Source organism: Chrysoperla carnea, chromosome X, assembly GCF_905475395.1.
Source record: "Chrysoperla carnea chromosome X, inChrCarn1.1, whole genome shotgun sequence".
NCBI classification, from domain to species: Eukaryota; Metazoa; Arthropoda; class Insecta; order Neuroptera; family Chrysopidae; genus Chrysoperla; species Chrysoperla carnea.
This window is the reverse complement of record NC_058342.1, coordinates 1,314,941-1,387,029: the sequence shown is the minus strand read 5'-3', so window position 1 is coordinate 1,387,029 and position 72,089 is coordinate 1,314,941. Positions and strand designations below refer to the sequence as shown.

The 72,089-nt window shown below is 31.8% G+C and overlaps 3 protein-coding genes and 1 pseudogene across 3 annotated transcripts in view; 2 read left to right on the top strand and 2 right to left on the bottom strand.

Annotated features, from left to right (window-relative positions):
- LOC123302298 overlaps window positions 1-4,848 on the bottom strand; it is a 5,870-nt gene extending 1,022 nt beyond the window's left edge. Inside the window, exons 1-7 of the mRNA XM_044885170.1 lie at window positions 4,822-4,848; window positions 4,221-4,455; window positions 3,864-4,160; window positions 3,262-3,821; window positions 1,380-1,694; window positions 902-1,202; window positions 427-802 (exon numbers count right to left, since the gene is read on the bottom strand). Coding sequence (XP_044741105.1) covers window positions 427-802; window positions 902-1,202; window positions 1,380-1,694; window positions 3,262-3,821; window positions 3,864-4,160; window positions 4,221-4,455; window positions 4,822-4,848 — 2,111 coding nt within the window. The remainder of the gene's footprint in view (window positions 1-426; window positions 803-901; window positions 1,203-1,379; window positions 1,695-3,261; window positions 3,822-3,863; window positions 4,161-4,220; window positions 4,456-4,821) is intronic.
- A 26,212-nt stretch (window positions 4,849-31,060) lies between these two features.
- Window positions 31,061-35,955, top strand: LOC123302297 (mucin-2-like). The gene is made up of 4 exons (XM_044885169.1): window positions 31,061-31,214; window positions 32,734-33,176; window positions 35,526-35,884; window positions 35,919-35,955. Exons 1-4 carry the CDS (start codon window positions 31,061-31,063, stop codon window positions 35,953-35,955), a joined length of 993 nt encoding a protein of 330 aa, XP_044741104.1.
- Window positions 35,956-53,424: 17,469 nt separating this feature from the next.
- On the bottom strand, window positions 53,425-61,961 carry LOC123302296 (histone H4-like). Its single transcript, XM_044885167.1, has 2 exons — window positions 61,664-61,961; window positions 53,425-53,435 (listed from the first exon to the last, which is right to left on the bottom strand). The coding sequence occupies exons 1-2, from the start codon at window positions 61,956-61,958 to the stop codon at window positions 53,425-53,427; spliced, it is 306 nt and encodes a 101-aa protein (XP_044741102.1). The 5' UTR covers window positions 61,959-61,961.
- A 4,854-nt stretch (window positions 61,962-66,815) lies between these two features.
- Window positions 66,816-67,124, top strand: LOC123302295 (annotated as a pseudogene).
- The last annotated feature ends 4,965 nt before the right edge of the window (window positions 67,125-72,089 follow it).

Below are 72,089 nucleotides of genomic sequence, written 5' to 3'. Positions count from 1 at the left end.
TGATCCAATAATTTAACCGAATATTTGCTAATAAGTTTTGTACACCTGCATGTAACATCATTTTGTGTTCAAATTCAATAATAATATTGCTTAAATAACATTTAGGAGGTAGTATATATGGATGTTTTTGATTTTCTAAAATTTTATCACACTTTACAATCCTCCCCCCCCACTCTAAGTAATCCATTTTTGTCTACAAAGGGATTTAAATATCTTAAAGGACTTTTTTTGTAGGTATATAAATCCGTATTTTCCGATTTACTATTGAGTTCTTTTAATTCTATAGAGAAATGTTTATTTTGTATTAATTTTATAATAAATTCTCTTGCATTAATAATTTCTAATAAACTCAAATGACCAAACTTTTTGGCTTTAAAATTTTTAAAATTATAAATTGCTCGATTTACCCAAGCTATTCTAACTTGCAATTTCATATAGTCTGATGTACTATTAATTATATCATAAAATATGTTATTATTTTCGATTTTCGTAAATAACACAGTAATGACTTCATCTTTTGTTTCATGTAATGTTAATTTACTAAGATTAATGTTTGATTTTGGCCAATGTGTCTTTTCTAATGTTAACCATTCCGGACCATGGAACCAAACATTTTGAAAATTCAAAAATTCTGAAACACTTAATCCTCTACTTAACTTATCTGCGCACGAATTATATTCCGAATTCAAATGATACCAATTCAATGAATTTGTTAATTCTTGAATACTAAAAACACGATTTGAAACAAACATTTTTAATTTACTTGGATCAGACTTAATCCATCCATAAATGATACTTGAATCTGTCCATAAATAATATTCTTCAATATTCAAAACATCCTCTAATATTATTTTAATTTTATTAAATAATTTTGCTAATAGTACAGCACCTAATAGCTCACTTCTTGGTAAAGTGGTTCCTTTTAAAGGTACTAATTTTGTTTTTGATGCAATTAAATTTGTAGTTACACTACCATCTTCATAAAGAGACCTAATATATACGCATGCGCCATAAGCGTATTTGCTACTATCACAAAACCCATGTAATGTATGACTTTTAATTAAAACATAATTATGAAAATAATGCCTTGGAATTTTCACTTTGTTTAGTAATTGAATGTCAGAAAAATTACTTATAAATTCATTATGTAATTTTGTTGGTAGAGGCGTATCCCAATTCAAATCTTTAAACGTCCAAATTTTCTGAATAAAATATTTCATTTTTACAATAACTATTCCAATGTATCCTAGTGGATCAAAAATTTTACTTATACAAGATAAGGCTAACCGTTTTGTTAATACATCAAATTTTTCCATTTCTGGTACATTTATTTTAAGATAATCATTTTTTACACTGTATTTCAACCCTAGCGAACTAACAAGTTTGTCTGATTCGTAGTTATTTAAACATTTTTCTTGTTTTTCTAATGGTATGGTATTCAAAAGTTCTTTACAATTTGAAACCCATTTATGGCATTCAAATCCTGCACTTTCTAAAATTGAAACTATATTATCTTTTAAATTTAACAGTTCTTGAGCTGAATTTGCTCCAGTAAGACAATCATCCATGTAAAAATCACGTGTTATAACTTTAGCTGCTTTAGGAAAACAATTTTCATTTTCTTCGGCTAATTTATGTAAAACTTTAATTGCTAAATACGGACTAGAAGTAGCACCGTATGTAACCGTAGTTAACTTTAAAATTTGTAATTTATTTGAATTTTTATCTCTCCAAAATATTTTTTGTAATCTTTGATGATTATCTGCAATATTAATCATCCTATACATTTTCATAATATCTAACGAAAATACATATTTATATGTTCTATATCTTATTATAATATCAAAAAGCTCTTGCTGTAATGACGGACCGGCATACATCATGTCATTGAGTGACAATCCGTTATTCGTTTCGCAACTAAAATCAAATACAACGCGTAACTTAGTTGTAGTTTTATCTGGTCTAAGTACTGCATGATGAGGTACAAAATATTCAAAACTATCGTCAGTTCCGTATTTTTCTGTCGATGTGACATCTATTACATGACCCATATCAATATATTCAGAAATAAATTTTTTATATTCTTTATACAAGTCATCATCCTTAATAAATCTTTTTTCTAAAAATTCAAACCTTTTGAGGGCTTGTTGATAAGATGAACCTAAAGTTTCAACTCCTTTCTTTAAAGGTAACTGAACTATAAATTTTCCGGAAATTTCATCACGTTTAAAAGTTTTTTCAAAATGTTCATCACAAATTTTATCTTCATTTGATTGAATTTTTACTAAAGGCAATTCTTCTAGTGCCCAAAATTTTTTTACATTCTCATTTAAATCATCTGATTTACAATGAGACGTCAAGTGACAACTTTTAATTAACGAACTATTTTTATTCAAAATAGGACCCGCTATTATATAACCGAAAACTGTTTTATGTAACGATAAATTAAATTTATCTAAAGGGACATGTGTTCCCCTCAGTATTTTAAAGAACAGATCACTTCCAATTAAAAGATCAATGTTATTTGGATAATTAAATGAGGAATCTGCTAATTTTATATTTTTTGGTATAAATATAGTTATTAATGCTACATGTGGGATAAGTAGCAAATAATCTGACAGTCGTGGTGTTGCGGCGTGAGCGTAAGGTTATGGGACATTCTTATGAAGACGAGTGTGGTAGATGTCGCTACGAGCCGTAGGCGAGTTGCGACAACCACACGAGTCTTCATAAGAATGTCTCATAACCTTAGAGCGAATGCCGTAATCACGACTGTCGTATTTGCTACTTATTCCGCAAGTAGCATTCAATACTTTTTACAACAATCGCTCGGGAAGTTGACTTTGAGAGAAATTTATCAATTTGAGAAATGATTTATTTACTTATTTTAAATGTAAATTATGTTAAAATTATTATGTATAAATAAATTATGTTAAAATATTAACATAAATTATTTAGTATATTATGATGTTCATGTTATTATCGCGGCGTCAGATGGCGTGTCAGTAGTTTCTAGTAAAGTGAGAAACGTAATACAGACAGTATCCGTGAGGTTATAACATATTTTATAGTAGTATAGTGTATTAGGAATCTGTGCAGTTATGTAGTCTATAACCGAACATGTGCGTTTATGAAACACATATAGTTAAGTATGCGATTATTGTGTATTTTGAAGGTGACATACAGCGCTCGAAAAGTCTACTTCTCGAGCGGGCGTTGTAAAAATTTTTTTTTATCTATATATGAATGTGGCAATGGCACCGTAATATTATCTAAAACGAAACATTCTATATCAGCATTAAATGATGAATGCAACGAATGTATTTTAATATTAACTGATTCAGTAACTTGAACTTTATGACCTGACAAACCTTCAATATTTAAATTTTGTCTTTGTTTACATAAACCTAATCTGTCAACAATAGTTTGACGTAGAAAATTACTTTCACTCGCACTATCTAATAATGCTCTAACTATAAGATATTTTCCATCTTTTCCGAAAATTTTTAATTTGACCGTCGGTAACAATGTTTCATGTGTATTAGATTTAATATTTTGATTTGAACAACAACTAACTTGTTCGCCATTATTTTTATTTAAATTTTCTTTACTAATATTTAATTTATCACCTTTTTTATATTGAGAATTATGATCCTTATTATCCAAAACTTCAAGCGATGTATTTGCATTTTCATAGTGTAACATGTCATTATGCCTTTTATTACAAATACGACATTTCATTTTGGATCGACAATTATATATGGAATGTTCATTTAAACATAGAAAACATAACCTATTTTTAGCTACAAACTCTCGCCTGTCTATTTTCGATAAATTTTTGAATTTAAAACATTTCAAAATACCGTGATTATTTAATTTACAGTAAAAGCAACATCTTTTTGTTGTATCCGTATTTAATGGTAACGAAATTTGTTTTTTATTATTATCATTTTTTAATTTATTAACCGAATCTAATGACAAAATTTGAAATGCTTTTGCTCGATGTTCCAAAAATTCTAACAAATTATTTAATTTCGGAATATTTTTCCTATCTAATTGTAATTCCCATTCTTGTCTAGATATGTTATCTAACTTTTGTACAATGATGTAAATTAAAATAAGATCCCAATTATCAACGGGTACTTTTAAACTTTTTAAAGCTTCGAAATGTAATTTAAATTTTAAAGTTAATGCCATAATAGAATGTTCTTTTGATACACTCGGTAATTCAAGTAATGATTTTATGTGACTATTGATAATTAATAAAGAATTTTCATATTCATTTATCAACAAATTGTATGCTAAATCATACCCTTCTTCAGTAACACTTATTGAGGAAATAATACTTAACGCTTCACCTTTTAGCAAAGATTTTAAATAATTTAATTTATCAACTTTTGATAAATTTTCCTTTCTATGAATAGTCGAATCAAATGTACTTTTAAATTCAACCCACTTTAAATAATCCCCAGAAAAAGGTTCAATCTTTAATATTGGCAAATTCACTATTTTTGCAAAAGAATCTTGTTGATTTATATTTACATTTTGACTGACCCCATTCTGCGTCGTAGTATTAATATTTAACCTAATTTCAAATTTTGAATGTAATTCAAAATATTTATCTTCAAAAGCATCTCGCTCTTGATCATCAAGATCAATCTCTTCGAGATTCTCAATTGCCGCCTGAGTTACTAAAAATTCTTTATAATCCGCAACTAATTGCTCATTTCTAATTTTAATATCCATTTGGTTTACTAACTCACTTGGTTTCTCTAAAAACTTATCAAATCGAGAATGATTTCTTTTTTAAATCCCTCTAACTTTCTTTAATTTGGCTAATTCTGCCATATTGAACCAATATTATATTTCGAAACAGAACGAATGAATTTTCTGAAAACAAATTTTTCAATAAATATTGAAACTTACCAACTTCAAATAAATAATAATAATAGAAGTTTAACTTCCTAATATAAACAAACAAATAGCTTTATCTCGCTTTCACTAATATGATTTACACAGTACATCATATAAATAATAAACACAAAAAATAGAATAGCTTTTTCTCTCTTTCACTAATATAATATACGCAATACGTATATATAACAAAAACAAACACAATATAGCACTACACTCGTCTCAGTCCATCACACTCACTTTGGCTATTGTGATGAATAATTTGACGCTGCGCATGTGTCACAACTGATTTTATCCTTTCTTGGAATTCAAATCAAACCAAATTTTTTTCCAGTGAAAATTTCAAATTTCTTAAACAATTTTCCATAAAACTTAATAAGTTTCCCAAATTTTTGTTATATAACTTTATAATTTGATTATATAACCAAACAAACAAACAAAAAATATAAATACCGCCAAAATATATAACGGTTTCCAATATTATTTTCTTATATGATGAAGATTCTTCATTGAATTCTTCCAAATTTTCCCAATATTAATAACTTTTCAATAAACAAACACTTCAATAATTCCAAAATTCAACAAACTTCAATATTGAATTCAACAAAACATTCCAATAACAATTTTTTACCACATGGTTTCCATATATCCGGCTCGAAGGACCAAAAATGTTGGTAAATGTGGAATTTTATAGGAATAAAAGGTTTGTAAGGAAAGTGGACTGTAGGTTATTTAACACAAAACACTATTTATTCCATAATTAATAATTTATTGAAGGTTGATTAGTTGAAAAGTTACATTTCGTTTCTGCACACAATTAATGCATCCGTATGTTACGAAGCCTACTGCAGAACTCACTGCTCTGTGCTCTATTTAATTGTGTATAAATTATATTAGTTGCAAGCTCAAACTTGTACATATTTATTCTGTTTTTACTTGGAACATCAAACATATACGTAAACAAATATATTATTATAGCAACAAATTAAATATTTTTATAAAAGATTGAACAGTAATAGAATATTACCAATCATCGCAACTCGCAAACTTTTGATGAAACGACATTCAAACTAAACAAATTTTTTGGTAAAGAAAGTTTGTTACGTATATAAAAATTGAATAAAAAAAAATTTATAAAATAATGAAATGCTTTTATTCGCAAACTATATTTATTAAAAAAAAAATTGAAAATAGCGAGCAAATCGCCCAACGTCGTGTCAGAAACGTTTGTGCCATTATTCGATAATAATTAATTTCTTACCTTGCGACGTTATATTTTTATACTTAGAAGGTAACATTTTTATACAAACTTGACTTGACATAATTTCCATAGCCTTTTAAGGACATTTCTATAAAAAAAAGTACTCGAACATAAATACTATGAATAGAATATAATTCGAAAAATAAAAATTGTAAGATATTGCTACCTGCATGTTTTAAATTGTATGAAGAAAACAAAAATTGACAAGGACAAAACTAATAAAATCTTCATTTAAAAAATATTTGGTTTTAAACAAAATTATTTTATTTAATGAATATGCAATGCGAAATTCAAAACAGTCAAATCATAATTTCTTTAAAAATGATGATAAATCATTAGATACATCTTTTTTTTAATTGTAGAATTCTAATACTCTTTGATGCTCTCAAATGTTCATTCAAATTGAACAACAATAAAATAGAGTTTTAGAGAACAGTAGGACCAAATATTGGTATCCATTTTCTAGTATAACTAATAATTTCTCTTTCATAAAACTATTTATATACAACAGCGTTTTTTTTTATTTTTTTTAAGAACAATATGCAGACACGTGTTCAAGGTATTTCTAAGAGCAGAAAAAAGTTGTAAAAAGCAATTTTCGCTGCCCCATTCCCACCCTGTGAAACTTTGTATTATAAAACCCCAAAGAAACACCTTAATCTGTGGTTTCTTTTTCTTTCAAAACTTCAAAATATTAAATGGATATTGATAATAAATATTTAATCTCCAATAATTTGAGTAATATTTTCAAGTTCCATTAGTTGGGTTTTAATTGATAAATCGCTATCAGTTGGCATTGAATTCAAATGTGTTACTGAATCCTCGATGGTACTGTAGTTTATACTTTGTGCCATATCAAACTGTATTAATATTACTAAATATGTTGTCATTGCACCAACAATCTGAAACCAAATGCAAGTTAAACAATTAAAATATCTGAAAATGCTAATACTTAGCTGAACACGCAAGGTTAAATAATTAAAATTAATTAATGAGAATTGAAAAAAAAACACATGCAATGAATCGAATTCGAGAGAATGAATTATGCGAGGTTTAGCAATTATTTCTTGAGAATGTATAAATCTAGACCATTTTGTTTTATATATTTACAATGCGTTTCGATCAACTGTTTTTGAGTTTGAAATGCTTGTGTCTGAAAAGCCTATTGTGATACCATATAAGTGTTTTACCACCTTTTCCGCTGATAATTTATTAGCTGCTCATTTAGTTTGAGAGGCTGAAAGCACCTCCTTCATGCATATATCATGCACTACACCAACTGATCACAAATATTAATAAAATTAATTTTTATTGTGACGGCGGGAATCGAACCTGCTACCCTAGACTAACTTCGAACGGAATTGGTTACGCTTAAACTGAGCTACTAAGGATGACATCATTTATGATACTTTAATATCAGCATATAATAAAATGTTTTTTCTATGATTGGCATATCAGAGTCATATTGGTATATGTCGTTCACCAGCTCGATAATATTGTAGCCTTACTATTCAAAGATATATGCATACTTGTATATCACCAATCGGCTCAGGGGTCGGGCGATCTAAATTGTTTTTAGATCGTTCGATCACTGACTGGGGGTTGCGGGTTCAAATCCAGGCAGTGGCAATGTGAGCAATTATAATTAATGGGGCGGTAAAATTGATCACACTGTCGTCACTTAGATAATAACAAAGTAGCCGAGTCCATTCACATCATAGAAATTAAATTGAATATGGGATGTAAGTTAAAAATAAATAAATAAAAATTATAAAATAATGATGTGAATGGATTCTGTTATAGATAATATCTGAAAAATGGAGGTTAAACCGCGTAATTATTTTTATCATTTATTATTGTAGATAACCAAAGGTTTCAGTACATTTCATAGTATCACATTGAATAATACAAGTGAAGCTTCTATCATTTTATATGACAATAAAATTACATTATTTTTTGTGATAAAAGAATCCTAAGCAGTTAAAAATACAAACGTAAGTGGTATACAAACTATCATCACCGCCTCTATCACCATGTCAAGTTTTATTAAAATATCTTTTATACGAGGATTATTCCCAAGTAGCAGGACACTTTAAACATTCTCTAGTTCTTTCAAACTAGAATGTGTATTTCTACGAAAATTTGAAGGTCAAGTTTAAAAAAATCAAAGTTCCTTGTCTAAATTACTTTTGGGTGTTGAAGAAGTGAAATAAAGATATTTTTACACTTACTGAGTATAGGATTGTGAAATCCAACGGAAATAAACCACAAACACTAAACGTAATTTTTTGATGTAATAATTGCAGTGAATATATTTCTGTCTGAAAAATATATAAGAAAAGATTTGATATCTTCGAAATTTTGAAAAAAAAAAACAAATCAGTTGAAGTTCAATCTTTAATTTGTCTATTTTTCAATTGATCATAAGTACTTGTATAACTAAATAAAATATTTAGTTAATAAAAGGTTTATTAGGTTTCCAACTATTTTTTTTTTTTCAATTTGTAGCTTAGCTTTAGAGAGAAACCTATGTGCACAAGACATAGACCTTACGCAATAGAACCATTATTACAGCACCATTATTAGCATTCAAATAACTTTTTCATTACCTAACACCTGAGGAGAAATGATACAGTTTTGTCATAGAGCTTACATACAAACGATATACTTATGAAAGAAACAAAATTGTACAACTTTACTTTACTGTTATAATTGACTAAAGTATATTAAAGATTCAACGTTTCAGAATTGTTAAAATATTGCTCACTGCCATTCTCATTTCCATGAGTTTCTCGTCCGTGATGCGGTGTAAAATGATTCGTATGTACTCCGACTCTTTAAGAACATTCTCACATGGAACAACAATACATAGCAGCAAAAGAATATGTTTAGCAATCACACTAATAAGAATAAACCGTTCAAATACTGTCATTTGTAACATAACCACAATCGCATAAATTTTCGTTAAAATACTTAAAAATAGATAAATAAACACGAATAAAATTTGAAAATTGTAAAAAAAATTCACCTCTTTTGTAACTTCACATAATTTATCATGTAAAGCAAATATTTCATGTAATTTATGTAAATGTCCCCCCACGCCATTATGATGTCGATCAAAATATAATTTCAATAATATTTGGTTCAATATATTAAATCTCTGTTGTATTATAAATAATAGTATTGAAAAATTGGCTATCATTTGTATTGTTGAAATGTCAGAGAAATTCAGAATAAATTTATAAATAAAAATTGCAATAAAATTAGAATTTTCATCAACATTTTTAATATTCAAAAATTTAAATAAAATCAACGTAAATACGACAACGATAATAAAAATGAATATACACTGCTTTAAACAAAAGTTTTTAGATTTTGTATAATCTATGGTTGAATACAAATTAGTTTTAATTCGTTCATCTATTGTTTCAAGTTGTGTAAATAATAAATGATAATATTTCACATACACACAGGGGATGAATATATTCATAATGATTGTAACATACACAGTATATTCTGTTAATTCAGCGGTAAATTGTGCAATATAATTTTTGGTAACAATTAAATTCATATGAAAGGTTTGTTCTTGATTAATTAAATAAATTATGGATACAATTGTCAAAATTAATATTATAATTGGATAAATAAATTGTATTTTTGGCTTCATTTTAAAAAATAATGTTGTTGATTTTTCTTTATAAATTAATGGTAAATTTCCACATAATTGTCCATACAAAATTATAGGTAATATTGATTCAATATTACTTTTTGGTTGTTTAAATAATTTCTGAATTATTTTTAACATTCTGTTTTATTCGTTAAAAACAAACTTTGTAAGTAAAACGTTGTTTTATTTAAATGAGTCTAAATTCTATTTACTATTAACATTCATTGGAATAAATTAATATCTGTGTTTCCCCCTCCTCAAAATACTCAAACCCTACTAAAAATGTACCGAGAGATTCATTAAAATTTTTGTATCATATTTAAAATATTTTATTACAGTCGTGCTATGTTTTTGACGATTAACAGAAATAAATAGCATAAACCTAACAAGCAAAAGTTGTTGTTTGGAACAAGTTTTGACTTTTACCTTCAGAATAGGCCAATAACTAACCGTTCGGTAATATTTATTTTATCACGTGATGACACATATGCTCGCGCGTTCTGCACATATATCAAATATTTCGCGCGATGAATTGTATATAAATTATTTTTTAATTCGCTAGCCTATTACAAATAGTTTGATTACGTGATTATTGAATTATGTTTGAGAGTGAGATAATAAATATAAATATTGGACTGAATTTATTTTGACGAATTTCACCATGTTTCCATCGCAAGTTAATTTAATTAATTTACTGAGTACGTTTTATATTAAACTAACGAGGAGGCCCAAAAATTTCAGAAGTTAATAATTTTTTGCTTTAGCTTTTACTCTCGTGGTGAGATTCTCATAATTTCTTAAGGACTTGAAACTAATGTATGGTGAATATCTAGCATAGGTTGAAATCTGAAAAATTCAGAATTCGAAAATTGTATAGAAAAATTATATTATACTGTAAAAGTATATGAAGATAGCAAAAGTTATCTTATTTTGAAAAATAAAAATTTTTTTTTTTTTTATAATCGAGCATGAACAAAATGTCCATAACGCGAGTGGTGACGGGTTACGTATGCAGAAATGAAATACCATACTTTTGTTCGAAACTACATAGATACTTACAAGCGAGATTAACTACTTATTCAACTAAATATTTAAAAAATACCTTTTAAATATCCCTTAGCTGAAAGTACGTACTTTCTGGCCACATTTGACTCCATAAAGAACCACGCTTGTGGCTTATTAGAGCTAATAAAGTTTAAGTGTCCTCTTATTTTTGTATTCAAGATGGCATAGCAACATTCAATTTACATGAAATGTAAAATTATATTTGAATAAATATAAATATTAATTCACACAGTCAGCTAATTAGTAATATATATTTGGTCATTTTCGTTATGTTTTCGGTAGTGTCCCCTAGGATGTCCTAGACGCAGGGCCACGTCGACCCTGTATCCAAAGTGTGTGGGGCACACAGACGCCGAGACAAAGAAGGTGCCCCCACTGAAATGTCATACTTACAAAACAACATACTCTTTGTAGTTTAATATCGATAACTAAGTAGGTAAATAGGCGTAACATATGTCTTGTAAATAACAAAACATATAGTATTTACGTTTGTGGTTTTCTTTTACGCTTTGGGTTTTAGTTTTTATTAATTACTCAGAGCTAAACGAATCAAAACAACAGCCGCTGGGCCGTGAGATTTGTGAGTGTGTTTATGAACGCAAGCCGATGCGATTTGTGCGACAAAGTTTAACGAAAGAGAACTCCAACAAAAATTAACAATCTATTAGTCGAAAGTGTGCGCAGGGTGCGCGTGCGCATTGAGTTCTAGCACTAAGAAAAATATATTATAGTGTGTACCATTCTGTGTTACATTCTGTTGAACGTGACGAAAGTAATAGTAATCAAGACTAAAAAAAAACTTATCTGATTACTAGAATCTTATAAGGAAAAGAAAACAGGAAGAACGTTGTAATATGAAACTAAAATAAGTTTTACCTCTCTACCATCCACTTCCAAAGAATTATTAGAGACAGAAACCAGTCATTTTATCGATGAAGAGTTTATTAAATTGAATTCAAGGAACGCTTCATGTAGTGGTAAATTCTTTGTATTTAATTCTATACAAATAATTATAGCTGTCTGTCTTTAATGTCAAAATAGACAGACACGAAACTATCAAGGATATTGCAAACAGAAAAGCGAGAAAAGTGGAAATAATTTAATTTTAGTATTTTTATATTCTTACACATTAAAGACTTTTTTTAAATATAGCATACGTAATAGTTAAGTCATCTATTTTATTATTAATATCTAAGTATACAACAAGATATAACATCATAAATAAAGTATGTAACAATTTAATTCGCGTTTTATTTTTCGTAGTAATTGGCAAGCTAGCGTTTTACCTATTTAGAAAAATTTTATCTAAGTATGTTTAACGAATTACATTTTTCTTTCGATAAAAAAAAATACGTTGAAACATGAAGATAGCTATATTGTTTGCGATTCTTTGATTGGTGTACTTTTTGCAAGTTGTCAAGATGTGTTCTATGGTGATGAGTTCGTTACAAATTACGCATAAAGGATTGGAACCTCTTGATGACAGGTGTACCATTTGATAATTTTACTTTCAATAATTGTACATTTTACGCCACAGCATTTACAGTTTCTATTTAATGTCTTGCAATCTTCTTAATGAAATGTGGGAAGATCACACCTACTTTCATAAATGGAAAAGGTTTAAGAAAATTGTATTTATGACTAATAAAATTGAATTGTACCTTGGCATTTATAGTTTCATTTACATTTCTTCACAATTTTGCATTCCTCATGGTAACATGTTAAAATGCTTTCCCAATAACGTTAAGAGATTTTCACATTCGAATTAATAATTTTCTCTTACTCATAGTTTTTTTTATGAAATATACTATATTTTAAACATTTCGCTAATCAATCCACGACCAGCAAGTTGGTTGCCCCGGCGTGTATGTTATAAAGCCTGAGAAAATCCAACTTTCTGGTATAGGGGCGTTATATACTATTTATAAATTAATATATTTTTTGACTGATAATAATTTTATTTTTGACTGATAATTTATCATCATACATAAAAAATATATGTTATACTATAAAATCAAAAAGCCAATGTAAGAAATCACAGAAAAAAATTTTAATTGAGCACAATACAGAAAAATATAACATTTTTTATTTGAATAAAATCATAGAAAAATATTACATTTCTTTATCATTAAAAGAAAATAACTCATTCTATAATGCAATTTTATCAATAATTAAAAATTTTCATTATTTACAGGAGTGTAAAGCTAGCGTAAATTTATTGAATTATTATTTTTGAAGTAATTTTGAGTAGACGTTGTTCTTAGGTAGTCAACAACACTCAGCAAGGACACTGTTGAGAGTGCTGCCCTTTTATGGTACGTGGCCCAGCAAATTGTAGTTACTTTACTCCACCAGCTTAAAATGGATAAATATATACATGTCGATGTATAGATGAAAAAAAAGGAAATTATAACAATAAACATTTTTTTATAATTTGTACAAAATATTTAAATTTGCAGCTTTATGTTATTCACTTTCGATTTTAGAAGTTCTGATCAGGATATATAAAAAAGTATTTAGTATTTTCAAAATAAAAAATTACTTATCAAAAAGTACCTAATAATAATAAAAAAAATTTTTTACGAAAAGTACCTCAAATACAAGTATGAAATACGTATTTGGTTTTTTTCAAATACTTTTATTTCAAATAAGTCGCATCTCTGATTATCAAATACACTTAAGTTTATTCATTCATAAAATATTGCCGAACAATGATTGTTTTGGTTGTATTACCTGAAATAGAAGGTTTTCATATAATATTTAAAACTTTAATAAGGACGCAGGATTTCAATATAGAATATTATTTATAAGTATTCTGTAGAAATTTTCAGAATCTAAAATTTTTAGGGAAGAAATTTTGGATGGAGCACTCTGTACTATGTGATGTTTAGATATATATTTATAAATTTGTTGATTAACTTAAGGAGCGTTGGCCAATTTAATTAGAAAAAGACTGTGTAATTCTGGTATGCTACCTTTTATTTACTCATTTTGAGAGTATTGTATCGAGATCATGTTGTTTCAGTTTAGAACAAAACAAAATTTTTTTTTTAAATCTTAATATATAAAACATAGTCAGGTTAGTAAGACCATTTACAACTCAAGAACAGCTTGACCGATTTTAATTCATCATCGCCCCCAATAGCCGATCATCATCATCGCCCCCAATACCATTTCTCACCGATTTTAAAAATTATTTCGTAAATAGAATGTTACATTGTCAGCAAATAACATGGGCTATATTTTATTTGCTAAAAAATTAAATGATCTCGGCTCCATAAAAATTAAAACTCATGAAATTTTGAGCCAAAAGGAGACAAGTGAGGGTAGGGAGGTGAAGGCTGTAATGCAGTAGTCTTTGTTTTCAATGTTGAAACTGTCCAGCGAAAACGACATTTACTGACTGTTAGGCGGTACGCAGATCAGGTAGTCGAGTATAAGAACAAACTCATTTGTAAACTAATTTTATTTCGAATTTTGCTTCCGAATCTATGCATGGCAATATGGCTTAGACACAAGCTATAGATATTGGTTCCGTTAACTTCAATTTAATATTTAAGATTCTGCTATTTTAGATTCCAGTTATTTTGAGTAGATACTTGGTGTAAGTCTAAACACTAGTTATCTTTGGTATTTTTATTATTTTATCATAAGCATCATAACGCAAAACTCAAACGTGATACAGATTAATTTTTTAATTGTGAATCTCAAAGACAACGTTTAAAAATTTTCATCTAAAGATTTTTCCTTTTCCAAAAATTCGTTAGTAAACTTTCGAACTCACATAGTAAATTATTTTTTAATTGTTGTTAACAATAGCCTTGCTGCTAACAATAGTTTTGTTTCAAATTCCTTTCAAATAAGTAGTAAAAAAGTTCAACATGTCATCAGAAAGATTTCATCTTCGAAATTGAAAAAAGCATCCTCATATTTCTGAAAATAAAATGTAAATACGAACTTCATTGATTTTGTGAATTTAAATATGTACTTTATTAATGAGTTTATATTAAATCAAGACATGTTATGACTTACTATTTTACTATTTTTAGTTTTGTATTTAATCATTTATCTCGAAAATGAAAAGGTATCTTTGTAAAAATGTTCACCTAAAATTATTTTCTTATTTTATGTGAGAAATTTATCATTACCCCATCAATATCAAAGTGTAACACATTACATACTTAGAGTATTTATTGCATAATCTATAGTGGTACTACAAACTAGTCTCTAGGCAGAACTGCGGCCGAGGATCCAGTACTGTAAATATTAAATCCAAATTTATTTATTTTTGGCCTTAGTCCAACCCGTTAGGAAAATTTTTTGAAAAGAGTCGTCACATTTTAAAACGTAACAAAATTATAAGGTGTAGATCTGTGTATCGAAAGAGCATAATTATCTGAATTTTTTTATTAGGTACTCCAGGTTTTTCTGAGATTCACCTGGTAGGTTAGTGTATTCAGTTCGATGTATTTTTGATGATGAATTAAATTAAACTGATCTAGAGCTTCAAATATGGACGTTTGGAGCTTCTTTGAGCAAGATAAAGGTTGTAAGTTACTGTCTTCAAAATAAGTGCTGCACGATTATATCAGATCCAGTCTTCTTGAACTGAAACACACAAACTGATTTCTGTGGATAATTAGCAATTCAAACTCTTACCACAGTGCCACTTGGTCAATGCTACAGAAACCTGTATTAACGAAGCATAACCTTGAAAATAGAAGCTGACGTTTGGTTATTGGTGCAAAAAATTATGTCTTATTGTTTTCCAACTGCAAGGCTTCAAAATGTAACGAATCTTTTATGTAAACTAATTTATGACTAAAAATGCATGTATATGAAGAAGGCTTTTCATGAAATTTGATTTAGTTTTATTAATTTTTAATATAATCAAATATCCCACTAGAACCCGATATAACAACCACAAACATACAGTTCAACTTTTTGCAATTATGTGATTGAATTATTATATTCCCCATTTCTATTTACGCTTTGGGATTGAACTGTTTGTGTAGAAAAAAACACGCATTGATATATTTTTCGAGTTCCGATTAGGAACTAGACATTATTATTGTAAAATGACAGAATTTTACGATATACCTAAGGCATACATGTCAAAGATTGCAACTCGAGTTAGTCGAAAAATGGTAATTTGTTTTAAACTATCCTAATGTTTTAAGTCATGCCACAATCACTTGGGCAATTTCAATTCAGTTTATCATAAAGTACTATTTCCTAAACTTAATTCACAGGTTTTAAGAGAATTTTCATTTTATTATGGTATTTCACAGTGACTCTTTGTTATACGCTCCTGTTTCGCTATCAACTAATGAAATATTTGTTTAATAAATGAGTTTATTTGTTTTTACAAATATTATTAAATAAAATCAATTGGAATGTTGGAAGTAATGATTGATTGTCTGTCAATTTAAATGAAATAAGTAATTAATTTGTTCAAAATTGATAATATTTTGGGTTATGAATATAATGAATGACTTTATTAATATTAACCTATATCATTACTATAATAATATAGGTACTATTGTTTGTGGGATGTAATGCATGTAATAAATCTGATGGTTTTATTTGTTTTTTACAGAATGATTTTTTTCTAAAAAATGCTTTTAATAAATTTAAAAGCATGTTTTTTGAAAAGCAATTTTAATTCGATTAAATCTTGTTTTTATCAATTAATTTTATTCATATTTTTTTTCAATGACAAGCTAATACTCGCGACTTTTGGCACAAATCTAAAGTCCGTAAGTCTACATGAAGTATTTCCTCTATACCTTTTTTTAATAATTCTAGTCATTTACATCTTATTCTCATCAAATACATTTAAAAGTTATAATGGCAGGGAGTGTACACTGTGAGTTATTCATTGAAAAAGTATTAATGTAGTTTAAATTTTCCAAAGTATGAAGATAATTCAAATCGATCAATAAAAAATTTACTAAAATATTTTCAATGTACAGTATGGATTCCATCGCCGCCTGCCTTAGTCAGCAGACGCTTTTTGTCAATTTTCCAATTGTTAAAAGTAAATAATATTTGTAGCTTATGGTAATTACTGAAAAAAGTACACTGTTTATGAAAAAAATGCTAAAAGAAAAAAAATTAATGGGAGCTGTTTATTTTGGTATCCTAAAAAATTGCGGACCGACAACGGTCACGTTTTGCGACTTTTCCTTTTTATTTCGAAAACTAAAGGTTTTATGAAAAAAGTTTCAGTCAAAAGTTGTAGATAGTTAAATTACGTACAATTTTTTTATGAAACTTTTTTTTTATTAGTTTTCGGGATATGATTTTTTTCCGTCCTTTTTTTAATCGAAATATGTCAAAAAATGGTTATTTTTGTGTTTTCTTTTTATTTATGTAAATCAGATCTTTTTGTATATCAGAATTATAATATATATTTATACACTAATACAATTTAATAAGAATTCAATCTTGGATAGTAGCTACTTTTTCGTAATTTTCAGATGGTGTGACTGCACTTTGCACGATCAATGCGTCGACATCTTCGACAGCTATGGCCGCCTTAATTCCACGAACTTGAAATTTTCGCATCAGTATTTCGATTAATTGCTGTTTATTTTTATTATTAGATCGAAATGATGTCAAGATGACTACGGTGACAACGACGATGTGATTGATGCGATGCGGAAACAAGCAAAGTTTAACAGAAATGCAGAAATAAGCAAAGATAACGAAGATTGGTTTATTATTAAACTGAATTATTTTATAAATATATATTTAATAGTTCTGATAATAAAAGGCTGTTAATCTGATAAATATTTGAAACAATTATATAAAAAAAAAAAAAAAAAAAAACAAACAAACAAACAAACAAACAAACAAAAAAAGAAAAAAAAAAACAAAACAAAATAACCATTTTTGGTCATTTTTCGATAAAAAAAAGGAAGAAAAAAAATCATAGCTCGAAAACAAAAGGGTCTATAATCAAAATTTTCATGCAAAAATTGAGGGTAATGCAACTATTTACATCTTTGGATTGCAAATTTTTTTCATAGAACCTTTACTTTTTGAAATAAATAGGAAAACCGAAAAACGTGACCGTTTTTGGCCACCATTTTGTAAGCCATGCGTAAAAAATCTTAACATTGAAATATGTTTTTCGGGATACCAAAATAGACAGTTTCCTATAATTTTTTTCCTATGAACATGTTTTTCATTTAATAATAATTTTAATTATTTAAAAATACCATTGTAAGCAATAATACTGACACAGTTTAATAACAATGTGCAATAGTTAAATAAATAATCGAAAAAAATTTCTCAATATAGTTAAAATACATTTTGAATATATTTGTGCAGAGCTCATCAATTTGTGTATGAGGTCAGTGTGTTTTTTATTTTGGAATTTTATTTTCATTGTTGAGAATTTTTTTCTGGATTATGCTACGACGTCATGCATATACATATTAAAGCATGCCAAATGATTCCACAAAAGTCAATACTTACAATAGTAACAAAGACAATTAACTAGAATTTTCTCTCAGGGCCAGATTAGGGCATTATCATGTTAACCTTACGACCAAGGTGTAAGTCAGGCCTAATCAGGATTGCCTCATATGGTCTTAATTAGGATTGCATTACATGGTCCTCATCATGTATTTTTTTATACGGGACAGGTCAGGATTGCCTTACATAGTCTTGCTCAGGATTTGCTTACATGGTACTGTTCAGGATTGCCTTACCTAGTCCTGATCAGAATTTCTTACATGGTATTGGTCTGGATTGCCTTACATAGTCCTGATCTGGATTTTCTTCTATATGGCCCTGATCAGGATTTTCTTATATGGTACTGGTCTGGATTACTTTACATAGTCCTGATCAGGATTTTCTGATATGGTACTGGCCAGGATTGTCTTACATGGTCTTAATGAGAATTGCCTGATATGACCCTGACCTGAATTTCTTTTATGTTGGTTCGACGAGAGTACTCGATTAGAATAAAAATCAACATTATTTTAAAAAATACGTTGAAATAAATATTTACAAAAAATTTTTTTTTCGAAATTACATTTTATTTTTAAAATAACAAAAACTTTAATTTTATTATACTCTTTCTTAAATTATTTAAATTATACTGTTTATTAAATTATTAAAAAATTGATTATTAAATAAAAAAATATGAATTTAAATATACAGTGCCCCTTGTTATCCGACAAACGTTTTGCAGAGCAGTGTCGGATTATCGAATTTGTCGGATTATACTGCAGAGTACTGCCTAAGACCTCCTATAGTCTGGAATGTTTTACAACAAAATACCTTGTAATCCGACAAATTATAGATCAAAGTGATAAGATTTGAATCATTTTCTAATTTCTGCCACGGAAAAATCATGTATTTATAATAAATCTGCATTGTAATTACCGTTATAGTTGTGTCGGACTACAAGGGGTAATACTGTACTATTATGTTATTCGGATTTTTCCGTTGATTCCGCATTCTTCTCAGTTTCTTTATTTATTATCATGGTTGCTTTATTTATCCTCATGCATCTTTGACCTTCCCAATCTTTGACGTTATTAATCACAGATTGCAAAGATTTTTTGATTTGACTATGTGATAATGGACATGATGGATTACTAGAAAATTTTTTAGTCGACACTTATGAAATAAAATGAAATACGTATAATGTAAATATTTTCTAATTTATTTATTTTCTTAATTATATTCAAAATTAACCAGATAAGCATTCGAAAAAATTAGTTTGTGTAAAAACTATTTTTCTCCAACTTTCTCGAAGTAAATTGTAGTGCTGAATTTATGGCAAAATATGTACGCAAAATGCATCCAATATTACGGGTCATTCCAGTATTATCGTCAACTATACACAATAAACGAAAAATCTAAAACAAAAGTACTTCAATTGCACAGAATCATCGACTTGAAAGTATTTTAATTAAAGGAATAATAATTGTTTACCTATGAAAAAAAATACATAATACATTTTATGAAGTAGTTAAATAATAATTAAATTTTGAATTTTAATTTCAGCTTGATATCTTTAATTATTGTGATGACGAACAGACGGACAACCGGAAATGGACTAATTAGGTCATAAAAATTTTTTTTTAAATTAACTTGAAATTTAATTTTAAACTTTCTTAATATTCTTAAATAAAGAGTTAAATAGTGCTAATCAATTATACTTATTTAAAAAAAAATTCTTACAATGTTTCTTCGATAAGATTTCTCTGATGATATTTTTTGTTCATTGAATTTATCTAATGTTGCAATAGGTAGTGTGATAATTTGTTATCGTTTATAGTAGTATAGTCAGCCCACTCCTGGCACAGTTGGATGGTACACTTTTCCAAAAAGGGCAAACCTAGGTGAATGTTGGAAACCTCGGTTGAATGCGAAGTTGGAGGGGATAGATGACGTCATTGACCATTGCTGTAAAAATCAAGATGGCGTCGGGAGGTGTGGTGGGGTGGGGGAGGAATGGCATAAACGGGGGATGACGTCATTGGCTTTGACCAATAATGGCGCTTGACGGGGAGTGAACGGGGGAGCGGGACGTTGACATTAGTCAGCAATTCTCAAGAACATGTTGAAATAGATAACATCTAACCTTGAAAAATATGATATCATCATCCTGTTACAAGTATGAACATGTCTGCATCGACTTTGATCTTAAAATAATTTTACACGTGTACATTAGTCAGCAATTCTCAAGAATATGTTGAAATAGATAACATTTGACCTTGAAAAATATGATATCATCATCCTGTTACAAGTATGAACATGTCTGAATCGACTTTGATCCTAAAATAATTTTACACGTGTACATTAGTCAGCAATTCTCAAGAATATGTTGAATGATTCGGCAAATGTAATTTGACACAAATATACATGATAAAATTCAAGACACGTGACCGGATGTTAATATTTTTATAATAGAATAGGATGATTCAGTAAATGCATAGAATGTAATATGACACTTGAAATTTACATGATAAAAATCGTTCAAGGACACGTGACCGGATGTTTATTTTTTTTAAAGAAAGTAAAATTCGCGGATGACATAGCCATTATGTCAGTGGACAGCTAGCTAAGTTTAACCTGTTTAGATACCGACCTGTTTAGATACAGACCTGTTTAGATACAGACCTGTTTAGATACAAATCTGCTTAGATACAGACCTGTTTAGATACAGACCTGTTTAGATACAGACCTGTTTAGATACAGACCTGTTTAGATACAGACCTGTTTAGATACAGACCTGTTTAGATACAGATATGTTTAGATACAGACCTGTTTAGATACAGACCTGTTTAGATACAGACCTCTTTAGATACAGATCTGTTTAGATACAGACCTGTTTAGATACAGACCTGTTTAGATACAGACCTGTTTAGATACAGACCTGTTTAGATACAGACCTGTTTAGATACAGACCTGTTTAGATACAGACCTGTTTAGATACAGACCTGTTTAGATACAGACCTATTTAGATATAGACCTGTTTAGATACAGACCTGTATATTTATTGAAGGATTACAACAACGAAGATATAAAGGGTGGTTTCTTTGCTGAAGAATTACAAAAAGTTCACGATCCAAACATTTATTTAGTGGAAAAGGTCTTAGCTAAACGTGGATCTAACGTTAAAGTCAGGTGGTTAGGGTTCGACTCTTTACGCGTTTCATATATTGATCAAAAAAGTCTTATTTCATAGTGGACCGTTTTTATGAACATACTTGTAACAAAAAAAAATTTGTCATAGTGGACCGCTTTTGTGAACATATTTGTGTTTTAAAAAAGGAAATGTATTTTTAATATGATAAAAAAATAAATAAAAGATAAGAATGTAAAACTATTTATTGTAAAATTTTATCTATAACATATAAAAACAGAGTTGTATTATAATAATATTTAAAAAATATATATTTATAAATTATCCAAAATACATTATAATTATTATTCTGAAAAGTGTCTATTGTCATCATCATCACCATCATCATCATCATCATCTTTCTTCATAAGATAATTTTCAATCATTTCTTTCACTTGAACATAGTCGGATAACTCGTCTGATGTAAATACACTGTAGTAAGATTGTTCAAAAATGAATAGTCCTACAATTCCATCTGTTTGTCCAGAGTGGATATTTTTTAAAATCCAGTTCCAAATTTGTTTGTCTTCATTGTCTGATGATGGGGAAAATTTCACTTCTAAGCCCATTTGTTCTACCTTATCAATAAGGAAGTTTAAAGTTTCCGGTCGACCACATTTAATTGCCATATTAACCAATGTTTTAAAATACTTTGTTAACACATTGTTTAAAGTACTTAAACTACAATTATCTTTAATCATATTAACAATACAGTTGTTATCACTATTATGATTACCAAAGTCTTGCATTTTGTATGTTTAAACTAACACTTAATTGTTTTCTACCCTAATTCTACCTAACTATCAATTTTTTGACCCCCCCCCACCACTACTCTATCAATTGTTCATGCGCACTACTCTATCAATTGTTTTGGAGTTACCACTTTGAGGATCATGACAACAACAACAGCAGGACACATTTCTGAAACAACAGCAAAAATTAGATAAATATTAAAAACATAAAAATATAAAATACTTACACTCAACAAATAATGCTATAGTGGCCCCATGGTTTTGTTTCACATGAATTGTGAGTAATGTATCGTTTTTGATTGTATGGTGATAAGCCCACTTTCTGCTGTTTGATGGTATGAATTTTGTGGCGCTTCGATCAAATGCTTTGTTGATGATTATATGATTTCCGATTCCCTATCAAACATTTTTTATAATCATCAAAAGTAAGCTTTCGAATTGCTGACTTCTTGAGACCTTTTGATTTTTTCGTCTCTGTCTTGTTTTGCACCCGAACCGTATACATCTTACTTCGCAATCCAACAAATTCCAACATTATTTCACCGTTGTTTTCACCAGACATTAAACTTTTTACTTTCTTATTACGAAGCTGTATTTTATAGATGTTAACAGGTGCGAAGTCAGCAGTCTCAAAGCGATCAATATCCTGCCTCATGACGTCATAGACGGAAATATTTGATGTGTCATAAACTAAACGGTCGGTATCTGTGTATAAAAGCTTAACATTTTCACGACCGTATCGAGGGTACATGTAATTATAATGAAAATCATACACATACGTCTTCGATACATCCAAAATAGTGAAGCCTACACAGATTGGTTTGTTTAAAAATATTTCAGTCTTTTTCAACTCTACAATACTGACGTCATTATCGAGCACTGTCATACTATGAAAATTGGGCCAATTTTTTCGTATGTAAACAACCCGGTGTTTTCTAATATTCTCCATGGTTTTTCCGAATATTGCATTAATCATCAATTTGAACAATGATTTTTCAAAATCATTCGATGCGTTCTTACGCATTTCGGTATTGAAATCAATGTATTGAAGTCAATAAAAATTGTATACATAGATGTCCACAAATCGGAGTATTAAACTGTTATTGCCTATCAAAATTATATTGAATCTCACATCCGTTAAAATATTTAATGACTTCCGCTGGCGGTCTCAAATTTCCAAAACTATCGTAATAGATGACACTTCAATTATACTTTGTATATGCCGTCCAGTGTGTGCCACTATTTTTGGATACATCATGGTTGATAATTCCTGTTTCATATTTATATGGTCTTTTGGGTAGGGTGTCACGCATAAAAACACCACGAAAATACGGAATTTTAAATTGTTTGGCATACGCACGTAGCTCCGTATCGTAAAGTGCTCTACGTGGTAGCGTTTCAATTAGTTTTTTGCTAAATATAATCCCATGCCTTTGTTGTATGGTCTTAAATACAAGCCTTTACCCATTGCTATAGCTTCCATTGTTTTGTTGTGTCTTTGACTCTCATTAAGTTGATTACGAGCTCTTTTATAATTTGTAACGGCTTTAGCAATACCTGACGCTCCACCAGCCAAAGCACCTAAAGCAGAGAGTCCAGCGAATATTGGAATTAATGGAAGTACACCACCAGACTTTGGAACTGGTATTACACGTGTGGGTGCTTTAATACGTTGACCTCACACGGCTGCTTTTGCTAGTTTTACTGCTGCTTTTAAGTCCGTTGGTTGTGATTTTTTCAATGCATTTCGTGCCTTTCGCACTGAAGCTGTAAAGTTTATAGTTTTCTTTGTCTTTTTCGTCTTTTTCTTTTTTAATCCCATACCAAGTGAAGTTTTTGCCTTCATGGCGCCTGTAACGAATAAAGCGGATGCTTTTTCACCAATTGTTGAATCAGATGCTTTGGCACGTTTCCAAGCGGCTTCAGCTAATTGTTTATCTGCTAGATGACGCTCCTTTAAGTCTTTACTTTTTGAATATGCTATATCATGTACCATACAAGCCGGATCCAATGCTTTTTTTGGTTTATCACCACGCGCTTATCGTTCTGTCAGCTTAGTTCCAGGTCCACAATATCGATAAGTTGGTATGTGTAACGCAAACGGTAATTTATTTATAAGTGTGTTAACAATACCTCTTCCTTTGTGTTGTTGCTTCTGATATGACATACTACTAGATGTTTTAAACAATTAAGTTCACATATATTTAAATGTTTATAAAATGGGTTGTATTGAAATTTTAGTCTTGGTTACATTAAAAATGCGTTTTCATAAACAACAACCCGCTCTGAGTGTTGAAAATTTAATACCAGAAAATACAGACACACATCATGGTCCTCTATTTTCAGATTCACTATGAACAAGAATATGTGGCCCTAGTGGTTGTGGTAAAACCAATGTTATGTTGAATTTAATTTATGATGAAAACGATTTACGCTTTGAAAACATTTATGTGTACTGTAAATCTCTTTACCAACCGAAATATCAATTACTAGAAGAGACTTTAAAATTAGTGGAAGGGGTTGGCTATTTTCCATTTAGTGATACTAGTGAAATTCTTAGTCCGAATGAAGCTCGAGAAAAAAGTCTTTTCATTTTTGATGATGTGAGCTGTCATTCACAACAAAGAATTAGAGAATACTTTAGTATGGGCCGTCATCGAAAAATTGATTGTTTCTACCTATGTCAGAGCTACGCACGTGTTCCAAAGCATAACATATGGGACAATGTTAATTGCTTGGTGTGATTCAAAACGGACGAAATGAATCTAAAACACATATTCTACGATCATGTTGGCTCTGATATGAATTTTCAAAAATTTCATGATTTATGTCGACATTGTTGGAGTTCACCAAATGGATTTGTTGTAATAATGAAAAATTTTTCTATGAATGCAGGTCGTTATAGGAATGGATTTGATGAATTTATTGAACTGTAGTGTCACCCAATACTTTATATGTTTTTTCAGATTCATAATAATAATTTTTTTTCTGTAAATTTTAATCATTAATAAATACAAAAAAATATTTATAAGATTTTTATTAAATAAAACCTTACATTACATCGTATTACATGTAAATATAGTCGTAACAACAAAACTTATCTGCACAAGGTCAAATGTTATCTATTTCAACATATTATATATATATATATATATATATATATATATATATATGGTTGTGGAATGACCATGAAATTTTATTGAAGCACTTTTAACTAACACAAAACAATATAAAAATATTGTTGTAATACAAATGTATTTTTGATTCATGTTTATTACTTAAAATTTATAATAATATTCTAGAGAATTGCTGACTCTCATAATAATATTCAAACTAATTATTTTTTCTTGGAATTCACACTTGTTCATACTTGCAAATTATTATCTAACACGTTCAAGTGTCATATTACATTCTATGCATTTGCAGAATCATCCTCTTCTATTATAAAAATATTAACATCCGGTCTCGTGTCTTGAACTTTATCATGTATATTTAAAGTGTCAAATTACATTTGCCGAATCATTCAACATATTCTTGAGAATTGATGACTAACGTACACGTGTAAAATTATTTTAAGATCAAAGTCGATTCGGACATGTTCATACTTGTAACAGGATGACGATATGATATTTTTCAAGGCCAAATGTTATCTATTTCAACATATTCTTGAGAATTGCTGACTAATGTACACGTGTAAAATTATTTTAAGATCAAAGTCGATTCAGACATGTTCATACTTGTAACAGGATGATGATATAATATTTTTCAAGGTTAGATGTTATCTATTTCAACATATTCTTGAGAATTGCTGACTAATGTCAACGTCCCGCCCCCCGTTCACTCCCCGTCAAGCGCCACTATTGGTCAAAGCCAATGACGTCATTCCCCGTTTATGCCATTCCTCCCCCTCCACCACACCTCCCGACGCCATCTTGATTTTTACAGCAATGGTCAATGACGTCATTTATCCCCTCCAACTTCGCATTCAACCGAGGTTTCCAACATTCACCTAGGTTTGCCCTTTTTGGAAAAGTGTACCATCCAACTGTGCCAGGAGTGGGCTGACTGTACTACTGTTTATATCATCTATTACATAACTATCTATATTTCTAGTAATTTGGCGATACTTTCTTCCATAATTTCTATTCGAACAATAACATCTGTAAGTTTTCCATTGATGGCAGCTACCTTTTTCGACAGGCTTTGATAGTATTTAGGAATTAAATTGACCAAATTATCTAATGAAAGTAAATAGACATATATGAATTAAATCAGAAGATGTATAATTAATTTATATAGAAAACTTTAATTTTGTTCATGCCTTTTTCTGTATCATTACTAACAGAATTAGATAAATTTACTGGAACTTGTTTGTTTTCTTGTTGCTTTTGACTAGTAAGCCCTGACGACAATGCTACTAATTTATTATTCTTTGAATAATCGTCACCATACTCAGTTGTTGAATCATCGGTCTGAAGTAGTTGTGAAAGTTTACCTGATTCTTTACAAAGTTAATTTTTTGTAAATACTTCTTACTTCAGTATCTGATAAATGAGTAAGAGTACAAGTGGATGATTGAGAAACTATGACGAAAATTAAATAAATGAAAAGGAGTTATTTAGATAAAACTATTATAAAAATTACGTTGATCGTTAGGTTGATCGTCATTTAAGTTTACTCTCGACGATTTTCATTTCCTATCCAACGTTTCCGAATCGACTCGAGTAGACATAACTTTTAATGCTTTTCTATCTTCTCTGGCATTCATAGCAGACGTCTTCCCGTAGTCACTATTATAAACATTTTCTTCGTTATGCAATAACATCACTTTAACTTCAGCTTCATCATATGATTCTATGTATGTAATAAAAAAGTTTGTCATTAATTGTATAAATAGTATAAAATAATAACAATAAAATATTTACTGGCTCTTCCATTTATTTCTATGGGATAGGTTGGCCAAGACGTATCTGGTTTGCAATTAGTTGATACCATTCTTTTCAACTTATTTGCTTTAGCCGTTGAATAAGGTGGTGGCATAAACTTACAAAAAACTTTAATTGGCTCTGATATTTCGTGGATTATCCAGGATATTGGAACAATGTCAATAAGCTTTTTAGAATCTTGCTACATATCTGCTTTAAATATAACGATTCTGTAATTTTAGTCCATATCTGCCAAAATAAAAACATTTTAAAATTTTATTCGCTAATTTCTAATTAATTTCGATAAACATAAATTTAATACGCATTCTTTTGGAAAATAAAACTAAAATTTATTTATGTCTAGTTCTACCAAGCTATTATTTAACTATTACCTGGCGATACTACGGTTCGTACAACGCCGTGATTTGATGGTTGATATATTTAGATCTCAAGAAAATAAGATGAAAAGTAATAATAAAATTTTCTGATATTTGACTTAGTTTTCGAGATATTGATTTTCGAATATTGATACTTAAAATTTTATCGAAATCGGTCAAAAAATAATCCAGAAACTGTTATATTCGATATTTCGAAAAGCGTGTTGGCACTCGGTACGATGCCTTGATCTGTTTTGTGAGCCGAGAGTAGGAGCCAGTAATTCTTGTACTATTCACTAATACATTCCAACAACTGATACATAGACACACAATGTGCTTTGATAGATGTATAGTTATTTTATTAATATAAGCATTGAATTTCGTTTCTTTTTTTCAAATCTTTCGGAGTCAATCAACTATGAAAAAAAAAAAAAAAAATCGTCGCATTGTATGAACCGTAGTCTTCCCTACTTCCTTTTAAAATTCAAATACATTTTAATCTTTAGATAATCTGTGAAGATATTAAATTTATAATTTAATTTTTGATACTTACTCACCGACATACAATGGATAGCCAATTAATGTATATACAATAATAAGAACCAATTAAGAAAATCCCTTATTTTCATAAAAACTTTTTTTATCACTACACTGGAATATCTTTTTTTATTTATTTCAATTTTAATTCGTTATAAAACTAATAATTTTTGCATGAATATTTTAAATTTAACTGTGACTAACGAATTTTTGTTTGTTAATATAACGACCAACACTGCACGAGGAACTAAGAAAATGTAATACACACAGAGAATATATCGGAAAGAAGCGAAAGTCAACTAACTAAATTAGTATAATCGTCAAAATAGATCTCATTTTTATCTTATATAATAAGGTTCTTACCTTGAACAGTAAGCTTAATGTCTTGCACAAAAATGGTATTTATTCTATATGCATTAACATTAGAAAACATTATATTTAATTAACTATGAAAACTTATTTATAAAATTCAATTATAATAAGTTTATCTTATATTTTTCAAACTCAATTAAATATTAATAAGTTTTCTATTGTCATGCAAATAGGATGAATACCATTTTCATATCTCATATATTTTACAAATATTAAATTTTTAGCTTTTATTTTGTGTGTTCTCAACTCAAATTATAGTCCTTGCAGTCTCTGCTCAAATTTGTATAGAAATACATATAGAATTAAGTATAATTTCATTTTGTGATGAACCTGAAAATAATAAATTGAAACAAAGAGACTCTTTTTAAATAATCTATTTCCGTATTATGGAATATACTTTGCGGTCGAACAAAAAATCGTAGAAACCAACCAGATTAATTAAAATTTTGATTGAAGGTGGTTTCTAGAGTAAATAAAAAATATTTAAATTATAAGAAAAATAAAGAAAAGAAATAATGATTACTCGTAGTTAGAGGAAAACCACGTAAAAAACTTCAATCATATAGATTAAAATAACATGAAAATAATTGAAAGCGAAACGTCAACATAGCAAAAAGAACGAAAAATATTAAAAATTGATATCTAGAAAAGAAATATTGATATGAAAATATCTATAATTTTTAAATCAATTTGACATAGTTTCCTAAATATAAAAATAAAATACAATAACAACAATAATAACAATTACTGGCTTAAAGATCACTAAGCCTCTCACTTAAATTGAGCCACTAAAACACTCATTGAAGTTGAGTAACTAACACTCTCACTAAAATTGAAAAGAATGAAGAACGACTCTAGGTCGATTTGATGATATTTAAAAATTGATGTTCATCCAGTGGCTTGTAGATATTGTTGATATTTTTTTCTTTTAATTGTATTTTTTTCTTTTAATTGTATTTTTTCTTTTAATTGTATTTTTTTCTTTTAATTGTATATTTTAATCATTTTATTCTACACTTTGTTCGAGTATTTAAGTTTTATCATGCATATTTTATATATTGTATCTTTTAAAGATTATTACAATAAACGCTTTTAATCTGTTAAAAAAAAACGGAGCGTATAATTGTCCCGGAGACGGCGCGATCCGTTGTTGTTCGTATGATACGTTCAGCACTTCGAGCAGTCTACCTTGCTAGAATTCTAGGAAAACCCGATCAGGGAAAAGCGTACTCCTGTACAAATCTTAGGGAAGCGAGCAACCACTTCCTGCTGAATGGGCGGTACACTCGATTCTGTGATTACCGCTTTATCCACCGAGCCCGACTCGTCGTCGTTCCATTAAATGGAGCACGGCGATTCGGTAACGGGGATAAACGATGCCGACGTTGTGGCTATGTCAATGAGACATTGCCACACGTACTGAATCATTGTACCATCCATTCAGCGGCGTGGCAACGGCGGCATAACGCCGTTCAAGACCGTCTTGCTCGCGGATCGCGTCTACTCCCGGGTGCTGTCTTAAATATCAATAGACAAGTACCCGGCGTGCGGAGTACTCTTCGTCCTGACCTGGTGGTCCTGGATGAGGCTAGTAAGGAAGTTAAAATCATAGACATCTGCATTCCATTTGAGGGTGCCCCAGATGCCCTAGAGGTGGCTCGGCAGCAAAAGCTCGATAAATATAACCAACTTGCTGCTGAGTTATCCTCGAAAGGCTATAAGATCTCATTGGATGCTTTTGTCGTTGGTTCGCTCGGGTCCTGGCTAGCCCAGAACTATAGAGTTGCGAAGTCTTTGGGAAAATCTCCAAAATATACGCAGACCATGGCACGGTTGATGGCGTCAGACACGATCCGCTAGTCTTGTGACATTTATATTGAACACCTAACCGGACAGAGACAGTACCACGATCAGCCTCTGCGACCCTGCACACAGGTATTGGATGGCCCGAACACCTGAGCCATCCCTCCCCACCTCCATCTGTGATATCAAGTGCTTCAGTGATATGTGTGTGCCGTGTGTGTGAATCTCTTAATTGTTCATTAACTGTAATATTGACACTTATATTCTTTTGATTCTTTTAATGACTTTTTATTCAAAATTGCTTTTTTAAATGTGTAGTCCTATCATTTTATTTATTGTATAACTCTTTTAATGTGTTCTTTTTTTCTTTTAATTGTATATTTTAATCATTTTATTCTACACTTTGTTCGAGTATTTAAGTTTTATCATGCATATTTTATATATTGTATCTTTTAAAGATTATTACAATAAATAAACGCTTTCAATAATTCGACGCTTCGTCTCAACAAGTGCCACTCAACAGCCCCCGCCCCCTGAAACCGGTAATGGCACAGGGGCTGCTGTTGGTACTGTTACTGAAAGGTTGTGTCACGATGTATCGATGGATCCCCACACTGATATAGACCCACCGCATTCAGATCGCTTGGTTGGCATAAACTCTCATCCACTAGGATCACCACCCCAACCACTCATCTGAACTAGATCACCCGCTGAGCTAAACGGTGTCACCAGCATTATGCAAGAAACAGAGATCGAACTTCCACCGGCTGCTACAGTCACCCAAAACCAACCAGACCTTGTCACCATTGACGCCAGCGCTACCCCAGTAGTTGCTGGAACCAATGTTGACGAGTTACCAACACCAATTCCACCCGCCGACTTGGCCGACAGTCAACTGACCAAGAACTAAGTTCGGTGGCTCGCACTATTGAATAACGCCGCCAGCTGGGAGGAATTTGAGGCGACAGTAGCAACCATCACAGCAGATCTTGCGAGAGGCAGTTCAGGCCACGTTCCAAAATAGACCTCGCCCTATGAGGAACTGCCTCCGTCGCTCACAATTCAACCCTGCGGACGCGGCGGAGATTCAGAAACTGTATAAAATTATAAAAAAAAAAGCCATGACCAGCATACTGAGTGTTCCAGGTAGCTCACCATTTTGTCAAGTCAACACGGAAACGGTTCATTCAGAGTTATCCTCGAAAGGCTATAGGGTCTCATTGGATGCTTTTGTCGTTGGTTCGCTCGGGTCCTGGCTAGCTCAGAACTATAGGGTCGCGAACTCTTTGGGAATATAGCCAAAATATACGCAGCCCAATGCACGGTTGATGGCGTCAAATACGATACGCTGGTCACGTGACATATATATAGAATATCTAACCGGACAGAGACAGTACAATGATCAGCCTCTGTGACCCTGCACACAGGTATTGGATGGCCTGAACATCAGCGCCATCTCTCCCCACCATCATCTGTGATAATAGTGATACCGTGATATGTGTGTGCTGTACAAATTATTAACTTCTTATTATGACTGTGATATGACACTATTTCTCTGTTTTCTTTTTATTTCAATCTATTTTAATTATTGATTGGTTTTTAAATGTGTAGCCCTATTCTATTTATCTGTTTTTAACAATTTTAGCTTTGTTTTTATTTGTATATATTTCATTATTATTATCTACACTTTGTTCGATTATGTAAGTTTTAACATGTATATTTTAATTATTGTATCTTTTAAAGATTATCACAATAAACGCTTTAATCTGTTCTTATCAGCTTAATTTTTATTAATTCGACAGTTGAAAGTGAAAAATGTTTAAGTTTTTCATCATCATTATGGATTAAAGCGGCATCGACTTAACAAAAAGGCCAGTTCAACAGGCCGAGAAGACAGGAGGAAGTAAGTGTCATTGTGTCATAATCTTTTTTTTTTTTTTACTTCAACGACCCACCGCCGCCTTTGGGCCGTCGCACGGGACACTTATTGGAGTGTACACTCTCCTAGTGGGAGTGTGCACTCCTTCACTGTTCAGTATGGCAACTACAACAGCTCAAACAGTGAGGTCAGGATGTTCTGAATCTCTTGATCGAAATCGAAAGAAAAAAAATCTTACAATCACACCAACGAGGCCAAGACCTCACACATTATGCCCTCGGCAGAAGACGAAGCAGTGGAAGCTGCAGGGACGGTTAACACTACCATCATGTTTCCGTTTTCTGCAGAGTTCCGTTGCGAGATGTGCTGGGCTGATGTCCCGGATACACATCCGGCAGGTCGGGGTGGTGCTCTTGTTTCCACCTTCCTACTTCACCTCCTAGGTAGTCCCAGTCAGGAGCCTCATCCCATCAAGAACAACAGCTCCAAAAAATTCGACCATAATATTCGAAGGATCCTACATCGAATAGTAGACAGCAGCGACGACAACGAAACAACTGCAACCATCTCAACAAATGCCACTCAGCAGCCCCCGCCCCTTAAAACCGATAATGGCACAGGGGCTGCTCTTGGTACTGTCACTGAAAGGTTGTGTTGCGATGTACCGATGGATCCTCACACTGATATAGACCCACCACGTTCACATCACTTGGTTGGCATGGACTCTCGTCCAGTGGGATCACCACCCCAACCACTTAGCCGAACTAGATCGCCCGCTGAGCTGAACGATGTCACTAGCATCACGCGAAGTGAGAATGAAACTCCACCGATTGCTGCAGCCGCACAAATCCAACCAAACCTTGTCAACATCGATCCCAGCGCTACCCCGTTAGTTGTTGGAACCAATGATGACGAATTACCTACACCTACTCCACCCACCGACTTGGCCGAAAGTCAACTGACCGAAAACCAGGTTCGGTGACTTGCGCTTTTGGATAACGCCGCCAGCTGGGAGGAATTTGAGGCGACAGTAGCAACAATTACTACAGACTTTGCGAGAGGCACTCCAGGCCATGTGGCCGAAAGACCACCCCCAAATATGCAGCGTTTTCAGAATAGGCTTCGGCCTATGAGGAACCGCCCCCGCCGTGCACAATATAACTTTGCGGATGCGGCGAAGATTCAGAAGCTATACAGAATCATTAAAAAAAGCCATGACCAGCAAACTGAGCGATCCAGGTAGCTCACCATTTTGTCAGGTCAACACGGAAACGATCCATGAATATTTCCTTGAAATATTTGCTCATAGGGATCAGGAAATAACACCAACCCCAGAACAAATCCGGCAAATATTCAGACCTGACCAAAATGATGGCGGAGATGGAGACGAACGCTTCACGTTCCTACTGGACTTTGACTAAAACCTCTAACACCGTACCGGGGAAGGAGGGTATAAGGTACTCCTGCCTTAAACGTTAATGCCCCGTGAACCGTTCAATAAGGTTCAAAGTATTTTGATTGTAGGTTTGGTTGACAGTAATTAAAAATCTTTTAAATTAGAGCAATAAGCGCGATCAAAAACATTATACGGATTGGGACAGAGGAAGTAATAATCATTAAAAACACGAACACGAAGAGAAATATTTACAAAAGAAAAAAAAAAAAAATACAAAAAAAAAATAGAAATAAATAAATAAATAAATAAATAAAAAAAACCTATCTAAATCTAAAACACACACACAAATAAAAAAAAAATAAATAAAAAAAATTAACAAAATTAGTCAATTAAAAAAAAAAAAAGTGGAATTAAAATCACGCTAGCGTGTGAACGGACGTCAATACACGCTAACGTGTGAATAGCCACCATACACAATTATAAAAATTTAACAAACAAACAACGTAGTTCGGCGTATGAAGACAGAACGGAGCTAAAAAGCTCAGACAATTTTAAAGATGAGCCTCTTAAACAAATCACCTTTGAATGGTATACATCAGAGATAAATTTTATTTAAAATTAATAAAACGACACGTTTGTGCCCGCTAACGCGAGCACGTTTTTTAATATCACATCGACGGAATTGTGCTAAAGTGATACGATCGTGGAGTAACAAGGCTGGATGGAATTTCAATAATTTAATCTGGAAATAATTATAATTGGGTTTAACTTCAAAGAAGTGGACTTACATAACGATCAAATTAATTATACCTGGACATTTCATCAACGGCTGGTGTTGTTTGTTGCTTGGTTGTGTATCGGTCATCCTGTGGTGGTTTTGCCTAGATTTTTAAGGTACGGTTATTATTTTCCTTCTGTTTTAATCCGTATTTTACTAGTAATTGGAGATTTACCTACAAAAAATTCAAAAAAGTTTAATATACGTAGTTTTAAAATACGCAATTGAACAGTTCCGATTCGATTTTTAATTAAACACATAGATTTAGTTTTGTAAGTGAACCAATACCGCGCTTAGAAGTGTAGCTGACCACGAGTTTAGACAGCCCTATTTTGGGTGTCTTGATTTCTCGATTCGGCGCTGCACTTCGCGGAATTAAATCTTCGCTGTATTCTGCCCTGGGTAATACTTGAACAAATCGAGTCACGGGTCAGATACAGGGGATAGTGAATTGGTTCACTTCGCAGGAATAATTTTACACAGTATACGCCAAAATCGGAACTGTTCAATTCGAATTAGAATCACACATTTTAATAAAACAAAAAAAAAAAATAATAAAGAAACAAAAACTCACATTAGTAAGGTTATGTCGACTTGTGAAGTTGTTTTGAGAAGAGTGATTTTCTGTTAAATTTTATATCATGTTTAAACATTAATAAGTTCTTTATCGACATATTTGTAATTCTAAAAACCAGAAAAGAACATTTATATTTCAATTTAAATAAATTAACTTAAGTGTAGAAATAAAACTCACATGCGTTTTTGTTGTTTTCAAATAATTTGACGTTTCACTGATATAGTCCATAGAGTTGTAGTCGCTTTATAGACTTCTACTCCATCCTAGACCGTTCCTTTTGTCAACTCACTTTATTCTTTTTCAGATTCGATCACTATTACTAAGATCGCGGTTAAAAAACGCTTCCACTTGTCAACAAAGCCACAGTTGGTAATTTAATAGAAGATTTAATTAAAGTCTTCTTAAAAATGCCACAGTTGGTAGCATATAGCGTAGGGTAGTTTGATCGAGTCTGGATTAGAAAAAAAAAAAAAAGGATTATTTGCTCATAATTTAAAATAAATTTTGCAAAAAAGAATACATACTACTAATTTTTTTTTCATTGTTCATACGCATTGAGCGTAACGTCTAGGTGAACTGCCAGAGGATGCCGACTACACGGTCCAACAAACACACGACATCATCAGCAGATGTTCCAATGGTTGTTACAACAATCGTCGTCAACACAACAACTACAACAAGTAACACGGCTGGATTGGGTACCATTGTAGACGCAACTTCACCAAGTTACGCTACTCCGCCAGATATTCCAGGTGCTCATGGTATTACGACAATAGCACCATCAGTGTCGAAAGCCAATTCCACCCTACCCACGACAGTATTGGCTGGAAATGTACCACAAACAAATATTGGTACGAGTCCTGGAAACGCACCGATATTGAATCCTGCGCCTGGTATGGTTCCACCTGCGTCGTCTGCACAACCGCATCAGTATTTTGGTTATGGGATGGGGAGTGTTCCACAGTATGGACAAACTCTTCCAACGTATCCAAATCATGTGAATCTTGCGCCAATTACGCAATCGAATACAACTCCATCACATCACCCTGTTCTTGCGCCACCAGCACATGCAGGTCCGACTGGTCAACCTGCGCCAACAACAGCAGTAGGAGAGGAAGACGCCACACCATCAAGAGTTATACAGTTTATGCGTTCCCAAACACGGCTCAACGCATCACACGAGCATGATATTCACGAGGTAAATCTCCAATTAAAATATTTATGTGAATCCATAAGTAAGATAGCATGTAGCCAATCCTGCAATCAAAGTGCGAATAAGTCGTTAATAAATTTATCACATAGTAATTTAGGAGATAATAGGTACAAAATTAAGTATCAGGTAAACATAGATACGTACTTCAAAGACTTCCCTCGGTGTGACGGCTCCAGCAAACCGAACATAATAAAATTCCTGGAGGAAATCCAAAAGCTCGCGGAGCTACACGTCCTGGAGGAGAAACCTCTTCTAACACATCTCCTCCAGTTTTGTGACGGAAATTTTCAAAGATGGTGGGCTACAAATATCCAATCTTATCCCACCTGGGACTCCCTTCGCTTCAGGATATTAGATGTATTTTTTGCGCCGGCCGAAAGGTCCCTGCTCATATCAGAACACTTGTATAGATGGCAACGTCCAGAGGAATTATTCACGGCGTTCATTGATGATATTAAACTCAAATCTAAAATCATCGGAGCCAACCTTAGTGAGCAGGAGATCATTACAATTCTTTGGGCTCGCATGAATAGGGCGACATATGATATTTGTAAATTTAGGATGGTACCGGATTCATTCGAAATACTGGACCTAGTAGCTCAAGAGGTGCGTCAAATAACGGATAGACAAGTAATGTACGCACAAATGGAGCAGAACTCCAGTAGGTCTAAACCTACAAAAAACTAGTTGAAATCTCCAATTACAATACAATCAACCAAACCCCGTCTCGTCCCCCCCATCGTTGTCTAATGGGACGTCGCAAACTATTATCAATTCGTGCTCAACGCACTAGCCTACCTACAATACCCGTAACCATAGGGCCTTGTACGTACGATTGCCTTCTGGATTCAGGGGCCACTCATAGTTTTTGTGATAAAAAACTGGCAACAACTACAGTAAAGCTTGGGTTAGGCAAGATCTCCACCACAACGCTCCAAACGATATTAGCGGATGGTACTGTCACTAATGTCCATCAGTTACTGACGTGTTCTATCAGAATTGGCGGATTTACTTGGAAGACAGCGTTTCACATAATACCAAACCTAACCTTCACTTTAATCATGGGTGTTGATCTTTTAAAACACATGAAGGCTATTTTAAATTTCGAAAAATGCATAGTGACCTTCATGTTCAACCCGAAAAAACCCATCCCCATGTGTCCAGGGACAATCTGTACAATAAATAACATCGTCACATCACCTACGTTGCCGAAAACTCAATCTTCCCGTCTCGAAACGTTATTGAATCGCTTTAGTGACACAATCACCAATCAAATCGGTTGTGCTCGTGATTATTGGTACACCATACGTTTAAAGGACAGTATACCGGTACGGAGCCCACCCTATCCACTTTCACCCCCTAAAGCGCTTGAAATGGAGCAACACATCAACGGCCTCCTGGAGCAAGGCATTATCGAACCTTGCCGGAGTGAATACTCGGCTCCAGCCTTTTTAATAAAGAAAAAGGATGGTTCAAACAGGCTGTGTATCGATTATAGGCGACTGAATGCGAAAGTTATCTTCGACGGCTTTCCCTCCCCTAATATGGAGAATGTTTTTCAGAGCTTGAGTGGCTCACGCTGCTATTCAGTGATCGATTTAACTAGCGCTTACTATCAAATAATGCTGTCCCCTGGGTGCCGAAAATACACAGCGTTCTCTACGCCAACAGGCCAATACTTGTTCCGGACTACTCCCTTCGGATTAAGTGTCAGCCCAATGGCTCTAAACCGCTTGATCTTCGGGTTATTCGCAGACCTCCGCTATAAATGTGTTATCCCTTACTTCGACGACATTTTAATTTACAGCTCGAGCTTTGAAGAGCACCTAAAACACCTGGAGATAGTGTTCACTAGGTTACGAGATACCGGCTTAACGGTACGACCGGACAAAATGCAACTATGTCTACCTAGCATTCAATTTCTAGGGCATGTAATATCCGCGTCAGGTGTAGCTTTGGATAGGTCGAAGGTAGCGGCTGTGTTGGACCTGCGAATACCTCGCAACATTAAGCAACTGAGATCCTTCTTGGGGATGACTTCCTTCTTCTCGCGTTTCATCCCCAACTACGCCGAAATAGTTGCCCCGCTGAACGCACTCAGAAAAAAGGACGTGGTGTACCACTTCGGAGATGACCAAATTAAAGCATTCAACGCGGTCAAACAAGCTCTTACAGAAGCTTCAGTACTTGCCTTCCCAGATTTTAAAAAACGCTTCATCGTACAAACCGATGCTTCAGGTGTCGCAATTGCTGCTGTATTGCTTCAGGAACTAGACGGAGGCCAAAGAGCCATCCAGTACGCTAGCAGAAAATTAACCCCTGCGGAGGTTAAATATTCTGCATACGAACTGGAGAGTCTCGCTGTCGTCTGGGCCCTGGAGAAATTCAAACAGTACTTACTAGGAACACGGTTTCTACTCAACACCGATAGCGGAGCCCTAAGCTGGGTCATGAACCATCCAAAACAGCTTGGCCGAGTGGGAAGGTGGGTACTAAAACTCTCACGTTTTGAGTTTGACGCTCTTTCAAGGCTATTTTCAATTAAAATATCAAACGACGAGAAAAGTCCCACAGACAACTTCCATAAAAATTTGACAGACGGACATACAGGTAAAATTTCAGTTTTAGACGAGGTACCACAAACCTTTACCTCTCTGCAACGACAGCAAGAGGAAGATCCTGAGCTACGGCTCATCATCCAGCGCCTACGGGCCGGAGATGATGTGATAGGCTATGAGTTACGGGACTCCCTTCTTCTAAAAATTGTAGGGAAGAATAGGTTGCGACGTATCCCTGTACCTAAAACTATGAGACAAATGCTTCTCTACTATCACCACGATGGAATAGCTTCAAACCACCCCGGCATTACAAAAACTTATAGGGCCATTGCCCGTCGCTTCTGGTGGCCACGACTGTTTGAGGAGGTCCGTGGTTATGTTAGGTCCTGTCCGGAATGCCAGCGGTGTAAACCACATAATAAAGCACCTGGGGCCCCATTAGCTTCTAAAACTCCAGAACACCCGTGGGAGAGGGTCCACATAGATCACGTTGGCCCCTTAGTCATGACTAAAAACGGGTTCCGATATGTGCTCACAGTGGCGGATAGCTTCACGAAATGGTTGGAGGCCATTCCCGTAAAACGTGTTACGGCGGCCAACACCGTCGACAAGCTCAATAAGGTCTGGTTACGCTTCGGTCCACCTCGACACGTCATTACGGACAACCATAAGGCATTTACAGGCGAGAAATTTAGGCTCATGTGCCTTCGATGGGGTATCAAACACATTCTGGGCGCACCTTATAGACCGTCGAGTAACTCTTTCGTCGAAAGAATCCACAGGGACCTCAAGAGTGGAATGACTATTATGCTACGTCAATACGCAAACACCCACAAAGAATGGGATCAATTCCTCCCATATTTTCAATTTGCACATAAAAGTCAATTCCACGAATCGATCCAATGCAGCCCCTTGACGGTATTTTTAGGACGAGCAGTTCCAACTCCATTGGACCTCCGGTGGAATTTGCATGAAATAATCCATGATGATCCCCCACCAGATCTCGATAAGGTCCGAGAGTCATTGGCAAAGGCACATGACAAAATGAAACGCTTCCATAACGCCAAACGTCCACCAGAACATCCTTTCACAGAGGGCCAAATTGTGCTACAGAGAGACCACGGTGGTCCCCAATTCGACGAGGCCAGAAAATTTATTCCCCGGTGGACGACACCCAGGAGAATACTCCGCTTTACAACCCCTGTTTCATGCGATCTCGAAGACTTAGAAACTAAAATAAGGTACAAAGCCCACGTCGAGGACCTGAATCCGTTCATCGAAAGAGAAGAAATCAATTAATAAATTCCGAAATACAATAGTATTTCTCCCTAAAAGTGGGGGAGACTGAACCGTTCAATAAGGTTCAAAGTATTTTGATTGTAGGTTTGGTTGACAGTAATTAAAAATCTTTTAAATTAGAGTAATAAGCGCGATCAAAAACATTATACGGATTGGGACAGAGGAAGTAATAATCATTAAAAACACGAACACGAAGAGAAATATTTACAAAAAAAAAAAAAAAAAAATACAAAAAAAAAATAGAAATAAATAAATAAATAAATAAAAAAAAAACCTATCTAAATCTAAAACACACACACAAATAAAAAAAAAAAAATAAAAAAAATTAACAAAATTAGTCAATTAAAAAAAAAAAAGTTGAATTAAAATCACGCTAGCGTGTGAACGGACGTCAATACACGCTAACGTGTGAATAGCCAACATACACAATTATAAAAATTTAACAAACAAACAACGTAGTTCGGCGTATGAACACAGAACGGAGCTAAAAAGCTCAGACAATTTTAAAGATGAGCCTCTTAAACAAATCACCTTTGAATGGTATACATCAGAGATAGATTTTATTTAAAATTAATAAAACGACACGTTTGTGCCCGCTAACGCGAGCACGTTTTTTAATATCACATCGACGGAATTGTGCTAAAGAGATACGATCGTGGAGTAACCAGGCTGGATGGAATTTCAATAATTTAATCTGGAAATAATTATAATTGGGTTTAACTTCAAAGAAGTGGACTTACATAACGATCAAATTAATTATACCTGGACATTTCATCAACGGCTGGTGTTGTTTGTTGCTTGGTTGTGTATCGGTCATCCTGTGGTGGTTTTGCCTAGATTTTTAAGGTACGGTTATTATTTTCCTTCTGTTTTAATCCGTATTTACTAGTAATTGGAGATTTACCTACAAAAAATTAAAAAAAGTTTAATATACGTAGTTTTAAAATACACAATTGAACAGTTCCGATTCGATTTTTAATTAAACACATAGATTTAGTTTTGTAAGTGAACCAATACCGCGCTTAGAAGTGTAGCTGACCACGAGTTTAGACAGCCCTATTTTGGGTGTCTTGATTTCTCGATTCGGCGCTGCACTTCGCGGAAATAAATCTTCGCTGTATTCTGCCCTGGGTAATACTTGAACAAATCGAGTCACGGGTCAGATACAGGGGATAGTGAATTGGTTCACTTCGCAGGAATAATTTTACACAGTATACGCCAAAATCGGAACTGTTCAATTCGAATTAGAATCACACATTTTAATAAAACAAAAAAAAAAAAAAATAATAAAGAAACAAAAACTCACATTAGTAAGGTTATGTCGACTTGTGAAGTTGTTTTGAGAAGAGTGATTTTCTGTTAAATTTTATATCATGTTTAAACATTAATAAGTTCTTTATCGACATATTTGTAATTCTAAAAACCAGAAAAGACCATTTATTTTTCAATTGAAATAAATTAACTTAAGTGTAGAAATAAAACTCACATGCGTTTTTGTTGTTTTCAAATAATTTGACGTTTCACTGATATAGTCCATAGAGTTGTAGTCGCTTTATAGACTTCTACTCCATCCTAGACCGTTCCTTTTGTCAACTCACTTTATTCTTTTTCAGATTCGATCACTATTACTAAGATCGCGGTTAAAAAACGCTTCCACTTGTCAACAAAGCCACAGTTGGTAATTTAATAGAAAATTAAATTAAAGTCTTCTTAAAAATGCCACACCCGGTTGCATAGTGTTATTTTTGTTGATTTATTGTTATGACTGTGATATATGACACTTTTATTTCTCTGTTTTTTTTTTACTCTGTTAAATTATTTATTGTGTTTCTTTTAAATGTGTAGTCTAATTTTATTTATTTGTTTTTAAAAATTTTAACTCTTTTTTATTACTATTAATATTTTTTACTACTACACTATGTTCGATTATGTAAGTTTATACTTGTATATTTTATCTTTTGTATCTTTTCAAGCTTATGAATATAAATTGATTGAACTGATTTCAATATAAATTGAGAAAGATTGAAATATAAATATATCATCTTAAAACTTACTTAGAAATGAAATGTGTAAATATCATGTTTTTGTCTGTTCTAAATAACATTTTTATTTTGGTTATGTGAACGTTCTCAACACTTAACGAATGGAACACAATGCCATATTTTAATTTTATACCAAATATATTAAATTTAATGTGTCATTGTTTACAAAATAACTCAAGATTAATATATGATACTTAAATTGATACATGTAATATAACCTCTTTGAATTAAATTTTTCAGTTATTAACAAATATGACAAATTTATCAATTGTTACAAACTTAAACTTAAAATATTTTCCAACTAAAATATTTCAGTATTACCAACTTTTTACAATTTTTTTTGTTTTTATTTATAATTTACTAGCTTGTTACACCCTCTATCATCGTCAGTTAGAAATAAAAATCTCCTTAAACTTGCGCATTTAACTTATTCATCTCTTTACTGATATAGTCTCTGATACACACTTGCTGTCTCTTCTGAGTGTGCGGGTGTCGGGGTGTCAATAGATCTTATGTATATGAGTCTCCAAACAAGATATGACAAGTCAAAACAAGCAAGAATGGTTTGGAAATGGAAATAAACTGTTTCATATGCTATGCATTAAATAATAAAAAATAAAATCCATATTTTGTATAATAGAAGAGTTAGAGAAAATTATAATTTTTTCTACGTGTTATAAACAAATAATTTTATAGTTTTAATTAATAAAAAATTTTCTAGATACCATGAATGATTTTCAATATGTAAAATTTGCTGAATGTCGTCAAAATCACATTAGATTAATTTAACTGAATTACTCTATGTTAATCATAATAATCAATAACTACTTATAATTTAACTAGCAACACTACTAGAATAACTAGCTGTGAACACAACTAGAACAACTAGCTGTGAACACAACTAGAACAACTAGCTGTGAAGTACCGCTTCGCTAGAAAACTTCAATTTTAAATACAAAGACAATTGTGTTATAACCTTCACTTTATATGCTGTCACTTATCACTCTTTTTGTCAATTTTGTCAATTTCATTATTTTGGTGCGGGTACCTAATTTTAGGGCCAAAGCCCTAGCTATACAATGACACGCTTCGCTGTGACACATTATGATTGCATAGAAATGTATCAGAAGTATTTAGTAAATTTTATGAACTTTGATAAACCCTCGATAAAACAGTTCTCAACTTTTAAACGACTGAACTGACTTTCATGTAACTTGTGGTTTTTTAATGTATACATCATGCCCTTTTATTAGATACTATTTAGATTATCTCTAAATCTTCTTTTTTACACACTCCCATAATGTCTATGGAACTGTCCTAGCCTCTTCTAGAAACTTCATCCCTTTCAATCCCTTCTGTCCCTTTACAGTAATGTATGAGGTGCCTCACACTTTCCACTCCCCAACCACACAAACAACATATCTTCTCACCCTCTCCATTTTCCCTCTTGTTTTCTCACCCAAATCCATACAAATTTACATATTGCGCGCCCCGCTCATAATGATTCAGTGTCATATAGAATTCCAAGGTTTTTTTTTTCCATGGCCTCACTCAAAGCCCTTGCGAGAAAGTAATATTTTGCTTTTTCCTTCAAGATCTTCTTAACCCTACTGCCACTTCCCGACAATAGATCCTGCCACTTGATTCCCCACTCGTGAGCTCTATTCTTTATCATCTACATACAAATTTTCTGCATTTTCTTCTCTGATGAATGCACTCTGAAGTAGTAGTTCATACATTGCTGCAGGACAAATGCTTCTATAGATGTCAATACTAATTCTATATTGATCGCACAGTTTGGCGTAGATACAGAGATCCCCAATATTTCCTTATAGAACTTATAAGTGAAATTTTTTATTTCTATTCCACATCCTTCTAGACCCCACACTTCTCTACCATATGTTAAAATTGGAGTAATTATTGTTTTAAACATTTTAATTATAATGCTGACTGGAAAATCTTTGTACTTATATATAAATTTTCTGACACCCATTAGTGCCCTGTTCGCTTTAGTCAACATATTTTGTTGATGTAGTTTCCAGTTACCATTGTTTGTTAATGCAAAACCTAGGTATTGAAAGCTGAAGACATTTTCTATATATTCATTACTGATAATGAAATTTTCATTTTGGCTAAATTTCCTTCCTTTACTTATCCTAAGCATTTAAGTTTTCTTTACATTAACTACCATCTTCGAAGTATTGCAATAATTTTCAATGCCAGTAAGAGCACGTTTCATCCCTCCAATTGATGACGAAACAAGTGAAAACAAACAATTGACTGAGTTAATTGTTGAAATACCATGTATAGTCAGTGTTGATTTCTTTATCACATTACATATACCAACATGTGACACATACATAACTGATAATCAAGTATAGTACATATTATAAAATTTCCGCCCTAATTGTCGCCCTCACGGGTAAACAGTGATGTTTACGAAAAAATGTTTCAAACAAAAGTTGTTTAACTTTTGATAAGGAACATTTAAACTTTTGTTCTATCTATAACGGTTTACAAGATGGGTCCTACGGACCCAAGATCCAATTGACCTATGATGCTCATTTACTTGAACTTGACCTCACTTTTTACGTCCTGAATACGCTGTAAAAATTTCAGCTCGATATCTTTTTTCGTTTTTGAGTTATCGTGTTCACAAACGGACGGACGGGCGGACAACCGTAAATGGACTAATTAGGTGATTTTATGAACACCTATGACAAAATTTTTTTCCTAGCATCATCATTTTTAAGCGTTACAAACTTGGGACTAAACTTAATATACTATATATATTTCATACATACATGGTATAAAAATCAACCGATTGGTTAGATCTTAGATCAAAAGTATATTTGTTTTAATGGAATTGAATCACATTGACTCACGTTTTTATATACATAAGGTAATAAGTTTAAAATATTGTATATTTGTTTTTACGTTATGCAAGTAAAGACAGATTGTCACTTTACTACACTAAGTACCTAACACGTGTATCTTTCTTCTCACTTCATCAGTTACTATAGTGTATATGTTATACACAAACAGATAATAAAATCCCTTAAGTGACGTATATGTTTGAAATATACAATGTTGTTGCTATGCAAATAATTGATACTATGTGTTATATATAACATATCAATTATGTTCTGAACTAATTTGCGCTGTCACGGGTAAACAAAAAATGTTTCAAACAAAAGTTGTTTATTTTTTTGTAAGGAACATTTTTTAGATTTAAACTTTTATTCTATCTCTAACGGTTTACAAGATGGGTACTACGGACCCATGACCCAATTGACCCATGTTGCTCATTTACGAACTTGACCTCACTTTTTACGTCCTAAGCACTCTGTAAAAATTTCAGCTTGATATCTCTTTTCGTTTTTGAGTAATCGTGTCCACAGACGGACGGACGGACGTACGGACGTACGGACGGACGGACGGACGGACGGACAACCGGAAATGGATTAATTAGGTAATTTTATGAACACCTACACCAATTTTTTTTTTTTTTAGCATCCATATTTTTAGGCGTTACAAACTTGGGACTAAACTTATAATACTATGTATATTTCATATATACATGGTATAAAAAGTACTACATCGTCAGCATATAATAAAGTTTAAACTTCAGTATCTCCTAAGCATGGGGACAGAGTGTTGATATTTTCAAGATATTCCGGTAGATCATTTATATATAAGGTGAATAGAATCGCAGAGAGTTGACATCCTTGCCGTAATCCTCTATGCGTCTGGAATTTCTCAGTGGTCGAAAATCTATCAATACGAGCGCAGCAAGTAGGTTCTTTATATATTGATTTTAAAATATCTATCATGTTGATTGGCATTCCAAGTTTCCGAAGTTTGTTTCATAATATGTTTCTATCCACTTTGTCAAAATAAAAAATTGGAAGAAGCAGCTGTTAAAGGGCGGGGTTTTTATTTAAGACCATATCAAAAGATGAAGAAACCTTAAGATTACTACAGAAATTACCGATTCGAGCATTAACTGATTTAGAATTAGATAGTTTTGGTAAAAAATATATTAAACACTTTAGGGGTGTATACATGCGAAATACCCTACCAAAAAAACCTTTACAAAGAGAATGTGCTATAGTAAATCTTGCTAGTTCATCATCAAGAGGATCTCACTGGATTTGCTTCTTCAAGAAAAAGTCTAAAATATATTATTTTGATAGTTATGGAGATGTACCCCCACCACTTGAAATAATAACTTATCTAGGAAAAAATATTCTATATAACTATAACAGTTTTCAAAAAAGCGGATCAATTTGTGGACACCTTTGTCTAGCATTTTTACTATTTATTACAAATACTTAATATGGCCTACACATTATCCTTAAAAGGTAATCAATCGGAATTAAAGCAAAATTTTTTCCCTCCAATTCAGCTAGATGGTAATTATTCTTGCGGATTGGTGAGCTTCATTGCATTCAACACAATCCCAAACATTAGCGATTTCAACAACCATTTTAAATATGGTAGCACATCATATTATGTGCCTACAGGTACTTACGAAATGGATGCACTTATTAAACTACTTCCCTCAAGGAGAATTTCCCTCAATCAAGTTTACCGTAAACTTAAATACATACTAAATTGACATTAAAGGAAAATACACCATTCATTTCGAAGTAGAAAATACAATTGCAAAAGTATTTGGTTTTTCGAAAAAAGTATTAAAACCAGATATTAAGCACACATCTGATTTACCAATTGAAATAAGTGTTGTAAACACAATTCGAATATTATGTAATATTGTGGAAAATGCCTTTTTTCAAGATCAAAAACTTCCAATAATACACGAATCTCCAATAGTGGTAGAAAGTGGTTATCGCATTGTGGACATTCCTAGTGAAATAATATATTTACCTGTAAACACTAGGGAAATAACTCAGTTGATAGTCAACCTTGTAGATCAAGAGAATCGTCCTATAAATTTGAGAGGGGCAGAAATTCTTGTAAGATTACTTCTAAGAAAAGATGATTAACTTTAATAATTCTAATAAATATCTAACTTCACCAAAAAAATGTATCATTAAGAAAAAAGTGGTTAAACGTGAAACACGGCTGTTGAAAGAAAACATAGATTATTTAAAATCAATTGGATTAAAAGTTTTAAAACAATGAATAACAACATTTTAAACTTATCAGAGAAGGTGCATTTTGATAATGAAATAACATCAAAAGAGTTGATAAGTTATGCACCCTACAGCGGTAGTAGTTTATCACATGGAAGTAGTATACGAATTGGGATTCAAAATAAGGATGCAATATTATTATTATGCGAATCAGATCTTCTAATAGAAGGAACTATTAAAAAAGCAGATGGTACAAACATTACTTCAGCACTCATAAACAATGGAATTGCCCACCTATTTGAAGTTATATCTTATAAAATGAATGAACAAGTAATTTGTACAGTATACAACCCTGGTATTGCTTCAACATTAAATGGCTTAGCCTTGCTTACATCGGATCAGGTTAGGGGTTTATCAAATGCTTCATGGATTTCTGATGGTCAATTGGATGGAACAAAGTTAAATTCAACAAAAGATGGTCAATTTCTGTTTACTATACCTCTATCTCTACTACTCCCATTTTTTGCTACATATAAGAAAATTATAACCAACACCAAGCATGAGCTTGTTCTCGTGCGATCACGTAATGATGGAAATAGTGTGAAAAGTGATTCGGAAATAAATATTGATATTACAAAAATAGTGTGGAGAGTGCCCACAATTCATCTTAATGATGTTGCAAGATTACACTTGTTGGATTTAATAAAGCGCAATGTAACAGTTGATGTGGCCTTCCGAAGCTATGATTTAGTTACATACCCCACTCTACCAACAACACATAAGCATTCGTGGATGGTGAAATCAATAAATAATCTTAATGCTCCACGTTATGTTATTTTTGCTATGCAGACTGATAGGATAGATGATTTTAAGAAAAATAATCAAATATTCGATTTTAACGATCTAACTTCTATTCGCCTATTTCTTAATGAGCGTCAGTTTCCCGCTCAAGATGTTTTTTTCCAAAATTCAGGAGGATTTGCAACACTTTACGATATGTATATCAGATTTAAATCATCTTACAATAACCAAGAAAAATCTTATGAGAAACCGTTATTTGATATCAAAGATTTTATGAGATATACGCCTATTGTATGCATTGATTGTTCACGACAAAATGAAATTATTACAACAAACTCTGTGGATATTCGCATTGATTTTGAATGTAAAAAAGCTATACCTGATAAAACAACTGCTTATGTGTTATTAATTTCTGATTCACTTTTCGAATTTAAAATGCAGACAGGAGATATTAAGAGAATAATATAAATAGTTTGTTATACAGTTACAAACTATCATTTTTACAATGAGCATGCATAAGTTTGGTTATCGCAAGCTAGATGGAAAATCTGATAAAAAATTTTTGGGGTTAAGCACTCGAATGAATGATATAAAAATGGAAATTGATAGACAGGAAGCAAATATCAAAGAACTAGATAAGAATGTGAAGGAGCAATTTGAAGAAGAAAGAAAAAACATCAAAGATCTAAAATATCAATTAAATAATGAGCGAAATAGTATCCTTTCAACTTTAAGTAAATTGATTGGAAATGTGAAGGAAAGCATTTTTAAAACAATAAGTGAAATAAATGGAAATATGCAGAAAGATTTACTTAGAGAGAAAAGTATCCTCTTGAAATCCATGAAAGAATTGAAAGATCTTGTATCTCATTCAAAAAAAGACGTCGAATCGTTAAATACTAATATAAGCAATTTACAAACAAGAGAGATTGATGTCCTAAAGAGTAGTGTAACTATTTTACAAAAAAAGTGTATAAATTTGGAAGAAACAATTAAAAATCTTCAAGAACTACAAAAAATAGCTGCTAAAGATTTCTCAGAAAAAAACAGAAAACTGGTATAGCTTTACTAAACAAGTTGAAAGTTATTCCATAATAAAAAAACTTTTAGTTTATAATAATTTTATTTGTTAACATTTTTTACATAAATACTTGTATACATTTTATTAATTAATAAAAAAATTTTTTTTTTAACAATTTTTTTTTAATAAAACCTTATTCATCCTCAATCCCACTATCACTGCTATATTCCAGATTTATGAGTGGTATAGTTGTAAACAATTTGCGTTTTCTATTGATAGTGTGTTCTTTCTTATTGTTTGAAAACAGTTTCTCAACACGGTATTTCTCATAAAATAACAATGGGCGTCTTTCTATGGGTCCTAAGAGTAACATATCATCATCATTATCTTCTGGATATGAAGAGTGATATAGTGATAACAATTCTTCCAAATCTCGTTCTTCTATTGTTTTTAATGTGGGGTTATATTTTTTAATTAAATTGAAATAATATTTAAACGTTCCATTGGTTCGTAATGTTGAAAATAGATGAGGATGATGATATAAAACATAGTCATACATTGTATTGAAATTACGGAGTTTTTTCCAATATTATAACAAATTCTCTCTCATATTCTTGAAATTTTCTAGCGCTTTCATCAATTCTATAAAAAAAAAAAATGTATTTTAAAAATATGAAAGTAATATTACATTTACACAAATCTTACATTTTTAAAGAAGTAATAGCACTCATTTTAAGTGGTCTCACAACTTTAATTTCAAAGCATGAGATGGTGCTAATCATAAGTAATATGTCTCGCTTATGTAGTAGATATTTATCCATATATGATTGACTTCATTTACATATACTCCGATAGATGGTGGGAGTGATGTCATGTTCACTATATATTTACATCTTTTTAATTCAAAAATTATTAATTAGTAACCATCGCGAAACTGTAAAACGTTAACAATGGCTCAGAAGCAGGTTGATCAATATTATCTAAATATGAAAAAAGATGTATTATTAAAATCTTTAATTCAGTTGAATAAATGTGAAACAAAATTTATTATTATTGGAATTTCACCTTTTGATTTATCAAATATAATGCAAATTAAAACACATCGTGGTCAATTTATAAGTTTTACTAAATTGCAATGGATACAACTCTTAAATAATCAACAAATTATTTTGGATTATATAAATAATATAAATAACTTTCTGGTGGATATTGTAATTGGTGATGTTACTATTTCTCCCATGATTGTTATAACAAGAAAATAATTAAGTTTTCATCGGGTAATTCTACTATCTTTCTGGGTGATGAAACAGTTAAAAAAATGTTTAAGGTAGAAAAAATTATTGACATTCAATTTTCAATATTGGAATCATTAAATATTCCTGGTTATATGCAAATGGTGACTAACAAATTCCTGGCAGAGGAAAACTCACAAGCACAATTTGGGAATTGGCGTTCAAATATTTCATCAGTGATTGAACAAGAAAAAAATCTACTATTGAAGAAATTTTTATTGGAATTGTTAATGGAATATCCCGACATTATAGAAAAAAATTTACAAATTTCTCCTCTTACCTTAAATTATTATATTGATTATTAACAATTTTGTACTATTATTTAAAATAAATATAACCTGAAAAAATTAAAAAGAGGTTGTTATTAAGTAAAACAAAATCCTTATTTAGATGATATTTTTATTAAAAACATATATAATTTATGAAAAAACATACAAAAAGTAAAAAAATTCACAAAAGTAAAAAAATTGATAAAAATGTTATAAAATTGATAAAAATGTTATAAAATTGATAAAAATGTTATAAAAATTGATGAAAAACATCACAAAATGGTAAAAATTTAAAAAACCTTACTTAAGTTTGAGTTTTATTCAGTTCATTAAGTAGAGCATAAGATAGGTAATCTAGACTTCTCAATATTTCTTCCCCCACACTCATTAATCCAATTAATTCCTCATGCGTAATGTTCCTTTAAGAATAATACAAATTAGAAAAAAACATATATTTAATGAAGAAAAGTTAAGGAAAAACTTACATCCTACTATCCATCATTTTGCTGTAAAACAAAAAAATATTTATTATTATTATTATTTTAATCTAAACAAGAAGCCTTACCTCATATTAAACTCGTCATCTTTCATATATGTTTCTCTAAAAACAATTTTTTTTTTTTTTAAGAACGTATAAATATAGCTAATCGAACATGAAAACTTACTCTAAATGTTTTTTTACTGTAGAATCATACTTAAACCCCTCCCTCTCATTTTGTCTCTCCATACTGCAAACACAAATTTTTTTTTAGTAATTTAAAGCATATGTGATTTAAAAAAAAACTACAGATAAACTTACTGCACAGTCGAATAATAAAAACAAAGAATATATAATATATTTAGTGTAACAAGAATAATTAGCGCAATCACAGACATTATCTCTTTGAAATCCATTTTTTTTCTTGTTTTCACTTCTACTTGTTTTCACTTCAACTTCTCGAATTAAAATGAAGTGTTAAGAGACAAAATTCTTAACGTTAGGATACATGTGAAAAAATTTGAAGATTAAGCATAAATTAAAGTATATGAAAATGAATACGTAATATAATAAATAAATAAAATCTCTATTAAACAGAAGCACTTTTGATTATTTTCTTTATGATAAAATATTATGCCTAATAAGCTTGAATATAGATTAGTGTATTCATATTTTGCTTACTGATTTTATCCTAATTCAATGATGGATGAAATATTATACTACATTTTACGTAAATTGAATAATAGCTGCATAGTATATTTCGGATAAAACAGAATATCTAATTTTTTATATGGCTCCCCCTCCTGCTTATTATTTTCTATATAAAAGAAAAACACATATGGGAAATCAATATTTATTGCATACTGATATTTTCTGATGGAACATATTATAGATATGAGTTTGACTATTGTTGATTTGCATGAGTTTAAAGATGATGATAATAATTTTATTTTAAAAGAAATTGCAATTCTAAAAAATGGTGATGAAATTTTACACTTTATAGTGAAACCACCATATAGAAAGGAGTTTCTGGGGCGAAAAGCACAAAGATCGAATCAGTGGTTGACCAACTATTACCATTGCCTTGATTGGGAGGATGGTTTTGCAGAATTAGAAGATGTGAAATTTATTGTTAATTCCATTTTAAAAAAAGAAGAAACCATTATTGTGAAAGGTACTGAAAAAGTTGAGTGGTGTGCAGAGTTATTTAATGCTGTGGTATCAAATATTGAAGACATGTGGCATTTTGACGAAGAGCTATATAAAGAAAGTGAAAAAAAGTGTTTCAATAGATGTTTAATGCATAAGGGTAAATGTGCAATTACAAATGTTTATAGAATCCATGACTCTTATCGCGAATAGATAAATTATATGTATATGGAAGTATAAAAAAATAATCATACAAAGAAAAAATTAGAAGAGTCTATTTTAGTTGATTATTAATATATATATATGTAGTAATCTGTATATGAAAGTATTAAAAAAATTAAATTCTTTCTTAATAATCATATTCTATAATAATAAATAATGATACAATGTAAAAAATCATGTGTGGTTGGTCATTAGTAATAAAAAAAATTATTGTATACCATGTGTATTATTTAATGTAAATTTAATGCACTGTATATAACTAATGTATTTAACGTTAGCCATGTATTTCTATCTATGTCAAATAAATTATTATAATTATTATTATTTTGATTAAAATATATATTTTTGTTAACCTGCAAATGTTTGAATATTGGGAGGGATTTTTTTGGTGATATAAAATCGCGTTAATTGCTGTTAAAAACATCTGTTTGAAATATCTTGGCTAGCTTACGTAAGTTAACAATTGAAAGCCTCAACAATGAAATACAACAAGATGAATATAATGTGCATTTAGAGTTCTACATTGCAGCGCTTCGATATGGTAATCTTGAGCTAATAGAATACATTTTAGCAAAATATCCAAAATTTATTCTATCAAGTTTTTTATCTATGGCTGTCAAACGAAATCATCACCATATAATTGATTGTTTAATTAAATATAAAATAATACACATCCACCAACTCAAACAACATTTTCAAGAAATTAAGGAATCATTCAACGGATCAACTGAATTTGATGGAGTAATTGAAGTATTTTTAAAGAAAAATAGCTTAGACAAATATTTGTATGATGGATTAATTACATGCATAAGCCGTGGTAGAGTTAAAGCATTAGAATGTCTTATTAATACATGTAAAGCAAGAAATATAAACCTGAAATTTTATCCATTTTCAAAAAATCTAGATATATGGATATGGTTGTTGAAGAAAATTAAGTCTCCTGTGAATGCTAATGGTGAATTTATACAAATAGATCAAACTGGGGAAGATGTTTGCGGGAGTGAGAATTGGTCAGCAAGCAATAATATTAGTGATTATCTAAAAATAAAGGAATTATTATTAAATGAGTTTAAAATTATACAATAAAATAAATTTTTTATACTTTGAAAAAATAAACATAAATATTTACATAATTAGTATTTTTTTTAAAACACCTCTCATAATAACCATCTGTGACCAAATTTAAAATACCGATTTACTATATGTCAACGTACTATGGGTGTACATATCAAGTTTCCATAAATACTTCAAGTTTATTGAAAATAGAATAGAATAAATTAAAGATGTCCTTCACTATTTTCAGGTGCAAAGTTAATTAATTAATCTTATCAAAATAATTATATTCATATTATAATTGAAAAAACCAGTTTTGAATAGTAATATGTAAATTTGGTAATATTAGCATTTCAAAATTTTTCCATTACAATATATTAGATTAATTCTGTTTGTTTCATTTATACAACTTTTTTGCTGTATACTTAACTAGCCTCTGTGGTCGAGTGGTTACGTATTCAGACTCGCACCCGGGAAACCAGCGTTCAAATCCCACTGCTATCTCTTGTTTTTTTAAAAAAAGTATATTTCTATACTAACATCTTCACTTCATACTTCAATTGGGCAGCAACTACCGAGTGAGAAGGTTCTCATTGTTGAATTAATTGTTGAAACAATACGTCATCATCAGTTCAATGAACTCAAAATTGCATTCCTAAAAGTGCATCCCAAAAGTAAACAATGCAATGACCCTTCGGGCAATGCACTTTCCCAAAAAATGCATCCAATGCGTTTCAATGACCTCTCAGACAATGCACTTAAGGTCGTATAAGAAAACTACGTCACAGTCCAAAGTCCAAAATGTGCCAGAATCCGCAATTTACCCCTACTCTTGTGTTTTTGGACTTTTTCCGAACTTTTCTTGTACAAAATTATTGAAGATGATAAATTTTTCAAGTTCGTTTTTGCTAATTATTAATGCTACGTTCAGTTCTTTTCTAGTGCTAGCATTTTTTCTATGTTGAAATTCCGCCGTTAGTTCGTTCAATCCACTCATTTTATTTTGATGGTTTTGGCGTTGTGGTTGTTACTGTTGGTTTTGTTGAATCGTTTGATTCTGCATGTGTTGCGTTGCCGTTGTTGGGTAATTTTGGCTATTTATCCAGGGGTTGATTTTTGGTATTGGAACCGGTGAGTATGCCTATTTGTTTTTGGATGTTTGTCTTGTTTGGAGGGTTTTATTTTATGTTCCAATTTTTTAGGAAACTGGAAATTCTTTGCGGTCAAGGTCAAGTGATTCCCTTGACAGTTTGCACACTTGATGTTTTTGGTGGTGGGAGAATCTGTTTTTTTAATATGTTCACAATCTCTGGTTCAGTGGCTCTCTTCGCATTTACGGCAGGTTGGCGTGGACTGTTAGTTCGTTGTTGAGTTTCCCTAGGCTCGACAGCGCCTACACTGGATGACGGGGGGATGGTAATGTGCCGCTTTTCCCACGTTATTTTTGTTCTGTTTATATATCGAACATTTTTCGCTAGATATTTGAATGAAATGGTGTCATCGCACACTACTAAGAATAACCCATTTTTGAGTTTTTTGGTTTGAAGACCTTTTCGATGTTTAAGTTGTGCTTTACTTCGAGATCTGCTTTAATTTCACCTGTGTCTGTGGCGTTATCCATGCCTCTGAGTTTGAATGCATGTTTTCTTTCATTTTTGGGGAGTGTAAATGTGATATTGGAGGTTCTGGTTGGAGTCTATTATTTCAATATATTTTTTGTACTTCTTCGGAGAAGAACCGGTGTTTTCAACGTGGTATGGCTGTTGCTAGTATATATATTATATTAATTATTTATTTGACAATAAATAGAAAAAGAAAATAAAACTGGCTTCAATCAAAATGAAAAACTTAATAATAATAATAGGAATAATTATAATAATAATAAGGGCAGGCAATGCATAACCTCACGTCCATGCCTAACACAATGACACGTGCCATACCCGGTAACCATCAGTTCCGCTCTCAAGAAATGGGCCAACGAGGTGGGTCCGCGCTGACTCAGCGGAGCTAAATGAATCAAATCCAAATAATGGCAAATTTGAGAAAAAGATTTTTTGGTCCTCAGGCGGGTAGTAGTCGACCTAGCCCTACAGAACCCCACCACCTGCAGGTGACGCTTCTACCTTACCTATAGGGGGTAGCTCTCGCGGATATGAGGGAGAGCAATCAAATTTGCATTTGGATCCCCAACTAGTCCCAGAGACTAGACGTGTCGCTGACGACGAAGAACCTTCTCAAGGCACTTCTCAAGAAATTCGAGCGAGCACCCAAAACAGTAACTAAAGTAACTATTGCAACAGCTCTTAAAAATCATGAAATTACTGAAAAAATTATTATTAATTATAACCCACAACTGGATAACCCAGAACCATTAGAATTTTTAATTTTTAAATTTCATCACCATTTTGATGGAATTATAGGCAGTAATACCTTAAAAAAATTAAGTGCTAACATAAATTATAAAAATGATACAATAACTTTTGATAGAGTTCAAAACAAATTGTATAAAAAAACATTGCATCAGTATCAAATATACCATTTGGAACCTTATCAACAAAATTATATAGAGGCTCCAGTTAGCGTAAAAGATGGTGACGTGTTTTAACCATGCATTAAATTTAACGAATTATTAAAAATAATAGATGGCTTGTATAATGTGATAAACAATAAAGCACACTGTTCTATTAGTTAATAATTCTGATTCACAACAGAGTATTATAATTAGTCAACCACTTACAGCAGAAATTATAAATCGCTACCAAACTTTAACCAACATAAACGAACAATTTGATAACGTATCAGATAACGAATTTGCTATTCAGAATTTACGTGTTAGTCATCTAACTAACGAAGAAAAAAATGCTTTAATACAGTTGTGTTCTAAGTATAGAAACATTTTTTACTCAACAATAGAAAGCATAACGTTCACGTCCGATGTAAAACATTCCATACATACCAAGACGAAATGCCTATATATACTAAAGGATTCAGGTTACCTCATTCTCAAAAAGAAGAAGTAACAAAACAAATCAACGAATTTTTTGAAAAAAACATCATACGATCATCCAAGAAGTCCGGGTTCGAGTCCTGGTTCGAGTGTATTTTTTTCAATTCTCTTTAATTAAGATTACTAGACAAGATATTTGTCAATGTTTAGTTTACGCCTGTATGTATCATATTTCATGAAATATAGTCGGATAGACCGTGATGTAAATAAATATCGTATGCATGATTATAAGTAAACAAAAAAACAACAAATTATCCTGTTTTTATCGTGAGTAAAATCGTGAGTTATCATACATTGGAAAAAACGTATTAGTATATATGGATGATATAATTGTATTCTCTTCTTCTTTACAAGAACATATTGAAACTCTTCAAAAAGTGTTTGATAAATTACGACTGCACAATTTTAAAATACAATTAGACAAATGCGAATTTCTACGTAAAGAAATTGAAATACGTAAAGATATATCCACTTCCAAAAATTGTCACGGAAATCAATCACTTTTAGGACTAATCGGATATTACTGCAAATTCATTAAATATTTTGCTAAAATAACAAAACCGATGACTTCACAACTTCGTAAAAATAAAGTAGTAGATTATAAAAATAAAGCCTATATAGAATCATTTGAAATTTGTAAAACATTTTTAAAGGGACATCCAATTCTCCAATATCCCGATTTTATAAAAACCTTTTATTTTAACAATAGACGCGTCTAACTTTGCTATAGGAGCTATTCTATCACAAGGTACTGTTGGTTCTGACAAACCAATTTGACATGCTTCTAGAACATTAAGCAAAAGCGAACAAAACTATTCCACAATTGAAAAGGAATTACTTGCTATCGTTTGGGGATGTAAACAGTTTAGACCCTATTTGTACGGGCAAAAGTTTAATATTTTAAAGGGACCACAATCGCCCAAAATGGTTATTTTCCTTAAAAGAGGCCAGCTCGAAATTATTGAGATGGAAAATAAAACTACTCGACTATAATTTCAATATAGACCATAAACCTGGTAAAATAAATACTAATGTAGAAGCATTATCTAGGGTTCAAATAAACCATTTAAGTAGCAATAGTACCCAACATTCAGCCGAAGAAAATCTTAATCCCGGTATTAGAATATCCGAATGTCCATTAAATGGATTTTCACAACAAATAATAATTAATTTAGGAACAAAAAATGAAAGAAAAGTAATTAAATTCTTTAAAACAAGACAACATGTTAAATTAACAATACCAAAAATAGACGAATCCATAGCTATTAAAATTTTACAGAAACGGTTTACAATATCCAAAACGCTTTCTACACAGAAGACAATATCTTCAATGTAATTCAAAGAGCATATGTAAAATATTTTGATTCAAAATTAAAAATCATTCGGTGTATTAAATTCTTACAGGATGTTGAAAACATAGATGAACAAACGAAAATAATAAAAGACAATCACGAATTATCAATCCATCGTGGGATTGATGAAACACTAAATCATCTTAAAAGGTTATATTATTTTGACAATATATAGTCAAAGATTCAAAAATATATAAATAATTCTGTTGTCTGTAAACTAAACAAATATGAAAGGCATCCACTAAAAATCAAATTGACACAAACACAACAGGCAAACAAACCATTTGAAATTTTACACATAGATATATTTCATGTAGATAACACAAATATTTTAACTATCATAGATAAATTTAGTAAATATGGAGAGCTACGTTTATGAATCCCGGTATGGAATTCGAAGGCAATGATTTTAACGATTTTCTTATTCTTTATAGTATTGGTAATCACATTAGTTGTGATTATCATAAAAAAAAATAAAATAAAAATAAAAACTACTCACAAAAATCTGACAATAGTATAGAGCAATTAGATATGGCTTTATTAACTTATAATAATGCCATACATTCAAGTACCAAGCTTACACCTTTTGAATTTATAAAGGGAATGAGATATAATCAAATTTTAAAACCTACCACCGATAATATACATTCTAATTATGCTAATAAACATACCGAGGAAATACAGATTATAAAAGATTTAATCACTAAACAAATCGATAAATAAAAGCAACTATTTTAAGTCCGAAACAAAGATCGAATAAACCCCCCAAACGTAGCAGTAGGTGAAAATGTTTTTGTACAGAATAGACGAAACAAAATAGCACCCAAATTTACAAAAGATAAAGTAATAGAAAATAATGGTAAAACTCTTAAAGTAATAAATGCTCAGAAAGTACAAAAATATCATAATCGAAAAATTAAAGTGAGAAAAAAATAATTGGTTTTAAATTATTTGTTACTTACAACGACATGAGCAATACTCAAGGACTATTCGCATTAAATTAGGAACATACAACATAATTACTGTTATTTAATTAGAAAAAAAAACGTTATTTTTAAATACATTTTGAGTTATAACAAATTGAAATTAATCCAAACTTATTGTTAGTTATAAACATATATTATATTAATTTAATAAACTTAGAACATTTATATAAATTGTTAGAATTGAAAACATTAAATTGTATACTTAACGACTATGTATCCTATCCCTACTACTATAAGAGATGATAATTACAAAATAATGGCACAAGGCTATATTTGTTACCCAACGTAATGCTGAAATATTGGAAATTAATATGGAAATGAACATCTACACATAGAAAATATAGAAGATTTGAAAATACAGCAGATTTGGAACTGGCCTAATTTATATTCTAAGAAGGGAGGAATTATATATCTTCTATTAGTTATATTTTTTTAGATACTTAAAACCATAATATAATGTTACCTGTTCACGTTACGCATTTGTTAAATAAAAATTTATTAGCTTACATAAATTAGAAAAGTTATTTTTGAGAGTTTATTTTGAATATTGCTATACTCAATTAGTTTCTCAGAAAACTGATATTTAAATATTATGAGAAAGCTGACCTTAAATATTAAAATAATATTAATGTTATACCATCTGGACGGTCACAATTGTTGTACAAAAGTTAACATATACATATATAAAGTTAACTATCTAAGGTACAAATCAGACTTGTTACGCAATCTTTTGGCATAAGTTTGGATTGTTAGATAATTTGTTTCATTAAAATATTTTAAATTTTTAATTGTTGTTACTTAACGCTTTATACAATTGTAAATTGAATTGAAAATTTATTTAAATAAATATATTTTTATTTAAATATCTGGTCTACGAGACATTAATTTTGCGAGAAGAAACTGGTTACCGTTGTGGTCCCCCGACAGATAGGAAGCATCAAGCAACTCATCTATTCCATATGGATAACCTGAAACTTTATGCTTCTTCTGAGAGCAGTCTACATCAAGCTTTCAAAGCTGTTCATCAGTAAACGAAGGCCATTGGCATGGAATTCGGCCATTGTAAGCGGGGTCGTGTCCCTGATTACGATGCCGTGTAGCTCACAGATGGAAGCATCGTGAAACATCTCGATGTAGAAGAGCTCCACACATATTTCGGTGTCGGTGAAAACCACATTCAAAGTGTGTCAACTGTCAAGGAAGCTCTTCGCGGCAGGTATAGGCACCGTCTTCGACAAATCTGGCAATCAGAATTGTCTGGGATCCATAAGGTGCTGCTAATATGCTTGCAATTCCCATCCTCTCTATTCTTTATTCTTTTGGTTCCATCAAATGGACAATAGAGGAGCTCAAGGAACTGAATAGAGGCATTCGCAAGTTCATGAACGTCAATCGTAGTTTGCACCCACGTGCTTCTGTACCCCGTAATTACCTCCCACGCCAGCAAGGAGGTAGGGTTCTCCTATCCGTTAAATGTCTACATGATAGGGTAGTTTAAGGTATAGCTTGTCAGTTCATAAATAGTTCTGGCCCTCTTATGGAACTCGTGTGTGATCACGGGTTACAGGGTAAAGGAGCATTCTTGTTCTCTGCAGCACAACATGCAGCGTCTAAATGGGGCCTTCCTTTTGATCCGTCTAATCGTGATCTCGATGATAACGTGGCACTTCTCTCCAAATCTTGACCTCGTTCAGCTGTGAAAGGAACTGATATACGCTCCCTCTTCGAAGATCATCGGAATCGTGACCAACAGGGAATGTTCTACCGCCATTTAGACACCTGAGTCTTTCCGTTGATCTTACGTTCTCTTTTCTCCGACCAGCTAGACTGAAGTCCGAAACAGAAGGCTTATCATCACTGCTCAAGATGGTGTGATAGCGACGCTAACTCACCAAAAGTATGTATGTAAGGAAGCAGTCTCCACCACCATGTGCAGAGCGTGCAAATCTCAGCCGGAGACGCTGATACACCTCATCTCGGCATGTCCTTCTTATGCCTCGAACACCTACATACATCGCCATAACGTTGCCCTCCGCGTGCTGTACTACTTCTTGAGACACAAGTATGAAGTAGACCCTACGCCAGTCCTACCATATGCTCCAGGCGAAATCGAGTCCGGCGTCAAGAACGAGAAATGCATTGTCTTCTGGAATTTCTTGTTCCCAACTTCCAGGCAGCTCTCTGCTACTAAGCCTGATATAGTGCTCCAGGATATCTCATCCAAGACTATGTACGTCATCGAGTTCTCTGCGCCTGTAGAAACAAACATAGTCACGAAGGAGGACAAAATATCTTGATCTCTTACAAGAACTACGACAACTACACCCTGGCTACTCAGTCAAAATGGTTGTCCCCATTATCGGTTGCCTTGGCGGAATTCGTCCCACTCTCTGAGACGAATCTATCTCAAATTCCGGTCTGCAGGTCTCATCTTCATCACCTTATCTCTTCTATGCAGAAGGCTGTCGTCATAGGCACCTTTCATACATTGAGATCGCATCAGACTGTCTTCAAGTAACAGCCCTTGAAGTTTCTTTTCTATTTTTTAAAATTTAAGTTCCACATCGCTGCGGTAAAGGGACGGAGCCTGCTTGACCAGGACATCAGACAGACTTACGTCCCCCGACTCGGAAGACAGACGGACCAACGGACGTCGCGTTGACTAGCGGACATACAGACTACACGGCCACAAGTCAGTGAACTTTCTTCAAAAGTAGTATAGTTTCATTTTGCTAAGCCCTATGACTAATATAAATAATTAAAAAATTTATTATATAAATATATTTATTATAGTATAAGATTTCAATTTTAGAAATACTTTTTTTGTCAATAATGAAAACGTAATATTATGAAATTTGTTAATCGAACATTGACGTTGACGTGATCGTTTTAATGCATAAACAACATCCATGGCTGTAACTGTTTTACGTTTTGCGTGTTCAGTATATGTAATAGCATCCCGAATATCATTTTCAACGAAGACTTTAAGTTCACAACGAGTTTCTTCATAAATTAAACCAGAGATACGTTTTACTCCACCTCGTCGTGCTAAACGACGAATTGCAGGTTTTGTAATACCTTGGATATTATTTCGCAAAATTTTTCTACGAAGTTTTGCATCCCCTTTTCCAAGACCCTTTCCACCTTTTCCTTTTCCAGTCATTTTAATATAATTTTATTTACAATATTTTAATGAACGGATAACACGTCTGTTAACCCCACAAGTATTGTAATGTATGTGAGCGCCGAAATTTCAAATTCAAATCTATTAATTGATATTGAGTAAATTGTTTTTTTTTTTACATTCGTTACATATGTAAATAATATGACTTAATTTAAGTTCCTTACTACCTTAATATAACATAAAAGTGTTTTGAATAAAAATGTTAATAATATCTGTAGTTGATAAATACTTAAATTAAGAGGAGAAAATTTTCAAAAACCTCATTAATTATTTTTAGAGAGGGTTGGAGTGTGGCAGAGCCTTTATTGATCCTCTCGTTTGTTAACAAATGCTTTCGATAGGTAGATGTATTTTTTTGACTACCTGGAAAGATTTTTGGAGTTATGTAATGTGTTAAGTATTCGTGTGATTCAGTATTTTCATCTTGCTATTTAATGTCCGCTTTTTAATAATGTCTTCAATTTTGTCGGTGTTTGTGAGCTCGTGGTTTGTGTCACTGTTATTGGATGAGTCGTCATCTTACATCAACTTGAGCTACCTGTTTAGATAGCTTTGAATTTTTTTGATAAATGATTTGGCCACTAGAGGGCCCCACACATCTATTGCGTACGTTAATGTGCCAAGTATACAAGCTTTATAAAGTTGTATTTTTCTCGATATGGGTAGATATTTGCTTAGAAATAGTCGTCTAATTTGATTTGCAATTGCCTTGGATTTGGTAAGACAATTTTTTGCCGCGAAGTTTAGCGTCCATTTCAACTCCAAGATATTTTATATAATTTTTAGTTATAATTTTCTTGTTGTTAAAGTTAATTGCTATTTTCTGAGTAATGCTTTGTTTAGAAAAAATGATAGCTTCGGTTTTGGTAGTGTTAATTTGAATATTATTATTTGTAAAGTAACTATTTATCTTTTTAAGGGCTTTTTCTACGTTTGCTATGGCAAAATGGTTTCGCGCTCTATAAAAGCTTGTATAGATGGCAGTGTCATCAGCTCGAATACTGATTTTGTTGTTATTAGATTTAAGAATATCATTTATGAAAATGTTCCGTAATTTATGTTAGTTAGTGTACGTAAATTACGAACACAACATATTATATAAATTAATGGATCTATTTCTTATGCGGAGATTGATCAGAGCGCGGAGTAATTCCTAACGTATTTGTTTGAATATTGATAGGAGTCCTCTTTCTACTTGGGATCTCGTACTGAACTGATTAAACAAAAATAGTAACGATAATGGATCTTAGATTCTGTATAACCTTTAAGTTATTTGCACGTGGCGTATTCTAAACAGTATGTGAGCGAGCTGAGGTATTTTTATAAAAACGAAATGATCTGGTATGTTTTGATTTAATCTAATTATTGGGTTTTGGGGTTACAGTTTGAAAGGTTTTAATTTCACTTTGTTATGCATCCTTTTTAAACATTTAATATAAATTTATTTAATTTTTCTAGATTAAAGTTGATTTAGAATTTGTTAATTGTTATTCAGTAAACACTTAATGTGTTGAATTTGTATACTTTATAAATGCTTGATTTAGAGCTTGTAAATTGTTATTCAGAAAAACACTTAATGTGTTGAATTTGTATACTTTATTAATACGTTGTAACTGATTATGGTTTACATAAAACACCTTTGAAACTTATATTTATCTTAAACTACCTTATATTTGACTCTTTCCTTTCTTGGATTTTTGTTTTGTAGATGTGAGATTTAAATCCACGCGGTAATATTTCGGAAAGTAAAGTATGAAGCCTTTGCTTTTTGGCTCTAAACATTCCTTCCAGTTACGATCATTTATTCTCTGGACCTGTCGGTTTTGAATATCAGGGTGGCTCTAAAAGAACAATTATCCCCGAAAACTGTATGGGTGGGCCTAGCACATTTCTTAACTCGCAATCCAAGTTGGATATTCTCTTTTCTAGTAACCCCATCAAGGGTTACCTTTTTATTTACTTTTTGCTTCAAAAATATTGAAAAGTGTGGGACCCAATACTGACCCTTGTGGGACTCCAGCAGGGATTGTTTTAAAGTGAGATTTGATATTTCCAATCTTTACATAATAACATCTGTCTCTTATATAATTATTTATAATGTTCGTGAGATAGGGTGGTAGTTTAAGATTTTAAAGTTATGCTATAAGTTTGTCATGCCACACTGAGTCAAACTTTTCTATGTCCAGGCAGACCATCAATGTTGACCTTTTTCTTTTAAAATTATTTATTATGTCGTGTGTCAGTCTGTGTAATTGATGGGCAGTTGCATGTTTTCTTTTGAAGCCAAACTGTTCGTTAATAATTATTTTATTATCATCGAGATGGCGTTGAAGACGATGGTGAATAATTTTTTCGAAAACTTTTGCTAACGTTGATAATAAACTAATTGGTCGGTAATTTGACGGAAGGTGTGATGGTTTGCCTGGTTTAGGTAACGCGATGATTGTGGCTATTTTCCATTTATTGGGGAAGTAGTTATTTATGATGATTCTGTAATCGTTCATCACCCGGTGATTTTTTGTTTTCAAATGCTTGATGATGCTTTTGATTTATGTAGTGGAAACTATATCAATTTCATCAAGCGAAGATTTTGATTTTAAAATTTTGTTGACTAATGAATTAGTTTTGATTTGTTTTTCTTGAGATGCAAGGTTGGCACTAAGTAAAAATGCATCTTGCATCTTGAAGGCCTCTGATAAAAGGTTTGCTTTATCCTGTGTTCTGGCAATAGGAGATCCGTTTTTGTTAAATAATGTTTCGTTAATTTTGTTATAATTTGTTATGAATTTTTTAAGTTCCTGCCAGATGGTCAAGTGGTTAATGTTTTTTTATCTTTCGTTTTGGGTGTGTATATTTAGGTCAGTAAGTTTAGCTTCAAGGGATCTTAGAATTAATTGTCGAGTGTTAAATAAGATTTATCGTTTCTTTTTGGGTATCTATGTCTACAATATTTGATGAGATTTTGTAAATGTCGAATTTCATTATTTATTGTAATGTTGAATTGCTTGAAGAGTGGTTTTTTGGGTTTGTAAAGTTTATCCGCTTCTGTTATGGTATCAGTCAGTAAATGTATAAGATTGTCAACGTCCGTTGTGTTGTTAATATGGGGAGTAAACGGTATGTTAAGTGAAATATGTTTTTAAAGGCCTTCCAATTTGCATTTGACAAGTCGTCTACCATGCGATTTTGAATTTTTGGTTGACTATGTTTAATAATATTTAATACCGGGAGATGATCAGATTCAGGACCATCAATTACCGAACATTTGATAAGATATAACGTATTGTGGATGGTTATGTCCAGTATAACGTCTGGATTTAAACGAGTAAAATCACCGGGTATGTTGATGGAAAAATCAAGATTTTCCTCAAGCCATTCTCCCAATGCTTTACCATTTTGGCGTTTGTAAAGTTTTTATGATGGGCATTGAGGTCCCCCATCATGAAAAATCTTTGACTATTATGTGTTATTATGAAAGATCAGATTTATCAAGTACCCGCTTTGGTGTATAGACAGCGTATAAGTTGGCTTCTAAACTGTTGATGTAATTGGCGACACATTCAATTGAGTTTCTATTTGGTACTAATAGATTGTGGCGTTGGATGCACTTTTTAATTAAGATGGCTACTCCTCCTCCATTTCCTGTAGTTCTGTCTTTTCGGTATATGTTGTAGCCTTTGATACCAAACTTGTGTTTTGGTTATAACCACGTTTCAGTGATAGCTAAAATGTCCACTTTTCACTCACTAGCATTGCTTTTATAGAGTTTGTTTTATTAAGTACACTTCTTGCATTGAAGTTGATTATTTTCATTTTTCGAATTTAGTAGCAAAAATGGCGAGGGCTTGTATTTGCGCCATTGGATCTGTATTTTTCTTCATTATTGTATTGAGTTCACGCACTGCACATATCAATTTTTTGATAACACATAGTTGATTTAGTTCATTGAGTTCTTTCAAAAGTGTGGAAAAGTCACTGCAATCAATATTTACATTATTTTGTTGATTTTTTTAAACATTTGCTTGTGAATTTTTACGTCCTTGTTGTTGTTGTTGTAACAGTCTTTGTTGCCAGACGTTATTTTTTGGTGCTGGTGCAGCAATGTTGCTTGGTTTGTAGTTTCTTGCTTTTCAATGTGTTTGATGAATGCAGGGCATTTTTTTCAGTTAGCCGGGTGATTGCCAAGATGCAATTGATATACATTTGGGTGCCGTTTCCGCTTCTTTTGTACATTCACTCGTGATGTGATGTTCCAAACATTTTACACATTTGGGATTCAGGTAAAAATTTCTTGCGCTGTGCCCGAATGCCTGACAGCGGAAGCATTGGGTTGGATCATCACCTCTGCGATATTTGACCCAGTAGATTTTGGTGTTTAGGATAGCATAAATTCTGCGTACATGTTGGAATGTGGTTGATGCTGGGAAATCCACTGTATAAAGATGCCTTCCTCTTGCTTTGATATTCATTTTCAACGGTGGCATTATATAAACCATGCAATACACATGATAACACTTTGTCTTCTTTTGAAGTAAACGTATGAAAAGGCAACTTTTCAAGTATAAATTGGTTTTTTACTTTTAAGTGGATTCTATGCCGTCCATTTCGACGTGTTTATGTTTTTGCACTTAACACTTTTTTTTTTTTAAAATAACTTCTCTTCTTTTAAAATATACAAAAAGTATATTTTAATAACTTTTTACTCTTATAATATTTATTTATGGTTATAACCATTTATTAAATAATTGCTTAACACTTGTAAGAACAGGCAGATATTTTCACTAGCTTTTACGATGTACGAATGTGAGCCATTTGTAAAAATATTATAATTTGAAAATGGCTAGAAACAAGCAAACTTCACGTAAATCAACTGGTGGTAAAGCACCAAGAAAACAATAAGCATCGGAAGCTGCACGAAAAAGTGCACCAGCAACTGGTGGAGTCAAAAAAAAACATCGTCCTGGTATAGTAGCTTTACGTGAAATTCGTCCTTATCAAAAAAGTACTGAATTGTTAATTCGTAAATTACCATTCCAACGTTTACTACGTGAAATTACATAATAGTTTAAAACCGACCCACGTTTCCAAAGTTCAACTGTTATGGCATTACAAGAAGAATTATTTTATATTCATTTGAAATTTTAGAAACTCTTCTCGATTTAAAGTAACCATGATATGAGTTATAAATGCAATAATATTTAAACAAAAATTATATTTGTTTGTTTATTAAAAAATATAATAAATTATAAAATAAAAAAAAATTTACATTTCTAAATAACATATACAAGGTGAATTTTCAATTCAAAAACATCTTTAATCATTAATATTATAACGATACATAAAAATTTACAATGTAAAGACAACGCAAATAAAATAACAATACATATATATTTTTTAAGGGCTATTAGCATAAGTTGCTTTCATCCCCAGCTGGTCAAAATTTAGCATAATTGCTGGAAAAAATTTTTTTAATAGTGTGAAATACCGTTAATTGGTTGTTTAGGAGTTTAGGTAGGATTTATAGGAAAAGGAAGTGGAATAACCTGTTTTACATTTTGAGCATGGTTTGGGAGATTAAATAATTTATTTATTTATTATAATTTTGTAAAATTCTGGAAAAAGAAAAAAAATAAAATAAGTAATATAAAATAAAATTACAACTATGTCGCCAGGGCGGGGAACGAACCAACGGCCTTTCGGCTGCATGCCCCAGTCGCCAATCGCTCAGCCACCGCGGCTTGTGGTAGATGATGATTAACGATGTAATAGATTCCCACTATTAGTCTCTTAGTAAGTGAGATATTTAAACTTATTGACAAGATGTCTAGTTAATCCCACCAAAACCATAAATGTGTAAAAAAGCGTAGATGTCACAGAATCCCAACTTATTCTTCAGATAAAAGTCAAGCACCTACTTCACAGAGGCCTAATTTTTTTTACTAAATTACGAAAATTATTGGTTTAAATTTCTTGCGTAAGTTTCTCCTTAGTACGTATTTATTTAATATTTGACTTCGCAAGTTTTCGGAATAGAAAAACGAATCTAAAAATAAAAAACTTGCGAAGTAAAATATTGAATAAATACGTACTAAGGAGAAACTTACACAAGAAATTTAAACCAATAATTTTCGTACTTTAGTAAAAGAAAATTAGGCCTTTTTAAGTAGGTGCTTCACTTTCATCTGGAGAATACTTTGATTGCTTAAATTTAAATTTTGATGTTTAATAAAAGTGAGAAAATTATAACGTCCTAACATAAGAGGGGAGGAGGGAGGTAGTAGGGGTTAAAAGATTCTCTTTTTTCTCCTATAGAGGTGCGTGTAGGTATGAAGTCACCGAAAAGTTGCTTATGTAATACCTTAATGCTTCCTTACGGATAAGTTACTGAATAAATTTATGTCATTTTTATTAATTTTTTTCGAAGAATTTTTTCTCTACGAGATTTCAAAATTTTTTTGGACTGACGTAATTGATTTTATTGGGATTCTGTGACATCTACGCTTTTTTACACATTGATGTTTTTGGTGGGATATCACTTCTTTTTGCAAGGCAATAGTACTTGGTTTGAAACAAGTGTTTGTAACAATTTTAACTCACCATTATGAATACATTGAATTACTGTTGAAAACTGAGCCTCATACGTCAAGAGTGATTCCAGATAAGATGCCATCAAAATAGTGTTATTTATAAATATTGTAATGAAAATTTCATTTTCCTATAACTGATATTTCCATTTAATAATACATTCTGTATAATTTACGCCTAATTTGCGTCCTCATGGGTAAACAGTCATAGTAACGACAAACTGTTTCATGCAAAAGTTGGTTATTTCTTTAAGGAATACTTTTTACATTAAAACTTTTGTTTTATCTCTAACGGTTTACAAGATGGGTCCTACAGACCCAGGGCTCAATTGACGTATATTGCTCATTTATGAACTCGACCTCACTTTTTACGTCCTGATTACGCTTTAAAAATTTCATCTTGATATCTGTTTTCGTTTTTGAGTTATCGTGTTGGCAGACAGATATTTTGTAACTGCAAATATTTAGGCCTTATTCATGGGTAATACGCACAGCTTGATTTCATATAATAGTTTTGCACATGGATTGATCCTGAATATTACAACGGCTCATACCGGGGCCTTAAATTTTGTAAGTATGCATATTTGGGTCTTATATATTGGTAATGCGCACACTTTGATCAGATATAATTGTTCTGCGAATGGGATAATCCGGAATAAAACAACTGCGCATACATGGACCTTAATTTTTGTAAGTGTGCATATTTGGGTCTTATATATTGGTAATGCGCACACTTTGATCAGATATAATTGTTCTGCGAATGGGATAATCCGGAATAAAACAACTGCGCATACATGGACCTTAATTTTTATAAGTGTGCATATGTGGGTCTAGTATATTGGAAGTGCACACAGATTAATCACAAATTATGGTTCTGCACGTAGATTTATCATGAATCTTACAACTGCGCATACGCTGATATTTTGTTTCTGCGGACATGTAGGCCTTAAATATTGCTAGTGCGCACATGAGGATTACATGTAATAGTACTGCGCAAGAGTTTACCTTGAATTCAAGCAAGTCTCTGTCGAATGTTCAAAATCGCATCTTTCTATAATTAAGAAGTCCCTTAGAATTGGTATAGCTGAATCATTCCCTTTATAGATAAATCAATTATAGTGGAAGTGATGGAAAAATAATAACGCCACTAACCTTACCATGTTTTGTTATCAAATCTAAACGTGTATAAAAAATTTCAACTCAATCGGTTGAAGATATCTGCTTTAAAATTGAGTTATAAGATTCCCCTCATTTAACAAAAAAGTCAACCATGCAAATTCAATGTCATTCAAAGTCAGCGTAGTTACGAAATTTCAACGCAATCGGTTGAGGGTGTCGGCTTCAAAATTGGGTTGCAAGAATATTTATTGTTGAACATAACAATACCATTGTTTTTAAGAAAATAAAATTCGTTACCATAGCAACGGTTAGTTGTGAACGCTACAAGAGATATGATCAAAATTGTTTAAAACTTCTTGTGCGATTATATTTATACTTTTTTAAAATTTAAGGACAAAAATAGTTTACTTTTGCATTAACCAAGAAAACAGGACTGGTTATTTACTTTCTCGAGGGCAAATGATTGTTTTTTCGAAAAATGTTTCATACAAAAGTTTATTTTTATGTAAGGAACATTTTTTACATTTAAAGTTTTGTTCTATCTCTTACCGTTTTTTCGAAAATTGCAATTTAATATTTTACTTTATTTGCTCTCCACGGGAAAACAATTACCTTTACAAAAAAAAATACAGAATTGTTTAATTTTATGTAAGGAACATTTCTTACATTTAAACTTTAGTTCTATCTCTTACGGTTTTTGTTATATAAAGGCAAATTAAAATTTTTGTAATTAATGTGACAAAATCATTTTAATCTGTTTTCTACATGGTACTTTGAATTTGATAGGGTATTAATGGTTCGAAATATAATATTTAATTTGTAAAACATTTAAAGTTGGAATACACAATTATTTTTTAATTATTTATTTAATATTTATGCAAATTTAATCAAAATTTAATAAAAATTAGATAAATAACAAATTTTTAAGCTTATTTTAGTTTTCCCTACAAAGTGTATATAGAGAAAAACTAGCCATTTGATTGGTTCATATTTTAACATTGATTTTTAAATGGGGTAAAAATGCACTTTTAATTAGCGAAATTTCCCATTTCCCGTTAAAAATTTTGATATTTGGTATTTTTTCTGGGCTATGATTTTTCTCTAATTTATTTTAACGAAAACTGCATCTTTATACCATTTCTCAGTTTTGCTGTGAATTTATATCAGTTAGTGATAAAATTTTGGGGCGTGGCCGATTTTTTACGCGTTATTGCTCGGAGACGATGAGAGCCGTGAACGTGAAATTTGGTTTACGGCATCCCAGAGTATATATCTACTTAAGTTGAAAAGCGCAACATTATAGCTCAAGTAGTTTCTGAGATATAAGGGTGTGAAAAAGAACTATTTTACGTCGTGTATATATAGTCACAGCAAAAGCATACACATTTCACATACATCATCATATATAACACTTTCAATTTTCGATTTTTCATTTTACTGATCTACGCTTACGCACTGCTGTGCTACATGATTTACTGTTGTGTAAACTTCTCCAAACAAACTTGTCAGGAAGTTGTATGTATTGTCGTATTGCAGGTAGGTTAGATAGTTTGTGTAGCGTGTCAGTTGATGTATACCTGTCTTTGCTTAGAACGAGTCTAAGGCATCTGTTCTGTAGGCGTTGTATGTGTAGTAATGAAGTATTCGAAATGTTACAACACCAGATAGGCGCGGCGTAACTGATTAGGGGGCGTATAATGGCAGTGTACAACAGCTTTTTATTTTGGGTAGACATTGGACTTTTTTTTATTAAGGAAAACAATATAGTGTACGAATAGCAAGATTAACCTTTTCTGAGACTTTTTCATGTGTGCTTTGAAATATAGTTTAGAATACAGGATTACTCCAAGATATTTAACATTGTGTTCTGTTTGTATCTTAGTTTTATTAATTTGTAGTGGAGCAGTAATCCTGGTGTTTCTAAACTTTCTTGAGAATATTATATGCTCAGTTTTATTTCCATTAAGTTTAATCTTCCAATCGTTGGTAAACTTAAGGATTTGGTTGAGATGGATTTGGGTTTGGAAAATAGCCACCTGTGCGCTAAAAAAAGTAGCTAGTATCACCGTACCATCGGCATAGTTGGCCATTTGGGTTTTAGAGAATTTAGGGATATCGTTAATGAAATAGTTAAACAGTATCGGTCCCAAAACGCTTCCCTGTAAGACTCCAGATTTAGAGTACTTTATTTGTGACAGCGATGTGCCTAGTCGTATTTGGAATTGTCTATTCCCTAGATAATTTTTTAGAAGTTGTATTAAATAAGTTGGGAAGTTAAGTTTGATGAGCTTGTAGACTAGGCCATCCAGCCAGACGGTGTCGAATGCCTTCTCAATATTCAATAGACACATGGATGTAATTTTGTGCTTGCTAAATTCTTCTTTAATTGAGCAGGTTATTCTGGCCG

Excerpts from the sequence above, each read along its gene's own strand:
- LOC123302297 (XM_044885169.1), top strand. The coding sequence starts at position 31,061 with ATGCAAGAAACAGAGATCGAACTTCCACCGGCTGCTACAGTCACCCAA. Across the intron at positions 31,215-32,733 it reads ACCCGCCGACTTGGCCGACA|TAGACAGCAGCGACGACAAC; the intron begins GTCAACTGACCA and ends TACATCGAATAG. Across the intron at positions 33,177-35,525 it reads GTCAACTGACCGAAAACCAG|GTGAACTGCCAGAGGATGCC; the intron begins GTTCGGTGACTT and ends CGTAACGTCTAG.
- LOC123302296 (XM_044885167.1), bottom strand. The coding sequence starts at position 61,958 with ATGACTGGAAAAGGAAAAGGTGGAAAGGGTCTTGGAAAAGGGGATGCA.